We start from the raw sequence: 53,917 nt of genomic DNA, 5'->3' as shown, positions 1-53,917 counted from the left end.
TGTAGCCTATGTCTCTAGGAGTACTTTGCGTCTGAGACATCTCTCGAAGTTTTGAAGAGCACCACATAGCAGTTGTTTAAAGTTTCAAGAAAAACGATAGCTGTAACTGTGTCATTCTAAAATCGAATATTTCCCTTTCACTTTAACGCAACACCGTACGTGGTTTTTCTAAATAATGCACGAGCATAGCATTGTGTTTATTAAAAGGATGGGAAGAATGTGTAAAACATGAAAATAAAAACCAACAGTAACGTTTTGCTCATATATGAAGAGTATTTCGAAACTAATTTTATCGACTTTAAGGGGGAGGGGAAGGAAAAATGCAGTTAATTACATCGTCGTCTGATTATAGGCATAAGTTCCAATATAACATTTTTTTTTTTTTTCATAAAATGAGTTATGTTGATTATGTGATTCTATAATATTTTTTTCATCAACATGCAAAAGAACTGTCTTTTTCTCGCAATACTGTGGCGGTAAATGAGAAAATAATGTTGGTTGTTGGGGCCGATGTTAATGAGACATGACCACCAAAAGGGCCAACGTCCTATGTTTACAGTAGGGATGTTATGATGTCATAAATACTTACTGATTTTTCCTTTTCAATATCAGAGCGAGTCAATAAAAACAAAAAATAGCTTCCAAAAACACAGTTCTTCCATTATAATGCTGTATTTCGCGATATTTTTTGTTTTAATTAATTTATTTAATCTGCGAATGATGGTTTTCCTACGTGTTTGATGAGCGAATTTCACTAATAGTATTGTTGTTACTGTGTCAGATATGTAATAAATTGCAATATAAATATTATTTATCACCACTGGATGTTTAAAATGTACAGCAATAACAGAAAATATATAACATCTTTAATATCCTCATAGCTAGCAGTGCATATGTCTGTACAGATTACTGTGCACTTAATTGCGGAATCCCGGCCCATACAGTCACTCAGTTGAGTGCGCCCCTTGTATAATGGCAGTTGACTTGGACATAAAATGTCAACATATATTCCTAACTTGGAGTCAGGCCACAAAGGGAAACACTGAAGGAGGAGAGTTCGATCCGGTGCTGTGGATTGAATTCGGCGTAGCTCAGTGGTCAGAGCGCTTGGTACGTAGAACCAAGGACCCGGATTCGATCCCCGGCAACGGAGCGAATTTTTCTCCTCAAATATTAATTAGTAACAGGTAGGTTTGAATTTCATTCAGTGTTTTGTGTTCTAATAATTATTAAGAAGCTTTGTAAATTTTTACGGTTTCAAAAATGAGGTTAAGGTCATCGAACTTATAATCTTGGAATAAAGTTTAAGGTTTTTGAAACACTGTTTTGCAAAAGTATTAATATGAACATTTCTGAAACTAATTAAAATCTTCAATTTGAATTCAGTAAAAGCTGTACTTTGAAATATCGTATTTTAATTAGTTCAGAGTTGTGAATTTCAAAATGGCGGGTTCTACCAGAAGGGCAAACGTCTCAATTTTTACATTAACTTGGCAGTTAAAAATAAACTCTTTCTTCTATTTGAAACCATTAGAACACCTTGAAATATGGAGTTGTACCAGCATTTTAAGATAGTTATTAAATAAATTATTAAAGTGGTAATTTTTATGTTTTTTCTCTCTCCTGTAAAATATACAGATTGTTACGTTGGCCCTTATGCCTATAATGGGACGACATATTTTCGCTGTAGCACTTGATGTTGCCTATACAGCGTGAACCGTAAGTAATGTCATTAATATGATGAGGTAATTCTTTCAGGTATTTCAACAAAAAGGTTTAATACAATTTTGCTCGTTTTTGCTGCCTTTTCGAGATAAAAACTGTTTTGTGCGAGATCGTGAATATTTGCTTCGTTTCCGCACAAAACCAATCCGCGGTAAGTCTAAAATTCCACATTCAGTATTCCCAACCGAACACACATAACAATTTTCCTCTTCTTACCGCTTAAGTGACATACTGATTTTACTACTTTAGGCTTTTAACATATTATTTTTAGAGACGTTCAATATAGTAATAATTATAAATTGGAAACTTACCACTGCAATTTCACCTAAATTGCACTGTTAATTATTGTTTTTAAATATTTGCAAAAATTAAGTAAACTCTACAACTCCACTAAAGTTACTGCATTTCGTCGTGATGCATGTAACATTAAGGAAGCCGTTTGTTTTAAGTTCGCATCTATAGACTGGGGGAAAAAAAAAGACAGACGTATATCACGGCCTGCTGGAGTATAGTAAACACAGAAAACATTTTAAAGCAACAATGTTGAAAATAGATATTTTTGTTTTCCAAATTTTCCGTCATTGAACAGAAACCAAGATGGAGATTTCATTGCAACTAATTAGAAATTCCTCTTTCAGGTATGTAATAAACGATCTTCGCACAAAATAATGTACGATACACGAGCAGTATGTTTTCTTTCAAATCTCGGAAATTTAAACATCTTTTTCAAACTTTTCCTCGAACATGAAAACTTCAACATACCGCTCTTGTAACGCATATTACTATTATGTGAAACATTTCATGGCGTGTTTTGGGAAAGCCAATGGCTGAGTTCTCATTGTGCTCATAAGAGAAACAGTAAATCATCGAAATAATTTTAGTTTTGTCCTTTAAAAGTGCAGAAATTTGATCCGAACAAAAATTACATTTCTTCACACTTCATCAAACTGGTCATTCTCGTGTTTTTTTTTTTTACGTATATCATCGTGAGTTGAAATCGGATGGTCTTCCTGAACATGAAGAATCATTCATGTATGGCCCTCTTTGAAACGAGAAAATCATTATCCATACTTTCCATAATGACATTATCTCTGTAAACGGCACAAATGAAACTACTGGCCTCCGATGTCTTCACCCCTCCTTTGTTAAGAGGTTAGGTATAGCTTACAGCAGTAAAATGTTTGGAAATATTCAACATTTGTTTCCTCCATTACTATATCGTCTACAATAATAAAAAATGGTATGTGTGAAACACTGCCCTTCTGCTATACGAAACAAATATTTTTACTATTAAAAATACTTTTTTTTTTCAAAATAAAAAATGGCGGTAGTTCACTGTGCAGTGATGGAGCTTTTCCCTCATAACTCATAAACTTGTTAAGTTTTTCATGTTCTCTCTCTTTTATTTTATTCCTGAAACTCATATTTACAATATTATGCTCTTCCTACTACATTCATCAACAAATATTTTTTTATTATTTTGTGTTAAAAGAAAATACTGATATTGGACCTTTTTTTTAATTTATTTATTTTTTATCATACAATCAATCAAAGATAGAGGAGTGATCTTGCATCATGTTGTAGATATGACATGTACAGGGACATCATTTTATTTTTACTAACATTTTTAATATTAACCTGGCTATACCGTTGGATCAACGCCGTTTGTTACCCAGTTCCACGACTGGAGTTCGATGATACTGGCGTAATATACAAACAGATCACTTTACTAGGTATAGGAGGGAAGAAAAGTAGTTCATCCATTTAGGTAAACTAGGAAATATCGCGCTTTTTAGTTTGATCATTTTCATTAGTTTTTTGTTTAATCAAAATACAGTACAGTATTAACAATGAGTGTTTTTCCTCACGAACTGAGCTGTCCATGCGGACGTATTCATAAAGTAGTCTATATTATACTGCCTACAGCACATTAGCGTACAATATAGAGAATGAAGTTAAATTGAAAAATAATCATAATATGGATATTTAAACACATTTTTTAAAATGGTAGCCGTTCATTTCGATATAGACTTCAATTCTAATGTGCATATTAACGTACTATAGACTACTGTACCTAATCCCAATTACCAGTCTCGTCCTTCGTACTAGTAACTCATGTTGAAACAATTCTGTACCTACTCTATAAAAGAGAACCTTACGTACTGTAAATTCAATCTTAATTTCTGGCCGATCCGAAAAGATAAAATTACTCAGACATACTATCTACTGTCCGTTCAAACTGGTTATGTCGCAGGGTCGTAGAAAGAGAGGAAATCATGTGACAGTTAATTACTTAACGAGGCCCTTTTATTTAAGTTATTCTAAACAGTTGTATAATATTACGTAAACGTCCAATTCCTAACAGAAATTAATGTTCTAAGACAGCCCAGCCACTAGCTGGCGAATAAAAGCTGATGGGGAAACCGGGATACGACGTAGGCAAATGGACGACAGTACCTGTGCGAAAATGATTCAAAATTGAAAGCTCTTTCGTCACTGGAAAACGCGAACATATTTTTGGAACGTACTGTTTACTATGACTGTATATGCGGTCTTGGATCTGTATGGAGGACGGTTGAACTTCATTAGTAGAAGAGGTCGAAGTGAAGTAAATTAAAAAACTCAGGTACAATAAAAATTGAAGTAAAAATAAAATGATGTCCCTGTATAAATGCACACAAAAATTTCATCACAGAATATTGGACAGTTTTTGAGTTATATGGGAAAGACTTCATCAGTGCTCAGTGAACTGAAGTTTGAAATAAAAAAGTAAATATTTTTTTTTTTAAATCGTAAAAATATTTTTTTTTCATATAGAAGAATGACAGTGTTTTAAACATACCAATTTTCATTATTGTACAATATACAGTAATGGAGTAAAAAAAATGTTGAATATTTCCTCAATTTTACTGCTGTAAGCTGTACCTAACCCCTTAAACGCAAACAAAAGGGTATATCGCAAATATTCGTCTTTTTTTCTACTCGACACTCAATAATAAACACAAACGTTATGAAAAATTGAATGAACTCTTCTAAACGTATTCAGTAACAAAATACCATCACATTGAAATAACAAGTGTCAAATCTGAAACAAATTTCTTACAAAAATCCTACTGCAATGGAAACGCTACGAAACTATGCATCAACCTGTTATTCAAATATTTTTATTATCGAAGAAAGAGCCTCACAATCATACCTTCACCAAAAATCTCATAGGATCAGCTGGTATTCAAAACCCGTTCTCTTTTGGTCAGAAGTAAAAATTAACGTAATCATTCAGAATATAAGGAAGCCATGTGCTCAAACTTTATTTTTATTTAGTTGGTTACTTAACGACGCTGTATCAACTACGAGGTTATTTAGCGTCGATGAGTTTGGTGACAGCGAGATGGTATTTGGCTAGATGAGACCGAGGATTCGCAATTGATTACCTGAATTCACCTTATGGTTGGGGAAAACCTCGGAAAAAAACCCAACCATGTAATCAGCCCAAGCAGGGATCGAAGCCGCGCCCGAGCGCAACTTCAGACCGGCAGGCAAGCGCCTTAACCGACTCTCTTATTATATAAGAAATTCTAATAGCGTGAATTTTCCCCACTCTTTCACTGCCCCACCACAGCAGCTCCGATATTATAGGCCTATATCACTCGTATCTATGACTTCAACAAGCATAGGCCCATATAGCGTGTATTGCTCAGATCGGTTACTCAGTGAGCACTGCGATCTCGTAGGAAGAAGATCTAGAACTGAGTTATTGACCTGCTGTACGTCAGTGAAACGATTCAAGTAGTATTATAACAGTACTTCGAATTTGTTTACGTTTTTGGAGGATGGATAATGGAAAAGACAGTACGGAAATCATAACAGAAAAAAGATTTAATGATTTAATTCTCGCTTCTAGAATTGGAGGTTTTCCTCTGAACATTAAAAATTCTTCAATTTTACGTTCAATATACAACGTTATTATTTCATTGTGCTTTTATTCAGTTTATGTGGCGGAGTTACTAGAAGCATACAACAGCAGTGAATTAAGACAAGCTATGAAGATAGTTCGGGTGATTGCTCTTCACACGTATATACTTATTATACAATTAAACTTAAGGTAAAGTACCAAATAACATTTATAGTTTAAGGAAATGTGATATCTAACTAAGCTAAAAACAAATTTTTTCTAACGCAGTATGTATCTATTACAATTTTCACCAATTTCTAGCGTCAGTTACAAGGATAAAAATAAAGTATCTGTTCGTTACCTATTGAAACGATATTTAACAGTGTAATTTTCTTATATACTTTTTCTAAAACAATGGATTCCAAGATTATAAAACGGGATTACAGGTATAAAACTAAATAAAAAAACCAAGTCAAATATTATAATTCAAACTCTTTTAAACGTTCAAAATATCTCACAACTTCCTTTTAAATTAATTTGTTGCGACAAAATTTCATCGTGATACGTATTTAGGAACATAGTTATAATAACTACTTTCATGTGTTAAAATAAAAACTAAGTTGTATATTTCAGTAGTTTTAATTTTAACACAAGGAAGTGGTTATTATAACTATATCCCTGTAAGTGTTATGAAGTGTTAAAAGTGTGTAATCAAGATGTATGATTATATTTTCTACAAATTTTTTGTTTCTCTTTATAAAGCCTACATTTTTTTAATTTTATATTTTGTACTGACATTTGGAACTGCAGTGTTAGAGAAAACAGTACTCTTTTCTATCACTATACCTGCTCCATCTGTAAGAAATATAATTGAGGGGTTTGTCGGAAAAAGGGCGTGTACGTCAATACGGCGAATTGAGATACCTGCAATCTAAGATTTTAAAACGCAACTTAATAAAATGTTATACACGCACGCAGCCCTGTCCTGCAGGTATGTACAGTACAATCAAAACAAAATTTCGCTACTATAATTATCGAATTATTCACTACATTTTAAACCGTTTTGCCGAAGAAAGGCGTATAGGTCTATCCGCCTTTCTTCCGGCAAAACCCCCAATTATTATATTCCCATGTCGACAAAACTTCAATTTTGCAAAAAGACTGGGTAAATGTAAGATATTATGAAATAATTAAGTTTACAGTTTGTAGGTCTATTCTAATTTCACATTCAAAATTATAATTTTATAATAAGAAAAATGGAATTTGCAAGTGTATTATAAATCATGTTACGGGTAAAATAGATATACAAATTTTATTTGAAGGAATAATTTTAAGGACATAACTAATGTGAAAACAATTAAACGTTAATGATTTAATAGAGAAAATCTTAAACTACCAAAAAAATTGGAAACATGTTATCAGGATAAGAGACCCACTTCCTCAATTAGCAATGCACAGGGACTAAGGAAGACTGAGACATCTTGAAATCCAACAAGATCACTTTGCTTTATAAATTTCAGGTGAAAGTTCCTTCTATGAATGTTCATGATGGTGATACCGCTATTTCTTTATAAAAAAAACCGTTATTGTGATGGAGAATGTATTGATCGCTAAGATGGAAATCTCACCGCTAGTGGCCACATCGAAATTTGTAGGTTATAGTCTTCAATTAAGATGAATACTTTTTTTTCTACTAAGAGATTAATGGTTAACGTCATTGCGCACGGAAATGTTAAAGATGGGTTTAGACGTCAGTTGGCGAGGAATAAACGCTTCCAGGACGATACGTCCACAGCAGTACGTCCATCAGACAATTTGTCCACTATCTCACGTCCACAGCTATTTTTCCCAAGTAAATTAGTCCAGCAAACATTTCGTCCATCAAAAAATTTGTCCATTAATATTTCGATCAAGAATAATTGTGTCCATAACTTTTTCCCGATTTTTCTTTGTCCACTAGTTTCTGTGCCAACTAAATATTTCGTCCTCGAATATTTTGTTCATTTTTGGGTAACAAGTACTTCCAATATCCAATTTAAAAAAGAAGGGTTGCTATGGAAATGTATTTAATTATTTTGTAGCATAATAATATTAATTTCTATGGAAATAATTGAGTAGCTTAATATCAAAGACGGACATCTGACCTCAATCGCAATTTAGATAGCTGTGGTTTTTATACAATTTTTCATGCTCTTTCCAGTTATAGTGAAACAATTTTGCAAACTCTAACACTACATTTATAAAATAAATTGTGTTAAATATTACAAAGAACACTGCGAATAAAAAAAAATTGCCTCTAGATCAAAACTATGGAGACGACAGATGTCCATCTTTGATATTAAGCTACTGAATTGTAGTTCATTGATTCAGTATTAAATTTTGAAGTAAGTCAAAACATTTAAAATGGTTTATATAATAACAACTGTAAGAGGGCGGGACATGCTAGTCCACAACAATTATATTCATCACTTTAATTAACATTATATTATTATTATTATTATTATTATTATTATATTATTACTATTATTATTATTGTTCTAAACCATTTATGCAAATGGACATTCAGGAATATTAGACACACTGTATTATCGCCGCGGCCTCATAGTTAACATGTTGGCATCATACAATAGCGTGCGGTGTGCTTTTAAAACATAATTTTGCCGACCGATTGTTGCTCTAAGCGTCACGTTGTCACATCTACTTCCTCGATAAGAATAAGCACTAGTTTGTTATATTGTTAAATGGCTATTATTATTATTATTATTATTATTATTATTATTATTATTATTATTATTATTATAGGTACGAGTTCATTGACATTCTTAAATCTTAATAATAACTCTTTAATAATAATTTTAATCACATACCTTAATGTTCGTCCTCAACACAAGACATTGCAACCTCTGTTTTAGTCCACGTTTACTTGGATTAGACAAGTAAGTGTCATTTAATAATGGAAGCAGCTTATTGATTGCAATATTGAAATTGTGGCGAGTGATCGGAGCGGCGACATAAGAAATTGAAAACAATAATACAATTAAATTTCAAAGACCTGCCGAATGTTATGCACGAGGCCGCTCAAAGACCTACCGAATGTTAACCATGAGAGCGCGGTGATAATACTGGACGAGGCAATGAAATGGACAACTTAATAAAGAGAATAAAGATAAATGTACGACATAATGAAATATAGACCAAACTTTCAGAGGACAAAATAGCACAATGCTCATTTAAACTTTGGACGAAATAATAGTGGATGTAAAACACAAAGGGTGCTAATCATAGACATTTCGCTAGCCCGCGCTACGAGCGTGCTAAACAGGATACATATCATATCATATCGCTAACACTGGTTTACGAATACGAAAAACGTTAGTTCGCTGATCATCCACTTGAAGTCCGCGCTGAGAATGTCTATGAATACGGCCCCAGAGGACGAAAAATATAGTAGGCAGAATATCAAAGGGACGTACGAAACAGTGGACGAAATATCCGTGGACATAGCGTCTGGGTACCGAATAAACTCATTAAAATACACAACACCGTATTATGTCTTCAGGTCGGTGTGCAATTTTTTTTAGTTAAAAAATCGGGAACCGTTGAAGTCAATTCTCTCCGTAAGATGTGCAAACGCAGCCAGCAGTAGGCCTAGTCTGAATTCCGAGATCGCCGCTGACCAGCAGTTTCCGCTTGCAGCTCTGACGTTCGTGGTTATAGTGTTAAGGGAGGAGGTACACTTTTCGATAGTGCAATTTTACTAGAGAAAAACCCCAAAATGTTGGGTAACTGCCCTTTTTTTAAAGGGTAACCATTAAAAGTTTCCGTCTACTGATCTGAACCTGTAGATCCTCTGGAACCACAAAAATTGGTATAGTTAATATACACCATCCGTACATCAATAAATAATTTTAAAGTTTTTGAAAGCACAATAGTTATCCTTTTTTAATTATGAGATATTTTTTGAGAATTTTTTTTTCAGCCGGGCAGCGTTTAAATGATAACCCAAAACGTTCTTAAGATAATTATCTTAATGAAACTTTGTATGCATCTAAAGTTCTCTCATGTGAACAACATACAGTAAAATCTTTAAGATGGAATGAATGGTTTACTTCTTTTAATAATCTTTATGAAAAATTGTTGAAAATAAATTAGTATAAAATGAAATGAAAAATTAAAAATATTTTTAAAACTAACATGTTACAGATTTTAGTATATGTTGTAGACATGTTTATTAAAAATTGATGAAAAGAAGAATTATATCAAAATTCAAATATTTGAATAATTTATTATTATCCCGAATTCATTTCGCGGGCATTATTACCTACATCTCACTCAGCACAGCAATTGATAAAGCGTTGTGAAATAACCAATACAAATAATAAGGGCATTGGGAAGTGATTAGAGCCGAATAACATTGTATTTTTGCTTTTCCCTTTTAAAAAATACAGAAACCCTTTCTTAACAAGTAATGTATTGTCTTTTATTTGATTTTGGACAATTAAATGCTTAAAAATGATGTTTTAAAAGTGGCGCTCTAGCTGTCTCACCCATTGTAAGGTTTTATTTTTGTCATTCTCCGTAACTTGTGATTTTTCAATATTTCAGGTGCACTTTTTACAGAAACTATTTAACATAGAATGCTGATTTTTTTTTGTATATATGAATTGTATGAAGTAGTTAATGTAAGTTTCAAAATTTTATTATTAGCCAAAATTAATGATTGACTTAAAAATTAAAAATAATTAATATTCATGAAATCAGATTGCATAAATTAATATATTTTTAAAATTATATTAAAAGAATAACTTAAAAGAATCTTGGTTCCAATAAAAAGTCAGTTTCTGAAAAAGAGAATTATTAGAATTTTGGACAGATTGTCTTTGGTAGTTTTTCAAGAAAGTGTACTTATATAATTCGATATGTGTTCCACTATGATTTTGCGTATCATTGAATAAATAGAAATCAGAGATATGATATTATTACATTGCATTTTTAACTTTAGACACGTTTAATAAGAAAATGGTAATGAAAAATTGGAAAAATTTTCATGACCCTAGCTCAAAATATATTGCAATTAATTTTGAAATTCTTGTATGTTAATATGAAAAAATCATGCCGAAAACTTCCCAGTACCCTTAATGGATTTCTTTACGGTACGAGTAGTGAAATCTAATACCAAAGCGTTACACTATATTAAGAAGCCATAAAACTACAAGACATAGCGTCATCATTCGTAACGTCTTCGTATTCTACCCTTTAATATATAAAATTCAAGTTTCCAGTAATAAGCCATATGTTTTGATTTTGTTTTTTTAAGAACTCAGCTATCTATTTTTTATCAGTTTGAAACGGAACAATAAATTCTGGACCAAACGACGGAAGGTATGTGCAACAATTTCGTAGCTTCATTAAAATAGTGTATATGCTTTGGTTGGAAGACTGAGAGATCTAAAACTATATTTTAGGCCTATATATGGAAAATGTTCGCTCGAGATTTTTTTGCCATATCAATTTTATACGAAATGTGATCTCTACTATCGCATAGCTTCTGTACTGCTTAACATCCCTAAGAATATAATACAGAATAGGTTCCTTTAGAACTATAGAGCCAGGACCGCTCTAGTCACTATTGATGAGAATACTGTTGTGTGGTTTTCATTAAATCTTTCAAAATTTCTTCCACAAGATATTTGTGTTACAAAAATAACACCTACGTTCTGATTTAAATGAGGGGTTGGAAAGCAATGGTGGATCATTGATGTTTAGGTGAGGGGTTTGGACTTTTTCCATTGCTGGTTGTCACAATCAAAAAATTAAGACGACGTTTCGAAGGGTGGTTCTCCCTTCGTCTTCAGGTGGAAGGAAGGAGAGAAAGGAAAAAACCTACTGTTGGGATCGTTACGTACAGCTATTCTGTATGACTGATCCAATACAGAATAGTAATAGATCAGTCATACAGAATAGCTGTACGTTACGATCCCAACAGTAGGTTTTTTTCCTTTCTGTCCTTCCTTCCACCTGAAGACGAAGGGAGAACCACACTTCGAAACGTTGTCTTAATTTTTTGATTGTGACAACCAGCAATGGAAAAAGTTCAGACCCCTCACCTAAACACCTACGTTCTATTTAAACGGTTTACCTTCTTCTTACAGATTCAATCGTTTATCATGTTACCAATAATTTTTGTGCTCCAGTTTGAACCACAAACGTATCTTTCACATGAGATACATAAATGAACAATTATTGAGTGCGCCATAATATAAAAGAAAACTGTTTGATATATAATCAGCAAAGTCACATTTTCAAAATTCAAGAATAAGATAGTGTAAAAACAACACAAAGTTTCTAGATAATAGACACTTTAGTGTTTTAGTCTAATTTCTTGGCAGGTCTGTCCTTAATATTTCCATGTACAATTAAATCTATTATCGATTATGATTCTCTGTTCAAGTATTTCCCCATATTTCTATAACACAGAGAGGTTTTTCCTTCCGTACCCGCGTCCAGCAGACGAGAACGCTGTGATTCCCGCCACACGGAAGGAATAACAGCCGGGCATGTGAAGGAGCGGTCGAGCGGGAGAACAGCACGTGTAATAGCCGTTTCATCGGTATATTTGTATGAGTTTGAGGTCTATTAAAGGTGAACATGCGACGCCGGACAGAATGTAGTCGACGTGTTTCAAATACAGGCAGCGGAAGCGAATTTGACACAGGCCTAAGCAAGCACGTTCCGTCTTTTGTATACGATTATTGCGTATTATAAAATCAAGACAATACGATCATTGTTTATAAGGGTTAATATCGGAAAAGTCTAAAATGCTGGTGAGGTTGAGAATAATTGCAATAATTGTTGGAAATCATACTTAAATTGTCACAAATGTGGAAAAACATAAGTCTAAAAAAATGTTTTTTTTTTTTTTTTGCAGTTTTAGAAAGCCGAAAACTTATATGTCGTACAATTTTGCTTTCCCTATATTTAACAGTTATATTAATTTATATATCACATCTATTTCGTGCTTTACTTTTCTTTCATGTTGCGTGCCTGGTTTCAGTTCATGCTGAAATAAACAACTTTTTCTTTTCAAGTTTCAAATGAAAATGACCGCCGAGTGTCGGATAGTATAACCTTGTATGCGCGTAAACTGTGTTCAACATCGGCTGAAACCAAGAAGGCACATATAAAATATTTCATATCATCCATTCCTACATCAAGTTGATAAAAATCGCACTTGTCATAATTACAAAACAATAACTAAAATAACTGCTTAGATCCTTCAAAATCGGGAAACAAAAAATCTAAAATATCATTTAATTAAGCCTGATACACAAGGTACAACAAAAATCTACTTTCATAAATTAATAAATATATCCTACACAGTAAAAATAAACTATAATTTAAAAAAATTAATCCAGGACATTTATACAAAAACAATAAATTATTTTTAACATAAAAGAAAATAAATAAACGTAAATAATTTACATAATATTTCAGACCATACCGAATTGCACGATAAAATTATTCATGATCTGACAAAACTCTTGCAATTTTGCATAATGAATTGACCACCGTTTTTTTTTGTATTATTGTTTTAATTTTCGCACATATCTTTTTGCTTATAAAATCTTGCAGATCATTCACTTTTGAGATGAGATTTACTATCGAAATTTCCTCCACCAATTTGACGCCAGTCTTTTCGAGAGAGTCGATTGTAGAGAGGATAAATTCGAAATTATATTAACTATATGCACACTGTTTTTTTTTTAATATTTGTGTCACCAAGAAGAGTTTGGTCATTACTTATGGAAGCTGTATCGTTTCTGTCAAACATCTGTATCACTCCTCTTATCCTTCTATACAATGATTGTATTGTTTTGATTTTATAATACGCAACAATCGTATACAAAACACGAAAAGTGCTTGCTTAGGCGTGTGTCAAATTCGGTTCCGCTGCCTGTACTTGAAACACGTCCAGTGCCGTGTGTTCACCTTCACTCGACCTCAAACTAATACAAAAATACCGATGCCACGGCCTAGAATAACAGACCAATTTTATTCTCACTACTAGAATACATGGAAGCAATATGAGGCACTCTGACGTGCGAACAGTTTGTTTTACACGTGTTAGTTGTACTGATAAGGAAACTTTGTATCATTGTATAATTGTTTGGGGTGAATGTACAAAAATTAATCTTAGTCCGTTAAATTTACTACAAAAACGAATAATTAAAATTTGTTTGAAAAAACGTTTCGATTATCCAACTAAATTAATTTATTCTGAATTTAATGTATTTAATATTGAACAAATTTATAAGTATACGCTGTTAAAATTTTATCATAAAAATCGTAATAAGTTTGTATTACAGACACACAATTATGACACAAGACGATATATTAATTCAACATTAGTAGAACCTAAATGTCTCGCATCTGATGGTCTAAAGCATGGCATAAATTTTGGCCCTCGGTTGTACAATGCTTTAACTAAATTATACCCAGAACTTCTAACATGTAACCCACTAACATATAACAAGAAAATTGGAAACGTGTTAATATCTTCAATTTGATTAAATAAATTTATAGCCTATGTGCATGAATTAATCAACCTATATTATATTTGTATTCTATAATTTTGAAATATATATTAGTCCTACTTTTCACGTGCGATATTATTCTTCTCTAGTGTTAATATTATATTATATAATTCCATTGCCGCTGTAACTATATTTTAGTTCATATTTTATTTTACTTATTTATTTTTATTATTATTATTTCTTATTTTAATATTATATCTGAACTGCGACCGAGCACGAGCGCTGCTCATTCGGTCTCAGATTTTGTTAATATTACTGTATCTTCTTTTTATATTGCTTGTATTATTTTATTTCTATTTCTCTTGTTTGTTTTGTAATTATATTCTTTATTCTGTATATTTAAATTTAAATAAAACAAAATAAAATAAATAAAATAAAATCTATTTACCAAAAGTTCACTATCTTGTCGGAATCATCCACAGCGTTCTCTTTCTGCTAAACATGAGAATGAATTCCCAACCGGTAGGAGAAAAACCTGTCTGTACTTGAAGAGAATAGTAATAGCCTATACCAGTAGAATACCTGTAATACGGTTTATCTTATCATTGATTTGAATAATACTTACTTAACTGTGGAAATGTGAAATAATTAAATTCTCCTTGCTAATTACACATTAAGCAGTAATTAAGCGATGATATGAGAACGATATTTCCAATACATTCGTCACTCATTTTTTTAATTTCAAAGTTCCTTTTACAGTGAAAAGTTTTGAATTTTATGTTGTTATCCTACTTGAATTCAACAAATGCATACCTTGGAAATTATTGCCGTGAAGTTGTTTTCAAAGACAGTCTCATGCAAATAAACATTTTCAGTCAACATTATTCAAATCTGGGGCGAGCTAACACGTAATTTGGAACCTGTAGTTAAAAATATGATACTGTAATTTAAAATATCAAGTAATTCCTTCCTCCACTTGTTTCATCACGACTTTTTTTAACGGTGTTTATATATTAAACTGCCTTAACATAATGAAATCGTGATATTTGGGCCTTCTGAATAGTTCCGGTACATTTTAAGGACATACTGCAGTTTATTCTGCCATTTTGTTTCTCTTCTGGGCCGAATTCCTAACAGAGCAGTATTTATTATAATAGTATAAATAAAAAATGTATAGATGGTTGATGGTAAAGGTGTGTGGATGGTGATTACAGTAGTTGGGGATGAGGGATGAATGAAAATATTCATTGACATTAGTGAAATGAAAAGTCACTGTGTAGGAAAATACTGGTACACATAACCATTCAGAATTCAGAGGAACTCTGTCCTGTGTAGCAATTTACACTTCGAAGGCGGGTCATGTAGGAACTTATGTACGCCTATTTAAAGTTGGATATGGAAGACAGTAGTCTATTCTATGAATAGCTCTTCTATTCTCTTATCCTCTTTACAGTGTAGATTTGGCTAGTAATATCAGTATCAAGAGAAATAACTTCCATCCAGACTTCTCTCTCTCTCAACAAAGAAATTGAAACAATTTTATATTTTCTCTGCGAAAACTATTAATATGCAACTCATTGATGTGACCAACTATGTATTGCAAACAAGTGATATCGTTATTTTTATTGCGTATGACATTTACTTTCGTAAAAATATTCTGGTTGTATTTCAATTAACACCTGTATTAATGAAGCCTTTTCGTTTCAACATTGCTATCTTATGAACAATTTACAGATTACTATTATTATTATTATTATTATTATTATTATTATTATTATTATCATTATCATCATCATAATTATCATTATTGCCTTTACACATTTTATTCTTATTTTAGCATTGGCATGTGTTTTACACAACCCTGAAGCCAAACAGGAGTCAGATTATTGAATTTTAAGGTCTATTGTTAATAATTATTTACTAATATCCAAAGTACCGATACAAAATATAATTTATTACTACTGTGGTGTTACATTAATATGAACTGAAAGGTGAAATTCAAGACAGAACACTTTCTTCTTATCGCGTAACTTTAGAACTTACCTAGCTATTTTATAATGAATCTTATTATGTTAGCATGTCTTAATGTTAAATGCTGAATTCATACCAAAATACTTAAGATGTTTTTGTGAAGCGTTGTGGAATGTTTCGAAAAGCCAGTGCTATGAAAATTACTGTAAAATAGTTTTAGTGCTACAATTCTTGAAATTCTATCGAAATCTCTTGGATGTTAATTCACAGTTCATTTCTAGGTTGTCTAGAAACTTTGCTAATGCAAAAATGGAGAAAGGAATATTCGATTGCCAATATTGTTGTATTGTCTTATTGAAACAGTATTATTATTATTATTATTATTATTATTATCATTATTATTATCATCATCATCATCATCATTATTATCAATTTGCTTTTAATCAATTTAGGTGTCAGGTTTCAAAATCCTTCTTATCCAGTGTTTATAGTTGTCAAGAAAAAAAAAACTTTTTGTAGGGTGTTCTTTTCATGAGATACTTAAATCTATGTGTTAAGAAACCAATAAAAAAAAGAAGAAAGTCAATTAGCAAAGATTCACCCTTCTAACTTTAAGGAATATAACAAAACAAAGCATAAGGTTTTGGATAAGATCATGATTGGAACTGTACACTGAACAATGCGGGTTCTGGAACTGCAGCTCGGATATCCGAGGATATTTGGAACCAAAAATTATAATTTGCCTTCCCTTCAAAGGAAGCTATTTATATGTTGAATGATCACCACCACCTTAGACATACGCACCTGAGATCCTTCCACATTTTCGGTCAAGGTACCCCAACATACGACACGACCACACCTATATCAATATTGTCATGTTTATAGATATCTCTACATTGATACACAATTAAAATTTAAACGCCGCGAAGAATAATGCAATTGACATTTACATCTTTCTACAATACATCGTGAAATATAATTTCAACATGAAGAGCTTACGATATGCAACAAAGTTGTAACTCAATCACTGCGATATCTGCTTCATACATACATTAATCAACTTTTAATAATTCTAATCAAAAATAAGTCAGTCTAATTACTATTTTTGTACAATATTTCATACGTACTTACTTAATGGCTTTTAAGGAACCCGGAGGTTTATTGCCGCCCTCACATAAGCCCGCCATTGGTCCCTATCCTGAGCAAGATTAATCAATTCTCTATCATCATATCCCATCTCCCTCAAATCCATTTTAATATTATCTTCCCGTCTACGTCTCGGCCTCCCCAAAGGTCTTTTTCCCTCCGGCCTCCCAACCAACACTCCATATGCATTTCTAGATTTGCCCATACGTGCTACATGCCCTGCTCATCTCAAACGTCTGGATTTAATGTTCCTAATTATGCCAGGTGAAGAATACAATGCGTGCAGTTCTGTGTTGTGTAACTTTCTCCATTCTCCTGTAACTTCATCCCTCTTAGCCCCATATATTTTCCTAAGCACCTTATTCTCAAACACCCTTAACCTATGTTCCTCTCTCAGAGTGAGAGTCCAAGTTTCATAACCATAAAGAACAACCAGTAATATAACTGTTTTATAAATTCTAACTTTCAGAATTTTTGACAGCAGATTGGACGATAAATGCTTCTCAACCGAATAATAACAGGCATTTCCCATATTTATTCTGCGTTTAATTTCCTCCCGAGTATAATTTATATTTGTTACCGTTGCTTCAAGATATTTGAACTTCTCCACCTCTTCAAAAGATAAATTTCCAATTTTTTATATTACCATTTCGTACAATATTCTCGTCACGAGACATAATCATATACATTGTCTTTTCGGGATTTACTCCAAACCAATCTCTTTACTTGCTTCCAGTAAAATTCCCGTGTTTTCCCTAATCGTTTGCGGATTTTCTCCTAACATATTCTAAGGGCTAACAACCCATCACCGTAAAAAACAGGTTGTTACGAATCCTGCAAATAAGTCTCGGAATGGGACTGATTCTCTGGCACAATACTTCATATAAAGTATAATAATATTTTCAGTAATATTCGTATATGTATATGTCTTAAATTTTAAGTATATAAGTAATAACAGTAAAATTGGTACATTAGATATATATTGTCTAAGTATGTATAAAAATGTATTAGGTTTATTTTGAAATCTTGCCTTCAGTATAATATAAAAAAGTGCAACTGATGACCACACCTTTTAAATTACGTAACACATTTAAATACAAAATTTATGATTCATTAAATTGATTCATAATATATAATAACACAATCATTACACTATAATAACTTCTCGTCTATACACAGTAGTCACACCGTAGTTCGATAAAAAGACGTTTATATGATTGGTTGTAATTTAGTCTAATTTAATTTTTGTAAAAATATGCATATGTAATTATTTTGCATATTCAAATAGTAGTTGATAACTATTTCTTCATGTACACAACATCTTCTAACACAATTTTTGTATCCTTTGTAAATGACTCTTAATATGCCAAATACAAGTGATATGCGCATTTGATTCACAGCATCCATGCACATTTATTTTAGCGTAATATGATATAGTCAATTAATTTAATTCCGATTAAATATGCATATTTGAAATATGACTTTAAATGGTACATTTAAGTGTTTTACCATCTTTCTAAATGTTTTTGTACTACTGACGTCAACAATCTATATTTTGATATTATGTAAAAATCTTCATTACAATTTTAATGCAATGTTTATTTCACAAGATATCTCTAATCATCAATATCTGAAGATGCCATTTTGAATGGCGAAAACTTTAACAATTTAAAAATAGCCTATAATGTAAATTTATAATTGCATAATTTACATTAAAGATAAGTCACATGATTGAATACCATATTTTTAATTTCCAAAAAATGAACTCAAAATTACTTATATGTCTGTTTCTTTCCGAGTCTTATGAAATATTAATCAGAAAAATATTAGTTATATTACTGAAAAATTAATTAAATTTCACTATTTTCAAATCTTAAACCAAAAAATGTGTTGTGATGATGAAACAGAAAAATTGAATAACAAGAAATGTCTCTTGAACTAAAAGTAAAGTGCAAAATGGAAAATATAAATAGTAAATAGGAAACTATTGTACTGGTTTTAAAATTTTAAATTATTAAACTAAAATAAAGTACAAAGAAAATTTAGTATGTCAGGCAGATGTAACCCTTTATAACAAGCAACCTGAACTCTATATTGTAACTGTTGCAGTGTCGGCTAACTGTAGAAATATAATACTTTCTAAGCTGTTGTATTTCAATTTCGGATTAAGTTCATAAACTTTTAAATATCAACCAAATTCTTCTCTTAAAGAAGATATGAATAGATAAAGAGCACTATGGTACCATCTTCATCTGAATAAAATATTGGTGCATGAGAATGAGGCGATTAATGGAAACTAAATGAGAAAGGTCTGATTTGGAACCGATACATTAGCGGCTTAAAAGAATTTTGGAACAGTTTTAGATATTTAACGCTTGAAATAAAGGGGATAAAACAATTTGGGACATCGAGTGTCCATAGAATTATAGAGAAATAGGAGTAGATTCGGAAACTACTGCTAACACAATGTCATCTAAAAATGAATAAGATGGATTTTGGAACCTGATAACTCAATTAAAACTTACATGTGTCTTTATCCAATCCGCTATAGTTTACATGTAACTGTTATGCCGTGATTATAAATTACATTTTTGTTTTCACATAATCCCTATTATCTTGCTTCGGATTTAGTTACTTTATGCAGAAAGAAAACAACCGCATACAATATAATAATAATAGTGAACATTTTCTTATTTATTACTAGAGTAAGGGAGGGTATTGTCGGATACTATTTTGATGTTTCAAAATAAAGGTAATTGAAAAAAGTTACAACTGGAATTACTTAGTATTATAATAACCTCTTGGGGTTCCTGCAGATTGTATATAAGTATTAGGTAATTTACATAATATGTATTTGCTCTATAACTTGCAAAGACAAAACAGAAATAATATCATCACTGACAGAATGGGAAGCTAATGTCGGATACATTAGACATTATTATGTAAGAGGTATGATAATGCATTTAAAATAATATATTGCATATCAGAAACTATTACAATAGTATTCTGTTTAGCCAACTGATATGCAAGCCTTTTAACATCATTTTTGGTTCATCCAAAATATTTTCTCTCCATCATTAACACATCGTCAACTAGCTACTCTTCAAGTGAAGCTGGGAGTATTGGTTTTCGTCCAAGTTTCGATTTAACGGCTTTGGTGGGCTCAGAGTTGGACCGTACATAATCAAATAATGTTGATCTTTTGGAAGCAGCAAGATAGCCCATTCTTTTCTCCCGTACTGCGACAATGGGATTTACCATATCTTCAGACTTCCATTTTCTTTAGACTGAATCTCTTTTTTCTTTTACTTTAGACATCTAAAAATATCACAAGAAGAAACAATTCGTTACTTCGTAATATTCAATTAATTAGAAAATTAATTACTTACATTAATTAAAAATACCCATGAGTAAAAATGTAGTGGTTTGTTATAGAAAACATATAAATGGGTTTAAGGCAGCTTTAATGTAGCGAGCAGCATTGAAAGACAGCCGACAATGCCCTCGGCTAGTATCCGACATTGCCCTCGGCTAGTATCCGACATTGCCCTCAGCTAGTATCCGACATTGGCCGACTCTTCACAAACAGTAAAACAAGCCAGCTGCATGAAACATGTTGTCTATAGCATTTCTGCAATTAGAGAATTAAGAAGCCTTATCTATGGTATATCAAACAGTGCATACCATGTTGTGTAAATATAAGAATAACTTGTAACGAATAAATCACAATACTTACCCTCAAAAAGCTTTTTTTTTTGTAGAGAACGTAATGCATTTTCACAACAGATTGCACCATTCGATGGAAAAGGAATATGTTATCCGAGATTATCCGACATTACCAGACCTATCCAACAATCCCCTCCCTTACTCTACTATTAATTCTGAAATCTACAGAACAGTAAAATTTTGCATACAATTGCGTTTCATACTTGTGGACAAACGTATCTACTGGGTGTTCAGTTCAAAATGTGTTATGGGTCGCTGTATGCCGTCATGTGGCTAGCCGATGAGCCTAGAGAATTCAATCTTCTACACTTCTGCAGAGGTGTATGACCTATGAGGTAGAGAAGTTGCCTAGCAAGTACGGCGTTCATTCTGAAGAGTACGTACCGATACATTCGGTAACGCCGGTAGTGGAGGAATGTGAACTGTTTGGAAATACGTACTGTCAGGATATGGGGAGAGGGTTAAGACGATTACTTACGTATTTGTTGACATTAAAATCGACGGTCAACATGTACACGGAGCATTTGATTTGTGTTGTGGAATGTTACCGTACGCAATTGATGATAACAAATACCCTGCGTACGACTTGCCGGCGCAAAATTCAGTACGAAAGAAGTTATAGTAGCACACAGACCATACAGACCGCCATCTGTTGCTACGACGTTCAAGTTATACCGTACACGTTCTCAAGTTCAGATTGAAGAACGCTTTAAATAATAGGCAACTTCTCTAACATATAAGCTGAAACTCCCTTCAAATCGGTGACCCAACAACAGTGACGTCATGACACACTTTGAAATGAACACCCAGTAGTACTATTGGTTTAACAAAGTTTATTTTTAAAGTACTTTGAACCTAATAAAATTAAAAAAAAAAATGTTAACGTTAAAGTAGAAATTAAAATAAAAAATATTTTTACTACAGATCTTTCTAAGATTCTATGTCAAGCCGTTTATATGGCATTCATACGAACTGTATAAATATTTGTGTTGCAAAAGAGGAATGGAAATAGTAGCATAATGAATGATTCTATAATTGCAGCACATTGTAGAGTTAAACGAGAATTAGCCTACAGCTTAGGCTAGTAAATAAATATTAAGGGTTAGAATAAACTAGAGTTGTTGAATCTTGCACTGAAACTAGACGTAAATGCAAGATAAGACATATTAACCCGTCTTAGCCCAAACTCATTACTGATGTACAAATTGTTTATAAATTATTAAATAATATTTATTATAGCCTATAGAAGTATTGTTTATTGAGAATTCATGGAAAATCATATTTACAAACGCACTGTAGGGGTGTCACCTGTAGGTGACATTGGGCAATAAATCTTATTGTCACATTTAATGACTGAAATATCATATTTTATTCAGTGGAGAATATTTAAGATAGCATATATGTAATAATACTACTGGATGGGACTGAATCGCTGGCTGGATGTCTGTATGGAGCTTTCCCATAGAGACCACAACATACTTGCACGATATTTCGCCGGAATTCACAATATGTCAAGTATTTTTTATTGCATCTCTTCTTGATACTAACCACGCATTATGACAGGCTGCATCGAGATCAAATGCAAAATTGGGTACCACCATTTCGTTCCATGAAAGCTCACTTTCAAAGAATGTACATTTTCTTCAAATCTATCTACTCCTCCCATGTATTTGATGTACTATTCAATAACCGAAGGGCAATCCACTTGAATTTTGCTTTGTTTCCCTGCAATAACACTGACTCGGTCTGCTTTCAAAATTGGAGTTACATTGTGTCAGTTTGAAGCAAGAGTGACAATATTATTATCATGCCATCGAACAACAGCATCATCCTGTGTTACATCGAAACATATTGCACCACGATTGCGCTTTTTCATGTGCTTAGCGAGGTAGCCAAGACGTGTAGCTGCTGACCATAGTTTATATCCAAAACGCATGACTATGAATATGCTGATTATCACTGTCTCCCATAATAGGGACCCACTGTTTCATGAATAGATTTGTGACTCCACCATACCTTTTCAAACTGTTGGCCAAAATTGGCATTTAGAATCTCGAAGTATCTTCGGACTTTACCAAATTCATCATTAGGAGGAAGATTGGAGTTGTCCGAAAGATGTAAATATTGGTGGATTTCTGTAAACCTACTTCTCCTCATGGTATTGGATACAAGTTCATTGTGTACATCTGATTTTGTTTCGCAAAACATTGTTATGCTTTGGGGAGACATGTAGCCCGTCAGTAAGAGAATGGCAATGTAAACTTTTTATATCATTTTTGTCCAATTCAATAGAATGATTCCTTTGGTGGGCATACAATTGTGACATTTTACACATGACGGCGAGTATTTCTTCACTGAACAGGAGCTCGAAACATTACACAGGAGTAAGTTTTGATTTATTATAATCTGTAAATGTTTCATCTACGTCGCCTCTTCCAGATTTACAAGTAAAGATTTCTTCTTTGTCAGACCACTCTTTATTACGAAAAGAAATATTAGAAGTAGATTTTTTTTCTCTGCTGAAGTCTAATACTAGAAATAGATTGTCTTTTATCGCGAGAAATGTTAGAATAACACTGTATTCTTTCGTAGACCATAATTATTTCTTCCATGTATATTCATATCTGATTTCAGTCGTTTGTTTTTGTCTGTTGAAACTTCAGTGTTTATTTCCTCAATATAAGAATTGGACATTGTTATCTCGTCAATTGTTGATGTCTCGGGTTACTTCCTTCATCATTATCTATTAGTACGTCATTGGAAGAAGTAACATTGACTTCAAATGTAGATCTGAGTATTCTTCCTGGAAGATGGTTGATGTCACTGGTTGTTTCGTCACCACTTTCCTCATCGATAACTGGTCCATCAGCCGGTGGAAATATGGTAATATCAATAACAGACGAAGCTCCAACTGTATCTTCGTCCATCATCTCCAGTATTTCATACACAGTCAGACTATAGAAGAAAAATAAGTAACATAACTATACTAATATAATGAGATCGGACGTTTAATGTATCTGACCAATGTCACCTGGAGGTGACATGTCACTTTGTAGTCCCTATATACACTATATGCACCTTTTTTACTTGTTTTGAAAATTGCATATAAAATGTCATTAGCTTAGTAATGTATATATGAAAACAAAAATAAAACTACTTAACTCTTAGTTCTATTTTCACAAGCCATTATGTGAAGTGCGCACAAGTTGAGATTCTTCTGCATCCACGCTGATGTTTTCTTCTCCACTGCTTCAGATTTACGAGCTAGTCTCCAAAAATGGTTGAAATTCAGTTACCACATGTCTAATAAGGCAATATCGACGGCGATTTATGTTTAAATATATTTATTGGTAATTTTGGACAGCTTGTTAGGGAGCGTCACCTGTAGGTGACATTGAGACATCAAGAGTTAAATATTTAATTTTAGGAATTGTGTTAAAATTGTATATTTATTGTGTAATATTATTAATTGTGTACATGTTAGTTTTAATTATCAAGTGCATGTACTATTTTGTGAACTATTAATAAATAAATATATATAAAATATGACATTCAGGAATAAACAGGAAAAATAATTACTCAGAAGTACTGATATTTATGGAAATCATTAGGGAAACGGCATTAGAATGCACGAAATGCAGTCGCCATTTTGAATTGTTAATTACCAGTAACGGTAATAGTTATACTAGAACTGAAAATAGTACACAGTTGCAGAAATAGCGTATAATGATATGAGATTTTAGATTTAGTCATTGCAGAGAAAATGTCACCAATTTTTCAGTCCTTAAAGGTTTATGTTTCCCTTTAAGATTACATAAAAAGAAGAAACAAATTGCTACACCTTTAATACTACTTACTCCAGAAAAAACAGATATAACACAGAAAACAAATGAAGAGTCCACTGCAAGAATGATGGATGTCATTTCGAATACATTTTTCAGGAGAAGCAATTGAAAGTTTGAAATGCTTAGCGCTCAAAGCTTAACTATGATTTTCCGATCATTACTGGACAATGACTATCAGTAACTCTCCATGTACATTCTATTTGTCTTTAGCTATGCATTGACAGTCTTGGTTCATTTTCGACAAGAAAGTGACATCCATCATTCTTGCAGTGGACTCTTCAAATGCACAATACATTTTATTGTTAGCGATCTAGTTACAACGAAATAGCTTATTTTTAAAATTAAATATAAAAAAACAAAACCGCCAAAAAGGGATTGTCTGTCTTTAACTACTTCAAGTCGTATTCACACCCCATGATTATTATTAACATACAAAAATATGACTGTTTATGTAATTATTTCTTTTTTCAGATTTAGGAAAGATGCATTTTATAGTCTACTGAGGTTGACCGAGATGTTTCATTGGGAAGATCTATCGAAATTGGACTCTGAGACTGGGAGGCTGACGATTGCTGGATGGATACCACGCATTCAGAAAATTTTAAGAAGAATAACGATGGTTTATTTAGCATCTCACATTACGCAGAGGGCAATAGTAGCAATTACAGAACACGAGCTGATGTTTATCGGTTGGTACCCTATTGATACATCTACTAGTCCACAATTTGAAATTATATACCTCACTCAGGTAAGATAGTATCATTATAGTGGATACAGTAATCAAGTAGGTCTACATTATTTGGTTGAACAATGTCTTGTGTACGACATAATAAAGATAGCCTAAATTCTGAGTTAATTACGGATTTTTTATTATAAAAATAAATATAAAATATGATATGTTACACTCTGACATTATTTTTAATTTCGAATTTCGCTCATAAGATAATAAAATTTACTTTATTATAAAAAGAAAAGAAAAAATAAATGTTAAAAATCAGAAAATTGTAAAGACTGTATCAGATATTCTCACATGAAGCAGAGATTATGCCCATAAATTTTCTTTCTTACTCCCAAATGTGTTATTTAGTTAAGATACAGTATCTGCCATATTCCGGAGTGTATTCTTGTGTGAAGAAGAATCGTTTCATATGTTTACACCAATAAAGTTACGGATATTAATTTCCCTGATAAAAACCAACCACAAAATTAATGAAAATTCTGGGAAGATATTTAGGTAAAATATCTCCACTCTGTAGCCTACAGAAAGAAAATTAAAGGAATTCAGAACATATGCATATATTATATTAAAGTAAACGCATTCCAAAGTAATTAAAAGAAACACTATATTATACAATTTCCTTAAATACAGTAGGACCGCATTCATCAAGGTAAATGTAAGCTTTTCATTACTGGGTAGGCTATCTAATATTTATTTATGTATTTAATTATTTATTTAATTATTTACTTATTTATTTATTTTGCTAATAATTGTAACATAAAATATAATATATACAGAAAAACATTAGCTCGCCCCTGAAAGAGTAGATTTCGTGCTCAGGGGCGGATTCCTGAATAAATATAAATATAATATACATATATACATCCTACATATATATATATATATACTTATATATACATATACATATATATTAATATTAATATATTCATATTCCACAACTCTATTCCTCTAATATCTTACATACCATAATGAACAAAACTTTTATCTTGCAGATACCGCAGGTAAGTAAATTGTATTAATAATTGTGTTTCATGTATTTTTGTGTAATTAATTTTCATACTCAACAATTCAAGAAGTTCATAAAATATTTAAGGAATAAAATTAATTAAATGAAAATAAGAAAAATTTAAAAACAAGCATTTCTATAATTTATCAAATGTAACAATAAATGTTAAAAATTCATGTACCAATTCTTTCTCTAACTCTATAACCGTAGACAGGTTCAATTTTCTAATTTATTCATATAGATTTCTAAATGACCATTTCTCTCCATAGTTTAGAGGTTATAGGCATTTACCATTTCAATTGTTTTTGTGTTTCATACAAAGAAGAAATGCGTCATTAAAACAGTTTTGTGTAAATCATCACTTTATATTATAAATGATGATTAATTTTGTTTGGTGCGCGTGGCACACTTCCTAAATTCACATGTAATATTTTAAAAGCACTCGGTCTCCGATTTTTTTGAAATTCACAAAATGTTATTGGATATTCTTAAGGATTCAATCCAAATATTACATTACAATTTATATTTTGACCCTTGATGATTCTATTGGGTTTGCATTTCTCTGGATTTTTACTAAACAATTCCTGTATTTAATCTTTTTGTCTTTCTAAATTATTCTGTAGTGCTTTTATTCTGGATCTTTATGGTCACCCTCATTGAAGGCAGATTATTTTGTTAAAATAGTTGGTGGTAATAAAATACATTTATCTGAAACATTGTCAAATTAGAATAACTCTTCTCGGGTTCTCAGCCAGGTAAGTTGGAGATTAGCTTCCAAGCTTTCGACGGCTAGCTCTGCCATCTTCTTCAGGGATGGCAGGGCTAGCCGTCGAAAGCTTGGAAGCTAATCTCCAACTCATCTGGCTGAGAACCCGAGAAGAGTTATTCTATATCAAACGCCGGGAAAGCCTCAAGTCATACATTGTCAAATTACTTTAACATACATGAAGGACAATAATCATAATAATCATCACAATCATAATCATTATAGTTTCTCAGCAGCACCAACACAGTTATTCTTAGTCTCTGTATAAAAACATAAAAATTTGAATAAAAGATGGCATTTCGAATGCGCTCACTACAATGAACTCATTCCAATTTTCATAATATAATAAATTTCTAGGGTTAAAGTGGTGATATGCCTTTAGCGTAACATATAGCTAATAATTTAACAAATAATAGCAATATTTAGCATTGTCGTATGAAGAATTTCACTCCCAATAAGGATAATTTATTTTGAAATTTCTCTGAAACTGAATTTGTGGAATGTTTCGCGTTCATTTAACAAAAGTATTTTATCAGAACTCCACTTCTTTTAATTTCAGATTTTTACAACAGTTCTCCTAGCTAGCGTATTCCACACCTTTCTTTATATGTACTGCATTCCGGTCTGCATTGCGTGCAGTCAATTGGATAGCGTAAAGGAAAACTTAATGCACATACAGCAGAAATACGACTCTTCGAGTGAAGAAAATGAATCTAATTGTAAAACTGAACGTGAGATGCAGAAGAAATTAAATCAATGTGTACAGCAACATCAGAAAACATTGAGGTAACTATAAAAACAACTAGGATATTATTCACCTCCAGCCAATGGATTGAACGCTATATTACTGGTTAACAAATTAAATATGCTACACAATATGTATGTGTATATACAATGAGGGTCGTAAAAGTTGAGACAATCGAGTTTTCTTCTAAGTTAAAGAATTCCATACTGCGCATGCTCCGAGCCGAAAGTTTTCGGTTATATATTGATGAGATATTCGTTTCGCTTTTAAATTACATATCTATGCTGACAGGAAATTAAAACTAAAGTCTCTTATCAACTCTGCTACAGATCTTGAAACATTTTTACCCTCTTAACAATTCTATCCAATAATGCACAATGTTGAGTTTCAGTTATATTGGTACGGAATTAAGATTTCCTACCTTCAATGAATAGCGACGGTTAATGAAAACATTAATATTTTGTTGCGCATTAGAGTAAAATTCTCGAAGTTAATCACGAATATAATAATAATAATAATAATAATAATAATAATAATAATAATAATAGTTTTATTTTCCCTGGTAGAGTTAAGGCCATCATGCCTTCTCTTCCATTCAACCAATTCAAGACTACAGGGTTGTTTCCGATCTCTGATAACGAATTTGAATGACATAATGTGCGACAGGAGTCACACGACAGCTGAACTGTGGCGCGAGGTGACAATCCAGTAGAGAATGATCTCATAGTCAGTGCACGGTGACTCACAGCAGAAATTCCCAAGAAAATCAAGCCTTTTTGGGAGAAGTACATTAAGACCCTTTCCAATGTTAAGTACATTTAAGTGAAAATAAAAGAAGCCTGCAAAAAGCTAGGTTTCGTTATTTCCAAGAAATGCATCTTCTGTGTACTTAATAAGAATGCTAAAGCTCGAATGGAATTAATTTGTATAATTTCGTGGGGTGCGACGACTTGTGACGGGAGATAGATTTGCTTGCTTTTTCCACTCCGGAATTGAGCCGTTCAGAGCAAAAGTGGTGTAAGTCAAAATTGGATAATGAGGTCTAAAGTAAAAATTCTGTAAAATACAGCGCAAAGTAGCAATTAATATGTCTTTCTTGCTATCCATTGACTACTATTAGTTTAAATAAATTGAATATTAATTGCTACTTTGCGCTGTATTTTACAGAATGTTATCTTCAACCCTCATTACCCATTCTTGACTTACACCTCTTCTGCTCTGAACGGCTCAATTAATCTCATCCGAGCTGTACCAGTCTTATTAACAGACTTTGGCTTAGGGACACAGAGTAACCAGTGTGAGGATTAGAGTACACGGAGTATAAATGACGTCATGACCCGTATGCAGTCACCAGGCTGCAACAGCACAGGTGGGTCAGTAATGTGCATTACCGTTGTGTGTAGGCCTATTGCTGCTTGGCTGCGGTACGTGTAACAAGCTTCGGGGTAGGGACACCTGATTGAAGATTACAACAACAATAATACTTTAATGGTAGACATTTATTGTTTACACTAAAAATACACTGTATATACTGCATCTGTACAGGTTGAAATATATTTTGTGACGGACTGTTCACATGTTGAGACACGAAGTAACGGCGCGCTCCATCTCCCACTTCACTCGACGAACACAACACTATCGTCTATGCGTTCTGAACTTAATTCGTTTCTGTGTCCAGGACCGAAGCCTGCTTATTAAGTACAAACAAGATGCCTTTCTAGTAAATAACGAAACCACGTTCCTTGCAGGCTCCTATGATTTTCACGTAACTGTATTTGGCATCGGAAAGGGTTGTTGTGTACCCCTCCCAAAAAGGCTCGATTTTCTTAGGCATTGCTACTGTGATACACCGTGCACTTTAATTATGAAATCACTCACTACCTGATCTGTCACCTCGCGCTGCAATTCAGCTGTCGGCGTGATTCCTGACGCACAAGACGTCATTCAAATTCGTTATCAGAGATCGGAAACAAACCTGTATTTAAAAGAAAAAATTATTGTTTTAAAATTTTAAGAAATATTGTGTGTTGGAATTCCAAAATCCTACTTTGGAAAAAGTAACAGGACTTAAATTCTGTCTTAGGGAATAACGTACGTAGGAATTATGTAATAAATTTCTATAGTTATTACTCACTATTTTAGGTTTCTACAAGCCATCGAAGCAACACTGAATTTACCTCTGTGTGGAATGCTATTGGTTCTACAATTATCTCTGTGCATCGCTGCTTTTTCTGTTATAACGGTATGTATGCAGTTGTAAGTATAGAATATTATAGAACAAGATTAATGTAATTAATAAAATTCAAAAATTTGTTAGTCTAAAGCTTTAAATAACATTTCATAGATTATAAAGAGAAATGCTGCCTTTTTAATGGTATATAACTTATACTTCAAAACTTAAAACACAAAACATTAGAAATACTAACAATGGTTCAAAGTACAAAAGGGTAAGCTTCTTTTCAAAATTCTTTCCAATTAAAATGTTTCAACAGTTGTCACTGAATACAAAATCTACTATATCAGTAGTGTTTAAATTAGAAAATAGTTATTCCTTAACTTTGGTAAAGTTGGTACTGATGAGAAATAATTAATTTATATTCTTATGAGTGTGAAAATATATATTGGTAATCAAGTAAAATAAATGGAATAGTTAAAATGATAACGTTATCTTCCAATAACGTGTTTCAAGAGTCTATTAACACAGCTTAATTTCCTGTAAATATATAACATTATTTCATGAAACTCTAAAAAATTCAGAAAATTACGGAAAAGCATGACCTCCCCAAATATACAGGGACTCCGAGAATGAATGGTGGGATTTCAGGGGATAACTGTAAAGTAGGTGTTATGTGTAATGGATTGAAACACTACTTTTACTTTCCTTCATTGTTGAATACACTCTTTTAACACTTATATATTCACTGATCAACTTTATAACATCTTTACTATGTTAACATTAGAAAATTACCTGGCAACTAGTTTCGAAGTGATATTCCTCATTGTCCAAAGCCTAGTGAAGGTCACACGCTATCTTCTGTTTTTCTGTTGTAATGGGATGTGTTCATGATTGTGTCGAAAAGGATGTGTGTTTTGAAATTCAGTTGAGTTCAGGGTGTGCTGTGGGTGTGTTTTTGTACAAGTATGTTTGTAAATTTCATACTGTTCTGGAATGTGAAGTTTCCGGATTTTTGGCTGGATGTGTAGTATTTTCATGTCAGTGTCTATGTTGCTGTAGTTGTGACTGAAGTTAATGATGCGTTCTTCATAGTTTGAATTATTGTGTGGTTTGGTTATGGCTGTGATATGTTTCTTATAACGTGTTTGAAATGATCTTTCAATCTGTCCTATGTAGAAGTTCTTGCAACTATAGCATTATAGTTCAACTGTGTAAGCAATTTTTAATCCTGGTTGAGTGTAAGAGAAGGCCTTACGGCCTTAACTCTGCCAGGTTAAATAAAGCCATTATTATTATTATTATTATTATTATTATTATTATTATTATAGTTTGTATACACCTGTTAAGTTGTATTTATTTGTGTTTATTGTTGTTTATTGTTACTAAAATAACATGTACAAAAATACAATCTTAGTTCTTCCCTGAAGGAGTAAAAACTCGTGCTCAGGGAGATATCTAAACACAAAGGTAAACACAAATAAAAGATAATTATTTGACAAAAAATGGGTCAAAAAAAATACAGGAATAAATTAAATTTAAAAATACAATTTCAATTTTAACTATTTAAGTCATACAAATACATATACATATGAAATCAATATATATTTTTTAAAAATTAAATTCCTAACGCTATTTTTGAAATTTCTGATACTAAAATTTTTCCAAATTTGGGTATTTATCAATTATTTTATTGTATAACCTTGGACCAAAGTAGGTACCATGGCTCAGAGCTGTGCTTGTTAAACACTTTGGTTCCTCTAGTCGTATAAAATCGGATCTTTTAGTTCCATATTTATGATGATACAATTTGAATTTATTACGATTTTTATGTATGAACATTAATAAGGCAATATAATAAATCTGTTTAATTTTCAAAACATTAAAATCAGTGAACAATAGCTCGGATGAGTAATCAATTGGTTTATTAAGGCATATTTTAATTATTCTTTTCTGAATAAGTAGGGGAAGGTTGCCTATATTGGACCAGTTTTTTGTTTTTTAATCTCATGTCTTTAATAATGATTAAATTAAATCAAAATATGGTCTAGTACATTCTACATTCTATGTGCTTTCATCCTATAGTGTTATATTTTAAATTACACAACTCCTAATAAATATAAAAAAGTAAAACCAAAATCATGGAAACGGACCAAATTGGAAACCGGTTGCCTGATTTGGACTCATAGTGTCCCAATTTGGACCTCACAAAAATACATTACTAATAGTAAACAAATAAGTAGAAGAAGGGAATTTATTATAAATATCTTTAATTCACCAAATTTTACGTTAAAAATGTATCAGATATTAATATTTGGTAAAAGAAGTTACACAATTCTCTGAACTTTGATGAAAAATTAAAGAAAAGCAAGATAAATTAATTACAGAAACACTGTTGCATTCAAGCCAATTGTTACACTCAGAATATTTCTCTTTGCACTGAATTAGTTTTATATTAGTTGCTTGTCTCGGTTACAAGGCCTATTTCAAAATTAGAGGAAGACTCATAGAAAAGTGAAAAAGAAAAAAAAAATTGCAAAAATGTTACATAGAATTGGAAAGTCCCTGCTTGGCTAGGAAACTCCTGTGATTAAGGAAACGTAGACATAAAAAATAAAAAGGTGACATGATTTCCTCTTGCGTTTGAAAGTTACCAGTCGCAGTATAAAGAACCCCGCCGCATTGACAACACAGACTACTGTGGTGTTTACACCTCTTTCACCACTTACGGCTCCAACTTGGTGTTTCTCTTTCTGAGCTATAACTTTCTGTTGCCTCTTTTGCACCGTTGTATATCCAGATTCGTCAACGTTGAACACAGTATTTGCTGTGATAGCATTCTCATCGACAGTTTTTTTTTTCAGCAGGTCGGAAAACTGGATAACACTGTCCCTATGGCACTCCATATACGCGAGCACGCTCGTTGAGTCCATAGTCACTATTTCTTTATGCTGCTACCGCCATCTTCAAAGTATCATTTCATTTCTGGTAGGTTCCCCTTTTTGATATCTTGGAAACATAAAGACACAGAATCCCCCAATATACTACTTTTTCTTAACGTTGACCATAATATAATGCTTTATATTCATGTTGAAAAAAAAATACTAACAGTTTTCTAAATTGGACCAGTCCAATCTAGGCAACGCGCAGAGGTCCAACCTAGTCAACTTGTTCACTTATGCAAACAGACGACACTAAACAAACACGTGAAATTAAAAACTAGTTTTAAAACACGCAGATAGTAGCTAATGAAAAATACTTGTAACGTATAGTATAGAAATTGTTATCACTTACTCCTACTGTATACAGAAGCTTAAGATCCGTAGCGTAAAAATTGTAAGCGAAAACACCAAAACACATTAACGGCAATCCTATTCGCTAAGATGGCTGCAGCTCACTGAACTTCAAGATGAGTACCTTAGGCAGCGTCAGCAAGCAGTGGTGCCATCTGAAATGTTTGAAATACTTCCATATATGGAAATACAACTGCGGTCCAATTTAGGCAACGGTCCAAATTCGGCAACTCTCCCCTATTAGTGGAGTGATATTAGAAATACATGCATGTCCACACCCTAAAATTCCACACTGGATAATGGATTGAAATATAGCTAAATAAATGAGACTTAAAATATTAATTGGTAAATATGAAATAAATTATTTTACGTAATCTATTGCATAAATATGTAATATGTTTATTCCATCGTAAGTGTAAGTGTGTTTTGTCTGTGTGTTAATATGTTTTGTAGTATGTTCTGTGTCCTGTATGCAATGTTGTACGTATTTTAATATTAGATAATGCAATCTTGTATGTGTTCTTGTATTTGTATGTTAGTGTAATGTATTTCGACACAATCATGAACACACTCCACCACAACATATCGTGCTAGATTTTATGAAACTTTCTGTGTGACAGTCAATAACTTTTCAAGAGGAAGAAAAAATTAATTAAATATCAATAGGCCAACACTGATCCTATGATGCGATTTATATTTATCGCGTTCACCAACGTTTCCTACATAGTTACTTTATATTCTTAAGGCCCACTGATCGTTAATTAATTATTCCTCCTCCTAAAAAATTATATTGTGTACTGTCACATAGGAGGTTTTATAACATCAACGCCAATATCTTATAATATAGAAATTACTTATAGTAATCTAGTACTGCTATCCTCAGTAATTAAGGTACTACAAAAAGCTCCAAGAAATCCATGTTGAATCTTTCGTACACTACTTTTAACACTTGAATAAAAATAATTGGTTAAATGGCGATCTTACTCGTGTTAATTATGTAAGCATGTGTGGCTTACAGCTGTTTCGGTGCTACTTGACACCATCCTCAGAGCTTTCTGTGTCTCGGCGACATCTCAACTTCGCTGCCTGTTGTGTGGGTGCGTTCGTGTGATGAGTTGTGTCAAATAGTGTGTGTGTTCTGAAATTGATCTATGTGTTGAGAATTTGATTAGGGTGTGTTCTAGTGTGTCTGTATATTTCATATTGTTGTAGTGTGTTGAGTTTTTGGTTTTTGGGTTGTATGTGTAGGATTCCCATGTCTGTATTTATGTTATTGTATGTGTGGTTAGCATTAGTTATGTGTTCGGCATATGTAGATGTATTGTGTTATTGCTTTAATGTGTTCTTTGTATAGAGTTTGGAATGATCTGCCTGTCTGTCCAATGTAGAAACTGTCGTAACTATTGCAAGTGAGTTTGTATACGCCTGTGTGGTTGTATTTATTTGTTTGTGTGTTGAGATGTCTTTGTAGTGTGTTTTCTGTTTTGTATGCTATGTTGTATTTCTGTTTTCTGAATGAGGATGTGATCGTGTGTGTGTGTGTGTTTTTTGTTTTGTTTTCGTATGTTAGTGTGATGTATTTCTTGTGTTTGTGTTGTGTTGTGTTTTTTGTGTTTGGTGAGTTTTTGTTTCATCTTCCTTATGATGTTGTCTATTATGTTTGGGTTGTAACCATTTTCTTGTGCAATGTATTTGATTGTGTTCACTTCTTCATTGTAATGTTGTTGGCTCATGGGTATGTTTAGTAATCTGTGTACCATTGTCCTGAATGCAAGAAATATTTAGAATTCAAACAGGTCTTTTCGAACTCAATTCTATTTCCAGAGCTGGGGAGACGTCGTAGACATCCTTCAAGGCGTGTTATTCTACGTGTTGACAATGATGCTAGTTTGCACTTACTGCGTTCTGGGAAGTTTATTAACTGAGAAAGTAAGTCAGTACATAATTTTATATGCATCATTATCTAGCTTCCATGGTTGTGTCATACGCTCACTTTATATTATTTAAGCTACATTCATAATTAAGGTAAACAACAGGAGAATTTCAGGACAAAAATAAAGAAATACAATTCTAATGTCATGCTGCCCATGCAATTACATCTAAATTTAAAGAATTGAAAGCAATTTGATGGAAATTGGCCCTCAACCGAGAAAATACTTTATGCGTAACGTCTTCCAGAAATAACGAAAACTTTATTCTCCTACATTTACTTTGATGTATTTTTTTAAGATGTCGACTAAAATTGGTCTAAGTGAGAGTGTTGTGAAGGATCAATGATTTGAATAACTGAGTGCCACTTCAACTCATATTAATTATCGAATATGTATTTTGAGAGAACAATGAAGACTCGACACAAACATATGGATCAATTCATTGTCTACACTTTACTATAAAAAAGTTGTTATGCAAATTAAACACTGTACCGTTAATACCGTTACTTTAACATAGATGAATTTTAGTAACTGCAGCATGAATGTTTGAGAACATAAATACATAATACAATAACTTGGAAGAAATAGAATCGTCTGAGTTTAGTTACTAAAGCCAGGGTGCGAATTAAAATTTCCGACGAGGGGGGGATAGAATCCTAGACAGAGAATAGCATACATAAAATTATTATTATCCTCATTCAATACGGCTCAACGCTTGGTCGCACTGAGTTGCTTGTCTTACATCTTGATCATGATAATAAATTATATCCATGAGCGTCTTAAGATAAAATCTTGAACTCTTCTATTCCTTCGTACCTGTCGTCTCGCTTCACTTACCTTTCTTCCCACCATAATCTGAACACACGCTCTCGTCATGAAACAATACTAACAATACCATCCCATCGCACCACCTCATACTCATCCTCTTTCACAATAGACCTGCCAAGACTCTGGAATTCGCTACTTGCTAGCATCAGGGACTGTCGAAATAAAGTTGAATTCAAACGCAAACTTACTAGGCACTTGGTCAGCAATTGATTTCTTATAAATAGTTTCCTTAATCTATCGCCTGACGGCCTTATCTCTACCAGGTTAAATAAATAAATATTACTAATAAGATGTGTAATTCCTAAGTTATTGACTGTTGTCAGCTTGCCGGTGATGATAATACATCAATGTTATTTCCTTTGCATACTTTATACTTTATAAAGTACATATACTCGTATTAAAAGAATTAAATTATTTTGCGAGAGGGATAGAAGTTGTCCCTGGCAAGAATGTTAATATGAGCGGGGAATAACTTTCGAACAGAGGGGAAATCCCCACATCCCCCTATTAATTCAAAACTCAACATTTTCTTATCTTGTAAATAGAACTTTCAATCTATGTCTCTATTTTACTAAATCAGCGGCTTATGACGATCAATCGGGCAGTGAACCAGTTAAAGTGTCTTGAATATGATATGGATGCGAAAACGTGTAACGCAGGAAAGTGTATAGTATTAGGTAGGAATAGAATGATAGAAAATATGAAAGGAATATAAAAGAGAAGGAATTCATAATGAAACTTGTAAGAATAAGTAAAAATTAGAGTAGCGTTTTAAAATGACGAATATCACTAGGAGAAGTATCTGTAACAGAAAGTGAGTGTGGCGGTACTAGATAACCTAAGGAAAAATGTAAAATGGGAAGGCAGTATTGTAGTAAAGCATAGGCCTAGGGAATGAACTTAAAATAAACATTAGGTAAGGAATGATGTGAAGATGCATAAGTAAAACAAAGAAATAACTGACTAAATTGGAGGAAAATATTAAGAGAAGTTATTTAATATCACAGGCTAGATAATCTTAGTTGATAGTAGGTGTAAAATTAGATTAGCTAAAAGATAAGAGGCCTTAGATGAAATAGGAAAAGTAAATAATGATATGTTAAACTGCATTTTGAATGTAAATAAATGTGATAGTGGCACAGAGTACAGATATGTGAGGACCAACACTACATAAAACAAGTTGATGGAAAAAGAATTATTCTTATTCATAAAAAAATACTAAATTATAATGAGATTATTAAATAATTTTCCTTGTATACACAAAAGAAAGGAACCGTAATAATGTACATCCAATAATAATTTATTAAGTCAGGGAAGGAGTTATGAAATGTAGTTCAAGATGTAAACTAGATACATTTTCAGGGAACATACCTTACTATCATTATTCAGCTATCGCGATTCTCTCTGTTAAAATGTTCCTTGTGGTGTAAATGGAATGCAGAAAACAAGAAACATATGCCACTCTGAAGAGTTGCTCCTCGAATTTAAAATTCCTAATAACGATAGTACAACGAAATCGTAGTGGTTCTCTGAATGTGAGGAGTGTCGTCATCTTTGCTAAATTCCATTTCCTATTTACTTCCGTGGCTGAGAATTGTGTCAGTATCTAATACCAACCTGATGAATTCTTTCAGTACGAGAGCGTGAGGGAAGCGGCCTGGGCCTCTGATTGGGTAGGGGCGCCCGTCTCATATCAGCGATGCATCCTGCTGATTATCGCTAAGTCCAACAAGGAGTTTACACTCACGGCTGGAAAGTTCGTTTCCTTGTCTAATTCGACTATGATGAACGTAAGAATGCTCTATAATTTAATTCAATTCACACGAAATATTTCCTTATCCTAGGATGAAAGAGGGATATGACAGAGTAAAAATTCCGCTAAACTGGAGAATTAGTACGGTAGAGTTGAACCGTGCCGTTACGGTTACGACCAAATTTAACTAAATACACAATGTTGCCAACATGAGAATATGACTTTGGTCTGTGGTGTCGTTAGAAGGAGACATTTGTTTCTTTTTCTCTCTACCTCCTTCGTTCTGAATATTACTGAGAAATAGCACCACTGTTACTCGTCTATTTCAATGATTTTTCCCTGGACCACCAATTGATTTTGACGACATTTCTACATAGAAGATTAAGACAGATCTTACAAGCGATCTCCAGTTACTAACAGTATGGTTATCAAAATTGTGTGTCCATTTTATCTCGACCAAAATTCTCTCTGGCATTTTCTTTTGTTTCATCACGGCAGAATGGGTTTATCTCTTCGGTATCGATGTTTCTAGTCGATGACCTTTATGACAGTATTTGTTTCGTAATATTGACAAACAATAATATAATTAAAGCAGGGAATAAGCTCATGGCCTCTAAATTTTTTTTTTTCGTGAAAGACTAGGTATTTTCTCTAGGCCACAAATAAAACTTAAACGCGGTCATAATTACGTGCGTAATTTAAATTATATTCCGTGAAACACACCTTTTCGCCCTTTACTTCGTTGTTATCTTACTACATATACATTTTCTTTTTGTGCAGTCAAAACATCGTCGTTGTAGGTCTACTACATAAACCTTGCATTTGACTAATGGAGTGATTTATTTAAGAATATAGTCGCGAATTTTACTACCGCCATTTTGATTGTCTTTTGTTTGACACGGTTAGGTACGGCCCGGTGACTAGCGGCCAGCGAGTAACGTCGACTATCGACATTGCTCTACCGTGCGTATTATCCATTTGTTCCTAAGTTTTAGATTATAAGTGAAAGATACGGGTACTAAACTCATTTCCTGTTTCAACATATGCATATACATATTCTTGTATACGTACCCATTCTCTTACATTTTATATTCCATTAATAATGTGTGTATGTATAGCAGTATCTCGGTAAACCGACACAATAGGAGTGAGGGTACCTCAGATTTTTAATAATTCGAACTACACGGACCGCCATAGGAAAGCTCGTAAGACAAAATAACTTGGATTAATTTGATGTTACATCCCTGATCCGGGAAGATGCATTACCTTGATTTCTCGTGGTGTAAATATTACAGTAACTAAAATAGCTAAGAAATTTAGCATTTAAAATTACATTTTAGCTCTTATTATTCTGAAGTCACATATGTAGTATTCATTGCAATAATTATGTAGCATTCAACTGTATCTCACCGCTTTGTTCATTATACTCTCGGTTTAGATGGCCATGAAATCGTGATCATGAATAACACAGACTGTAATTCCATGGATACTTATTTCTTAATGGTTCTGAGTTTAGACGGCCGTTTAATCGCAATTTTATAACCTCTCCAACTTGAAATATTTTTATTTAATGTAAATTTGTGCTATGGTAGAAAAACATTGTATGATACACAGTCGTGGCAAAAAGAGAACTTTTATGAACTTGTATGATAAATAATTATTTTATTTTATGTCAGCAAAACAGCAATGTTATTGCTTTTATTAATTTTTGTACCAGTATTTTCTGTTTCATTGACGTGGGCCATGATTCATAATAATGTTACTACCTTTATAACAAATGAGTGACATGGGACAAAAAAAAAAGACATTTGATATTGAGAAAAACTGACTTGAAATATATTTCTTGCATGGAATTGCCACCATATACAATTTCACAAACACTATAATTTCTTTTGTACTAAAATAATTCATTTCAACTTTTTATTAATGAAAAGCACTAATAGTACAATACTCTAATAATCTGCTTTTATCACACGGACCTAAATTATAGTCTGATCCGTTTGGGTATAGATAATATTAATTTATTACTATAAAGCTAGTACGATAGTAGGAAAAATTTCTTGCTGGTTATACTATGATTAAAAGATGGGAGTTTCCATATATGACAATGAAAAATGTATAATCTGAAAGCACAATTGAAAATCGTAAACGATTTAAATAGCTACTACAAATCAACAGCGGGCACAATGTGTTCTTCGGTATGCTAAATTTGAGAGTGTTAATAGAGTTCACGGGAGTATATACGTGAGTATGTTGTGCGTAATGTACTTAAATACGATTGCATAATGTTGTGGTGTCGAACATTTGTAGAAACAAGGTCTGTGATAAAAACATGCAAGAGGTCGCAGACGAAACCCAGTACGAGAAGGAGCTATCTTTTGACTGGGCCCCCAAACTCCCCAGATCTAACCCCTCCTGACTTCTTTGTGACGAGTTTTGTTAACGGCATTGTCTAGTCACAGAAACCCAGGAACAATGATGATCTGAGAGTAAAAATTACTCAAGCTTTTCAACAAATCACCCCTCTTATATTACAACGGACAGGGGCTGAATTTCACCATCATTATGAGTTGTGCAGGGTGCGCATTGGGGGTCATGCTGAGCTCTGAGGAATCTCCCATCGTTCAGTGTTGTATTCATAAAGTTTCAACAAATAAAGTTCAGTAGTCAATGTTTTACAATGTTTTTATTTTATCTATACCCAAACGGATCACTCTGTATTATAAAATTTCCAACAATGTTATGAATTATAGCCTAAATAAATTAAACAGGATTACTTATGTAAGAATTAATAAAACTACTGACATTGTTATTTTTCTCTCACAGTACAAAAAAAATAAATTTGTTATTGTTGTATTCCGATTCATTTGTGAATTCTTAAAAAATATACTGAAAAATGTTTCCCTAACATGAAGTGAGCAGAGCAGAGAGAACTTCAGAAAAAAAGATTTCCCCACATTAAATCCCTATGTTCAGTACTTTAATTTTCACAATGTATATACTATAAGATTTATAATATATACAAAATTTGTAATATTTATGAAAGGTGACTTCTAGGTATATATATCATTGTCATTTTGACTAACTTTAATTACGATTGCATACATAACCATTAAACTACCACTATTACTGTTCGGAAAAAATAAATTATAGTATAACTTCCAGTTTTTTATTGTTTTCTCCTGTTATTGTGACTTTTATTTTAATATTACTACTAAGTTTATAAAGCTGTATGTATTCGTGGACTTAGATGTTTTATATGTACATTTGTGTATTCCACCGTGTGCTGGAACTAATTTTAAACATTTCGAATCTGTATACAGGTTCCTTCTTCAGGGCAATTTAGTAATACCTAAAGGATTACTTCTCTAGGACTCGTTATGCTTGATTACATCTTACAACTGGGCCCAAGAGAGTAGGTAACTTTTCAGGTCTTATGAATTTAGCCTGGAGATTGAACAAGTATGAAGTTCTGAGACGTTGGCTATCTTAAGTTTCAGCACAGGTACACTGCCCGAAAGTCTGCCTCTGAATAGGATAACTATCTTGAAAGCCTAAAATAACATAATATTCTATTGTTCTTAAATAAGTTTATAATGAAGAAAGAAAACTCTGTTACAGATGTTGAATCAGTCACTCTCTCTCTTCATGTTTCTGCTTACCATGAAGGAGAAGAATGAAGCAAATCTACACTAGAAGAACTTCTCTATTGATTCTTATGTTCTTTACCGACTTATATATTTCTTCATGCGGCAATTGTAGTAAGAATATTAGTATTAATTGTGTATTTTCTAGATTACTAGATTTGAATTACAGCCAATATACTGTATAATACTCGGTTGATCTTCATTAATTTCGAACCTTAAAGTGGGGTCAAGAATGAGACCAGTTTTTTTATCTCGGTCAATTAGTATGATGTTAGCACGCCGTGTAGATCCTTCCGTAGAAAGACATTGAACTTCCTAATATACTTCGTATTCACCATGTTCCCCATATCTATTAGCAAATATTGAGCGGACTGTGTTATGTAATATAATGATGCAGCATTCAAAAATGAAAAAGATGTTCATAAATATAATAGTTTTAATGCAAAATTACGCTTTAGGACCTAATTACGACTGAACTAATTTTACGGTAGAAAGAAGAAAAGTCATTGTACATTACCAGTGTCCTGAATGACAGTGCAGTTTGGACTCTGAAACAAAGGAATAGGACAAATTAAAATAAACTTAAATAACTTATGTTTGCTATCACTTTCAAAGATGTATCGATATATTTTCTGCACTAAGTGGAAACGAATTTGCTTTCTATAATTGAAAGAGGACATTGAAAAGCTATGCGTCAAAGATAAAAACCCTACAAAACAGAGATTTATTGTGCAACTAGTAACGTAATATACATTTTGCAAATCTATAGGAGAAGCTGGATTCTATATAAAATTATAACGGGTCTTCTCTTATTTTCTCATTGGATTGAGCCAGGGACATAAGATCCAATTTTGAAAAAAAAATAATATTAAAAGATATTAGCACTTACAGCCGTTTTATATTCCGTTTTTAATTATAATCTTCTACAGCATTAGTTACTCCCCCATTTAAACCTCAGCTAGACCTAACTACGCCTTATTGCAAACATTTATATGGATTTTGATCATTGGTATGACTGCAGCACACGATTTACTAATTTGCTAATAACAACAAGAATACTGATTTTAGAGCCCGGATGTTAGGCAAAACGCGTTTTTTAAACTGAGTGTATGTATGAAAGACCTATTAGAAATAAACACGTTTCCACACATTTGGGAACGATAGGCCCAATTTTTATTTTGCCTTTTTTGCTATTTTAGCTCCCGTAGCCTATTTTAAGGTTAAATGTCTTTTTTAGCCTTTTTACGTCGTTATTTTAAATTTTCTATATTTTTAATGTATTTAAAATAAATCGCACATAAATTTTATCAAAAAACAAAAACGAACGGTTGTACAAATTAAAAAAATATATACATCTCACACAAATATTTGCTGAAAATCTTATTCTTCAGCAATATATATGTTTCCAAGACCTCGTGAACTTTTCTTCCCTACCGATTCCATCTTTTAAGTCACTTAAGGGGACACTCAACTATATTTTGGAACTTTTTTCCTATTTGACCAATCTTTTTCAAATTTGGAGAAAAAGTTTAATATACACATGGAAAGTAACATGAAAAATCTCAAACCATTAGATCCAATACTTTTCAAAATAAAAAATATTTCAATTTTTAATCAATCATTAATTTGAAATATCACTTTTAATTATCATTTTTTTATTTTTTGGCTTTGTACAATTGACTGTGATTTCTCAATGAATAGGGGAAGAATTCTGCGTATTGATTTAGTTCTGTCACGTAAATTAGTGTCGAAATTTAATTTTTCATTTCTATGACACTTTTTCTCCAATTTTTAAGTTGAGTGTCCCCTTAACAAAGATGTTTCAACAGTATAACCCTAAGTGCTCAGGTCACTTCGGGGTTTACCAGCGAAAGAAAGGGGATGAGGGAAGTATTAAAAGCAAGTCTACAGGTTCCGTTACTGTTATCCCTTGCACGCACAAGTCACGCGTACTTTGAAGTCTCTAATCCCTTCTCACACTCCTCTTTTTGAGACAATACACAGTCGGTTTTTCCCGATCTCTGAAAGAAAGTACAGACAGTCCTTTTGAAATAAGTTGTTCTAAGTTTCCTCCAATCACTTCATTAGAAGTAGAAAGGTCCTTTTCCACCATGAAAAACCTTCTCTCTGACAGGCGGCTCACTATGACAGTAGACAACTTAAAATGCATGTTGTTGTGACATGTAACCAAGGAAATTGAGTACCGTATGTAATAGTTTATTAAGGATTTGTCTATTTTTTGTCTGTTTCCATGAATAATAAATGCCTATTTCACTGCCTATTTTTACTATTTTAGTGCCTATATGCCTGCCTATTTTCACCAAAATAAATGCCTAAACATCAGGGCTCTACAGTGATTATATAGCCTATAATATGAGACTTATTTAATTGTCTACAATTACTCAAATTTTATGTATAAATTAATAAAATACATTCACAAATTTATTCAATTTTACAAAAATTGTGTAGCTATAATTTGAATATAAATAAGCATAGGCATTTAATTTATTGTTTAAGAAAGATAATAACTCTGACACACTTATTCGAACAGACCATGACAAATAGGAAGCAAATGTTGAACGTGGAAGAGAAGAACAAAATTTAAATTTTGGTTTCTTTAACGACGCTCGCAACTGCAGAGGTTATATCAGAGTCAGTGGTGAGCCGGAATTTTGTCCCGCTGGAGTTCTTTCACATGCCAATAAATCTACTGACATGAGCTTGTCGCATTTAAACACACTTAAATGCCATCAACCTATGCCGGGATCGAACCCGCAACCTGAAACATAGATGGTCAGCGCTATACCAACTATGCTACCGAGGCCGACTGGAAGAGAAGGAGTTTGCCAACTTCATTAAGTGATTGAATGCAGCATAATGTTAATTGGAAATGTGATTTGAATTAAAAAGAACGGTTGAGTCGTAACATAATAGAGATCGTAATCTCTTGCACTAGCTTAAGAAATTTGTACAGTTTCCAAAAATAAATATAACACTATATAACAATAATATTGTACACAAGTATCTACTTGATTAGTTGTTCATGTATATTATAGACTAATGTGTAACTTATGTATGATGTTTGGTGACTAGTGGAGAAATGAATTAGTCGATTTTGGAGGAGTAATGCTATGTATAGTGGACAGAATTTTTGCAATAGTCTATACACTTAACTTTAATCACATTTTGTATAACTTTATTAATTGTCTGGATATATATTACATGTATTATTTTTATTTTAATGGGTTAATTTACGACGCTGTATCAACATCTAGGTTATTTAGCGTCTGAATGATATGAAGGTGATAATGCCGGTGAAATGAGTCCGGGGTCCAGCACCGAAAGTTACCCAGCATTTGCTCGTATTGGGTTGAGGGAGAACCCCGGAAAAATCCTCAACCAGGTAACTTGCCCCGACCGGGATTCAAACCCGGTATTACATGTACTCTTCACATGTAACATCTTCGAGAGTCGACCGCCCAAGGATGTTTCTTTCTCAATATCCCACACCTAGGTGAGTGCATTTCATGTTTTCATCAATAATAGATCTTTTCATTTATTATGTTAAATTTAGTCCATTTATTCTACCACCACCTTTTCACTCAAGGGTCAAAGATGTCGGAATAATGCATAATTTATTCTTAATTATTTAATTAAATTACAAATTATATATATATATATATATATATATATATATATATATATATATATATACACACACACACATTCAGCTTTTCTCTGCAAAGTTTCATTATTCAATTTATTATTCGATATATATATATATATATATATATACATATATATATAGGCTGATTTAAAAATCCATTGATCAAGACAGTGGTTCCTAAACGTTTGCGACCCACTTTTGAATGAGACTCCTTTTTGTGAACCCCCATCTACTACCGTGCAGGTACTTAACCCCATTCGAAAAATACTAATCCTTGTAAAACCGAAAATAAAGATAATTTTAGTCAAAATCGCTAGACACCACCCAATGAATGATAAAAAAAAGTATATGACGTAATAATGACACGGAATATTAAATAAACATCATATGTAATACTTCAAACTATCACCAATAGTAATAGTTCAATACAGTTTTGGATCAAAAGAATGCAAGCAAACCTTGACCTTGCGAAAGTGTGTAATTCTTATATTTTTTGTAATATTTGCAATCTCGTATTTATGCAAACTAAATTTCTTGTCTATGATCATTATCAAAACAAAAGCAATAAATGTCCTTGAATTTGAAAATGATATCATTGTGTGTGTGTGTGTGTGTGTGTGTGTGTAATAAGGAGTCCATATTTGAGAAGCTGAAATCTGATAAAAACACACGTTTATTACATTAATAATTTTTATCTATAACTAGGTACTGAAACTTTTTTTATTCTTATGTTCAATGTTGTTTATGTTTATGTCGCTAAATACAAAATGAAAGTAGGCCTATGTTAATAAAACTTTTTTGTATTATTTTACAAATCATCTCCGGATCCTAACTCAGCTCCTTACACGACCACCTAGGGGTCGCGATCCCGACTTTGGGAACCACTGGATTAAGGTGAAACGAAATTTTGCAAATACTTGTATTTGTAAACTATTGTTAGCGTCCAGTATTAGTAACAAGAATAATTATTCTGAATTGAAATTATATGATGCTAAACAAACAGTTCAGTACAAATCGTACAAAACTTTGTAAATTTTTGAGAGCCTCATGTCATAACATATCGAAAATTTCTTAAGTTTAATAGAGTGCAACATTTACAATTTCTTACGATGTAATTTTCATTTATTTAATGGAAAAAATGTGAAATGATTGGTAACAATAATTCGTATCACGTCTTGGGTATATTAGAGATGCTATTAATATCAACATTAAAAGTGCGGGAACAACAGAGCAGTTATGTAATAAATATTCCAGGAACAAGAGTATTCGAGGAAAATTCCCTTATCTCCTCTTTTTTACAACAAATCTGGTAGGATCTGCTTTTGATCTAACTTTTGTTCCCTTCTATGACAATTCGAGAGCAAAATGATTGAAAACAATTGGTAACAATAATTCGTATCACGTCTACTGTATATTAGAGAAGCTATTAATATCACATTAAAAGTGCGGGAACAACGGGTCAGTTATATAATAAATATTCCAGGAACAAGTATATTCCAGAAAAATTCCCTTATCTCCTCTTTTTTACAACAAATCTGGCAGGATCTGCTATTGATCTAACTTTTGTTCCCCTCTATGACAATTCGAGAGCTAAATGATTGAAAATGAACAGAAAAATATACCAACGCAATTCAATTAACTCCTTTCGTAAATAATAAATTTCTTTTCATGCTGCGTAAAGTTTTCTTACTCCTATACTACCCCACCACAGAAGTTTCCTCAGTTTCAATTACTTTAGTAACATACTCTGGACGCCTGGTAATTTTAAAGTACATATATATATAGACATGGTCCAATGGTTCAGTCAGTCAGTGCGCTTCAGAAATTTCACTCGCAACGCTTGAAACTGTGTCAGTAATCCATTACAAGTCGGTGTAACATTTTCACCGAAAGCAATATACTGTTTTCTATGAATAGTTGTATATTTTTTAAAATGGAGAATAGAAAATGTCATACGGGAGACATAACAGAAAAACGATTTCGTGATTTATTGTATCTTTTTAGGTTTGGAGGAATTCCGCTTTATATGACAAAAATTTCAAGAACACGTTCAGTTTACAGCGCAATTATATCGTTTTGCTTGTATTTCATGTATGTGGCTGAATGGTTAGAAGTGTACAACAGTAATGAATTGAAAAGCATTATGAAGTCACTTCGATCAGTTGTGCCGATAACGACTTTAGTGTTTGTGGAATTGATTTTCAGGTAAGAGTACAATTTCACGAATTTCGAAGCCTAGACAATGGATAATTATTGCGATACATATGATTATGTGTTTTACGAATTTCGCTATAATTCATTTCCGTTTCATATTATCATTATATTAATTTTTGTAGTTATGAAATCAAGTTATAGAAAATTTGTGTATGAATTATATCATTTACTAGGCAAGGAAATAACGGAAATATTTAGTTTCTTTACACTGCACAAAAATGTTATTTTACAGCTTTGCAACTCTGAAAATGTTATTTACAGCTTTATAAAACTGAAAGTAGGTACTCTGAATTCATTTATGAATTCTGTGGCTTCAATACACTTAATTAAATTTTAAGAATATCACATACAAAAGTTTGTCGCTTAACACAATGATGTTTGGTAATATTAGTTACAAATCTGAAACATAAAATTCGAGAAACTTATTATTCATAATTTGACTGTGAATCAATATTATATTGTGAAGCAGGGATATGGCTAATGGAAGCGAAAATGTCCAAGGGAAAGTTGTAATAACGAATAATCGAAAATTCGATTGAGCATAATAATGTAGCATATTGATTATACTACTTAAATAGTTTATTATTTGTGATCGGAAGCAAATACACGAAATTTTAGAGCTCACACAGTATTATTATTATTATTATTATTATAATTATTATTATTATTATTATTATTTGCCAATAAAATTTTCGTCATCTTTAATATCGAAAATATGATATTTAGCGTTCTGTATTTCTGTGTGTACAGTAGACCTATAGCGATTTGATCTGAAATATTTGATACAAATCAATATTATTAACATTAATAATAATATCATTATTATCATCATCACTATAAAACTATTATTATTATTATTATTATTATTATTACTTTTACTATTATTATTATTATTATTATTATTATTATTATTATTACCTATTATTATTATCATTACTGCTACAAAACATACAATTTAGCACGTTACTTGAAAAGTAGGTTCTCATTGTGTCAGTTTTCGTGTCCAGTAAAAATAAAAGATAATCTAGTTAAAATTCCTTGTATACTAATTATGATGCTATTTGTTTTTATTACTATTAGAACAGTGTGTATTTCAATTAACCGTAACTTAAATGTGTAATTTGATATTGATGTTTCATTATTATGTAAGTGCTATGGCTTTGCACATAATTTTCGTCATTGAAAAACGTGTAAGTTTATCCCACATTTTTCGATCACAAAAGCGTTCGTTAACATTACAGCTGCAAACATTAGTCGCTATTCCGTTGAAATAAAATTGTAAATCTTTACCGAGTAATTCTTGATCAAAGGAAAGCTGTAATATTATTCTGCCCGAACAACTCCATACATTTTACAGTACAATATGTTACACTATTTCAAAAATATACAAATTTAAACGTTTAATTAATTTATTACAAAATCTGTAGTAAGCACTTTCTTATATGTTACCATTGTTACGTAAAAGTAAAAATTCTGAAGATCCTACACCATACCAACATTTTTTCCTAGAACAATATTTTGGAATAAAACGCGTATTCGTTAGAAATTAATCTAAATCATATTCTGCAATGTATTTATGATAAGTTAATAAAGTCTTTATTAATATATTACCTACTGTAACCTTAATAAATTTATGGATGTTAGGAATATATGTTCTCCGCCACCTAGGCAACGTGGATAGCGTAAATTGTCCGTGGTGGGATTCCTGATGTGGGTAATGAAAGAGATGTATTTTCCATCGAAGGGATGAAATAACATGTTTTAATTTCATATATTACTATGTACAGAAAAACACAAATATCTATATAATTTCTCTTGTAATAATAATTTAGAAATCTTCTCACCATTCGTGAGCTGCCACAAGGGACAAAGAATACTTAACCATATAAATGTTTACAAGTTAATTGAACCATTAATTTTGTTTTAACAATGAAACTCCTGCAAGTACATAGCTGTAAATACATTTTGAGATTAGTGGAAATATACCTAGTTTTAGAGAGGTAAGTGTTACAAAAAAGTAAAGAATGGTAATGAACTTAGTTTGATTTCGAATATAAGTGATGCTTCAGGAGAGTAATTGATCCTTTCATTGCAGCTAAGGTTACAACCGGAATAATAGATGTAGGTATTCCAAGCCTCTTAAACACATCTGTCATGAAGAGAGTAGCGGTACCTCTTGCTCCAAACAAAAGTCCGATTACTTCAAGCTCTTTTAGCTGGTGCTTTTGGAGGTAATAGGGAATGGTAGGATTGTAGATATTCTTTTTTTTTCATTATCCACTTCTGCTGGCTGTTTCACATCCGTTTCGAAAAGCACAGTGGGATCAATTATGTACCTTGTAGATTCCTTCAAAGCTATTATATATGCGCCGTGTACTGCCAGTGACGAAGAGACCATACACTTCTTCAAAGTAGTTGTAATCAGGATCTTTAAGAACAGTGGCTATACTGTAATTAATCGTACTTGATGGTGTCAAGCCTTTCGCAGAGCTTCGCCATGCGGACAGGATCCCAGGACGTGTGTAAGAGTTTCAATCTGGTTGTGGCAATGCCTACAGTCTCAATCAATTCCACAAGTCATATTTGTAACATAAAATGACACTACGATACTTCTTGTTAAATTATATTGCTTCTACCTCATTTCTGTACTCCTTTACCATCTCATATTCATTATTCTATTTCTACTACTGTTCATGAAAGTCAAACGCAAATGAAAGTTTAAATCACATTTTCTATAGGTAAAAAGCTTACATGACGAAAATTTCACATAATTTGCGAATAAGAATATCAAGAAATTCTAATTGATCTCTTTCAGAAAATCATAAAACTTTCAGTTCCTACATGCGCACAGACATTGGTTATGAAGAGTAGCTTGTTTCTTTTAATCGTGTTTTGAAATGTATTAACTCCGAAGTCTGAAACAACTTAAATGTTTCCTTATCAAGTAATTCGACCTACAGAGATTACTAGGACCATCAAAATACAGCGAGTCCCATCGAACGTGACCGACGTTACTATCGGCCGACCAGAAGCACGTCTCCATGCTAGAGCCGTTGCTTGCATCCATGAACTTACGGCGCTTCACCGGATTAAAAGTAACATACTAAGTTATATTAATAATATTCGGTACTCACACGCATCACACAGTAGCTGCAGGAAATGTAGCCCATCTTGTGTAGTGCGTACAGTAATTCACATCAAATCAATTACAGTACCTGTCTCATTAATTCTATTTACTACATATCGTCGTTGTTCTTGCAATAACTCCTATGTGCAAAATATAAAATTTTTCACTAGGAAGAAAAACACAATTATTCATCCTATGGGAGTCGTACATAGTAGACTGTGAATTCTTACATTTTCGAAACAAAGAAATGTAATTACATATAGGTGATTTTATTTTTTGCTGCATCACTATTTAAGTTATTTTCTTTCTTTCTTTCTTTATTTATTTCTTTCCCTGAGTTTAACCTCTCCCTTTTAGGTTCATTTACACGACCCACGCCACACGGGCCTTACAGGGCCGCGACCTGTCGGGAGAGGAATAAAACTGTGGATCACATACATACTTTTTTGACCACACAAGGACATGGAGGGCCTCCCCGGACGAGGGATCAGCTCAGTGCCAGGGCCACCTCCGATACAGTACAAACATTTAAGACATTACACAGCATTCACTCACACATATGAAAGGATTAAGGGAAGGATCGCCGTCCATGGCCAGACTTTCAAGAGGTACAATCCGGCATTTGCCTGGAAATAACTGAGGAAACCATGAAAAACCTCAGTTAGGATTGCCGGCCCCTGGGATCGAACCCCGGACCTACCGAATGCAAGGTGAGCCCTCTACAACTCCGCTAGCCCGCTCGGTATTTAAGTTATTTAATAGAGCAAAAACCTGAAAATCGACAAATATGTAACATAGGAGTTATTGCAAGAACAACGACGATATGTATAGTATTATTTTTCTATGGATTTGAGGTGGAAGTCAATATGATACTAGGGACTGGATTAATCTTGTTCATGACAGGGACCGATGGCGGGATTATGTGACAGCGGCAATGAAACTTCGCGTTCTTTAAAAGCCATTTGTAATTAAGTAGTTAATTTGTAAGTAAGAATTGTTTTTCTACATCGAACTGGGCAATCAGAAAATTTAGGTCCACGTCTAAATTTTTGTTTATAGATACGATTTATTTTAGTATGTACGTTTTCAAAATTGAAATTCCTGTCTTATGGTTGACCGTTCAGATGCCTAATCGACTGATCTCACGAGTTCGTTTCCCCTTATCTTCACGCATGTTGAATTCCCTAATGCTTAGCATATGTCATCAGTCCCGACTGGTGCTCATGTTATCCTTCAGGCATAAGCTGTCTACTCTTCAATAAAGAAGAAATGAGGGAAAGTAACATAGAGATCACAATGCTGCATTGAGGGTAAATAACCGTCCCTCGAATTTAGTTGTGCTGGTCTGTAATTTGCAGACAATGGGCAATAAACGCACACAATTTCTCAGCTAACAATAAGTGCAGTTTATTACGTTGTCTTCTGATTTGAAATGGTGACATATTCAGCGTGTGAATGTATAGGACAAGATGTCTGTGACAAAAAACACAAATTTCCAGTCCCCCCAGCTCCGTGTAGAAAAACAATACTGAATATAGTAAGTAGGTTTAATGATATAGACTCTGTGAATGTGATGCGAATTATGAATCACACAAGCTGGAAAATTCTTCCAGCAGCAACTGTGTGAAGTGCTTTCTGAAATGATGGGAAGGTAAGGTGTTGAGATTAAATTTTTGCGACCATTCGGAACTGTACCAAGAACACTCGATATCCAGTTCTGCTCTTGCTGCAGAAAGTAGGTTAGTTTAAAAATACTGTGAAGTTCGTCCGCTAAAGGTTTTATCGCTAAATGCACTGCATTACAATCCAACCAACCATGTAGGTATTACGTGTCCCTAAGATTTACAGAGTTCTCAAATTTATAACAGTAGACGATAGAAACGTTGTGTTACAACATTTGAGTTAAATGTGCCTATTCATTGAACTGAATTATAAGAAAAAAATTAGTACGATATTAGATAACATATGGATTTAAAAATGGTGGCGCAAGATACCTCACAAAAACCGAAAACACAGTAGATAATTAAACCGCATTGTATTAAACGTCAGAGCGATTACATATACATAGCATAATAGAGGTGTATAAACTTCCTATTAAAACGAGGCAAAAAAGCAATGTCAATATCGAAATATTTCATTACATTTTCTCATTAGGGCTATATTTAATGTCACATATTGCAGTTAAGTTAATATATGAATTGAGGCGGAGGTGGAGAGAGGGATAAAAGAAACGGGAGTACTAAAAATACTTTCTGCAATATCTGCTTTATTCGCTATAAATTCTATTACGACCTATCGGGGATCGAGCCACCCGGATAAAATACAGAGCCACAGACGCGACCAGTTAAGGTGAAGGGTGTGTCTTCCTATTTATTCACTGCAGGATTGGTACAAGTTTTATTAATTTTCTCAGAACAAATTATTCTCAATAGATCATTGATAATATCAAAATTATTACTATATATTTTATACTCGTGGCTTGAATAATAACAAATGATATATAATGTACTATGTTCCCTTCCTTAAGTCAAAACTACGTTAGTGTTTTTGTATAATAAATATTACTGGCTTTATGTCACACATTTTATGAAGTGCATAACGTACAATACGTCTTCATAACGGAAATGTAATAGCCACACTAGCATTGCATTAATAATAACAGCCTCTTGTTTCGTTGCATTGGATTCCACGCTATGGAAACGGGTGGGTTATAGCACTTTAAAAGAGTGTGCCATATACTGTATAAGTTAAATTTTATTTATATAGTAACTGAATTTTGTTCCAGAGAATTTAGTGCACGTATAACTATTTTGTCTGCTGTGTTTTCTCACTTTCTATCCCTTACAGCCCTGTAGTATAATGATAGAATTCAGTTTCAACATATGCAAGTATAGTCGCGACGGTATTATTTCCGGCGTGACTCCGCCTCTTTGCTTACGTCTTAGGAAGTGAAGGCTCTATAAAGTCTAGGTAGATAGTATCGTTCGCCATTTTTGTTCTTTCGTTGCAGAGCTACTATACGAGGAATCTATTTGCCACACCGTTAAACATTACCATGTCGTAGCTCCTATGATAATAAATCAAACGCACTGTAATTCAGAAAATAATTGAGCGGCAAATAACGTCTTCGTGTGCTTTCTGCGAACGCCAACGAAAGAGCCAAAATGGCGGACGATTATATTAAGTATT

General features: G+C 32.8%; 1 protein-coding gene across 1 annotated transcript; it reads left to right on the top strand.

Moving 5' to 3' along the window:
* The first annotated feature begins 5,411 nt into the window (after window positions 1-5,411).
* Window positions 5,412-42,282, top strand: LOC138704308 (odorant receptor 33a-like). Its single transcript, XM_069832171.1, has 7 exons — window positions 5,412-5,827; window positions 25,311-25,587; window positions 27,910-28,136; window positions 30,238-30,337; window positions 35,386-35,490; window positions 37,955-38,110; window positions 41,695-42,282. Exons 1-7 carry the CDS (start codon window positions 5,556-5,558, stop codon window positions 41,767-41,769), a joined length of 1,212 nt encoding a protein of 403 aa, XP_069688272.1. The 5' UTR covers window positions 5,412-5,555; the 3' UTR covers window positions 41,770-42,282.
* Window positions 42,283-53,917: the final 11,635 nt, after the last annotated feature.

This window comes from Periplaneta americana, chromosome 8, assembly GCF_040183065.1.
Source record: "Periplaneta americana isolate PAMFEO1 chromosome 8, P.americana_PAMFEO1_priV1, whole genome shotgun sequence".
Classification (NCBI taxonomy): domain Eukaryota; kingdom Metazoa; phylum Arthropoda; class Insecta; order Blattodea; family Blattidae; genus Periplaneta; species Periplaneta americana.
The sequence above is the reverse complement of the archived record's forward strand: the minus strand, read 5'-3'. Positions and strand labels throughout refer to the sequence as shown.

Excerpts from the sequence above, each read along its gene's own strand:
- LOC138704308 (XM_069832171.1), top strand. The coding sequence starts at position 5,556 with ATGGATAATGGAAAAGACAGTACGGAAATCATAACAGAAAAAAGATTT. Across the intron at positions 5,828-25,310 it reads ATTATACAATTAAACTTAAG|ATTTAGGAAAGATGCATTTT; the intron begins GTAAAGTACCAA and ends TTCTTTTTTCAG. Across the intron at positions 35,491-37,954 it reads GAAGTTTATTAACTGAGAAA|TACGAGAGCGTGAGGGAAGC; the intron begins GTAAGTCAGTAC and ends GAATTCTTTCAG.